At 47.3% G+C, this 71863-nt stretch overlaps 1 protein-coding gene across 1 annotated transcript; it reads left to right on the top strand.

Moving 5' to 3' along the window:
* The first annotated feature begins 24945 nt into the window (after positions 1–24945).
* Batf (basic leucine zipper ATF-like transcription factor) lies at positions 24946–47152 on the top strand. Its single transcript, XM_052738229.1, has 3 exons — positions 24946–25199; positions 27729–27833; positions 46674–47152. The coding sequence occupies exons 1-3, from the start codon at positions 25137–25139 to the stop codon at positions 46881–46883; spliced, it is 378 nt and encodes a 125-aa protein (XP_052594189.1). The 5' UTR covers positions 24946–25136; the 3' UTR covers positions 46884–47152.
* The last annotated feature ends 24711 nt before the right edge of the window (positions 47153–71863 follow it).

Below are 71863 nucleotides of genomic sequence, written 5' to 3'. Positions count from 1 at the left end.
CGACTTGAGAGAGGCAAGAGTTGCACTTCTGATGCTGGAGGCTGGTAGGACTTGGCTGCCACCTGGAGGCTGGGAGGACTCGGCTCCCACCTCTACACCTTTGAAGACTGCTTTATTTTTACTTTTTGTTTTTGGGTTCCGCTAAACTAAAATGAGGTTCACAAAAGGTATCCTTCAGGCATTCACTCAAACCCATTTAAAGGAGGGCAGGGTGGATGGGAGGGTTTACAGGGAGGGAAGGGAGGGGGAAATGTATTTATATTACAATCTCAAAAATCAAATTTAAAAGAAAGTCAAGCACATTTTAATAACAAGCAGACAGATCTTTGTCCATTCTGTCAGCCTAGTCTATAAAGTGAGTTCCAAGCTGGTCAGGGCTACCTTGGCCAATCCGTTTCTACTTATAACACACACTGAAAATAAAATAATTCTTGTTTCATTTTTTTCTTTATTTTTTCCCTTTCCTCCTTCCTTTGCCTCAGTTATTATTATTACTATTGTTATTACTATTACTTTTTTGTTGTTTTTCGAGACAGTGTTTCTCTGTGTAGCTTTGCGCCTTTCCTGGAACTCACCCTGTAGACCAGGCTGGCCTCAAACTCATAGAGATCTGCCTGCCTCTGCCTCCCGAGTGCTGGGATTAAAGGCGTGCACCATTGCGGCCCGGCTACTATTACTACTACTACTATTATTATTATTATTATTATTATTATTATTATTATTATTATTATTTTCCAAGCCTGTTTCCACAATGGACTGAATACTACTTTTTTTTCATTTCAGGTTAGGCTTTCTCCTGTTGGACCCCACCATTCATGGGTCTGTTTTCATCTCGTTGCAGCATACTCTCTAGTAACTTTTTGAGAAAGGGATGGAGATACTGATTGATTGATTGATTGATTGATTTGTTTGTTTATTTATTTATTTATTGTTTTTTTTTTTGAGACAGGGTTTCTCTGTGTAGTTTTGGTGCCTGTCCTGGAACTCACTCTATAGACTGGCCTCGAACTCACAGAGATCTGCCTGCCTCTGCCTCTCAAGTGCTGGGATCAAGGGTGTGCGCCACCACCGCCCGACTTAATACTGATTTATTTTTATGAGTGCTTGCGTGTTTCAAGATGTCGTTTATCCTTCAGTTTCATCATATTTTGGCTGTATTGACTTCTGCCTACAAGATAATGCGTTTGTCAGAATTGTGGAGACTGTGGCACTGCCTCCCACCCAGCAGAGTAAATTCAAAGCCTGACACCTGTATGCACTTCCCTCCTTGGTAAGTTACCCAATGTTTCTCTCCGGAAGTTTTTAGGATGCTCTTCCCATTTTCTTGATCTTATGTGGTTTCACAAAGAGGCATCCAGAAATAGATACAATTGTCTCATCTGTACTTTCAATTTTAAGATACATATTTTTTCAATTTGGGAAAATATCTTTGGCCAGTTCAATATATCTTTCTATGTTTATGGACTTTCTAAAATTGCTTTAGATTTTTTAAGTTGCATTTATTTGTGTGTGTACACATGGGCACGACATGTGTGTGTTGGGGGTCAGAGGACAACGTGCAGAAGAAACAGGTTATCTCCTTCCACTGTGGGGCCCAGGGATCCAGCTCATGCCAGGTTTAGCCTTTATCCACTGAGCCATCTCCAGGGCTCGCTTGCTTTTCTGTATTTTTTGTTTTATTTTTTCCTCCTGGAATTCTTATTAATCAAATGTTGGATGGACCTTCCAGGTGAGCCCTTTTGTATTACTTTTTCTTCCAGCTCTTGAATTTAAGTTTTTGAATTAATTCACATTCATTTCTTTGCTCTGCCCTTATACTGTCTTTCCTTCGTGAGTCCCATTTTGAATATTTCTGAGAAGACTAATTTAAACAGTTAATTAGATCTATTTATTCCAGAGTCAATAGTTGATTTATTTGCTCTTTTTCTCTTCTTTTTGCAGTCATTTTCTCAGGTGATATACCTAATCATCCTTGGTTGTACAACAATTATCCTTAGGAATGAAGGACTAGGTTGATATAGACAGGGAGATGCCATGGGTTTCTTGGGTATACATGTTTCCTTAAGGTATTGTTTTGGAGTTTTTGTTTTGTTTTGTTTTGAGACAGGGTCTTTCTATGTAGCCCTGGCCCTGGGAACTTGCTACATAGATCAGTTGGTCTCAAGCTTACAAAGATTCACATGCCTCCATCTCCAGAATGCTGATATTAAAGGCGTGTGCCACCAAGCCTAGCTTAAGGTATTATTGATATAAGTTGTGTGTATGTCAGTCTTCATTCTCTAGTAGAGGGGCAGAGTACAAGGAAGGTCCTCCTTACACAAACACACACACACACACACACACACACACACACACACACACATTCTAACACACATAGAGGAACTGTAGTCATTTCTAAGAAAACTGTCAATTTTTTCTACCTAAATTCTTTGGTATTCCTGGAAGGGTGGAGCTCAGCGCCATCCTGGAGGTACATACACCATGTGTGGGGAGTGTGCTCGGACATACCTTTGGACTATCACTGTCAAAGGGAAATTTAATGGAAGCCACATAAATAACTTCAAATTATATAATGTAGCCACACCTCGAATTTTCTAGTAGCCACATTCAAAATGCAAAAAGAGATATTAATTTTAATAATATTTTAATATATACAAAATACTTTCAATTCAACAAAAACTAAGTGACAGTTTATATTCTTTTATCCAACTGCGTTCAAAATCTGGTATGTGTTTTACATTTGCAGCACATCTTAATTATCAACAACCACATCTGAAGGGCTCAACAGCCATATGGCTATCACTCCGGACACCAGGGTTTGGGGCCTTATTCTGATGCTCACCTTATTTCCGCCCCGTCCCCTGCTCTAGCTCTGGATACCCACACGCTCCCACTTTACTTCCCACTACGGTTTCCTTCTCACATGGCTCCATCCATTCTGTTACGCCCTCCTGGACTGCCCCCTGGCCTGCTCACATGCCTCCCTCCTCTTGTTAAGCATTTGTCCCCTGGAATATCTTCCCTATGGTTTCAGAAGTGTTTCCGTGACAAACACTGGGCTCAGCTCTTCTTGGGTCAGGGTTGAGTTTAAGTAAACCTTTTGCATAAGAACAGAATACCTTAGTCCTCCTGTGCACCCGCACGCATCCAAGGATGCTGCCTCCACTGGCGGAATGGCAGAGGAATGGCCTTGTGTCTTCTCAGACACATCCTTGAAGACGGTCATGAGCCCGGAGGGACTGTTAGACGCTATTTCATCTACTTCCACGATCCCCTACAAACAAAAGGTCCCCCTAATTAATTCCACAGTGAGTTCTACTCCCCAAATTCTGATTACAGATACACTCATGGGGGACTTTCATGAACATTCTTCTATGTTGAAGAGGTTGGTGTAGGAGGGTGGGGGAGACAGGAGGGTGGAGGAGAGTGGAAAACCACACTTGTTCAAAACAAACAAACAAACAAACAACAAACAAACAAACAAACATTGTAGCGGGGGGTTGAGGAGGTGGGTCAGTGGCTAAAAGCTGCTCTTGCAGAGGACCCAGGTTTATTTTCCAGACCCTGCTTTGGGAAGTTCCCAGCCACCTGTAACTCCAGCCCTAGGGGATCCAGCACCCTCTTCTGTCCTTCTCTGCACACACACAGTGCACATACAGACAAGCAGACACACAGAATAAATAGATTTCAATAAAAAAATTTAAAAAAACCCCCTGAAATGTCATAATGGTATCTGACACATTACATGCTGATTTTTTTTAACTAAAAGAAATGTTAGGCAACAGCCTGAGCTTAGCATTCAAGAAAGCTATTTCATGAGGACTGTCACCTTTCACGTTTCCCTGATACAGAGAAACCCTGACTATATAAAATACATTTTTTTTTTTTTTGGCTAATGGCTTATTAGCAGTGTATTTTCTATACCATGTGACTCAAATTATTGTTTACTCTTGAGATTAAACGCTGTCTTCTTTTATTGGATTAAAATGTGTTTTTAAGCTCTTGTTCATTTTCTTCTAGAATTTATAGTATAATACAGTCACTCCAGGACCAGTTGTGTCTTTGTTACATGTGTGTGTGCGCGCGCGTTGATAACCACCTTTGGAGGATTTTGTAATCCTGTTTTTCTAGGCTTCTATGACTGGACAGACAGATGTTCTTATACATACAAATGTATCCTACAAGCAACCTGTCTGCAGTGTCTGCCGGTCTGGAAATAATTCCTTGCATCATCTTTGGTTAATTTCTCCCCACAAAGCCTCTCTGAATTTTAAATATCTTAAACAAGAATTGAAAGTTTTGAACTCTAAAACAAACAAGAAATGGCTCACAGAGAAAAAGAATTCTTCATTTCTGATTGCCCATTGATCTTGTTACTGGGATGCCCAAGGAAATGTTCACTTCCACTGGGAGAAACAGGAGGAAACGGAAAAGTCTTGTAAAGAGTGGAGGACAGTGTGGAAACACTGTGTTCTGTCCGGGTGTGTGGGGGGGCGGGGGTCGTGTTCGTGAGGCCAATTAGATTCTATTTGCAAGGAACCGGCCTGATGAGTGACTTTTCTGTGGCCTGAATTGGGAGCGTTGGCTGGTGTATCCCTGACGCTGAAGCTGGAGGTCAGCTGTCTTGTGTGTTAATGAGCTGTGGAACCACCCACCCTCCCGGCTTGACTTTAGCTCACAGTTCCAGGTTACGTTGTCCATGATAGCAGAGAGGCCCCAAGGGCATTAGCTGGGGAGCTTGTCACATCACACTTGTAATAGGGAACAGAGAGGGATACGTGCATGCTGGGGTTCAGACTGTTTTCTCCACCCTTGTACAGTCCAGGATCCTCTGGCCATGAAGAGTTCCTCCGTTCAGAAGGGTCTTCCTGTGCCGGTTAACACATCTGAGATACTCTCCACAAGCATGTCCACAGGACCTTCTCCCGGGTGAGTCTAGATTCTATCAAGCCGACTTAACCACCACACATGTCTTCATTGATTTTACGTTGTTTTTTTGTTTTTTGTTTTGTTTTGTGGGTTTTTTTTTGGGGGGGGGGGGGGGAGGGGGTTGGTTTTTCGAGACAGGGTTTCTCTGTGTAACTTTGCACCTTTCCTGGAACTCACTCTGTAGCCCAGGTGGGCCTCGAACTCACAGAGATCCGCCAGCCTCTGCCTCTGCCTCCCGAGTGCTGGGACTAAAGACGTGTGCCACCACTGCCCGGCTGAGACTGGGTGATTTATAATAAACAAAAATTATTTCTCCTACCTCTGTAGGTTGAGAATCCAAAATCAAGGTGCTGGAAGATGGCAAGGACCTTCCAGAGGTGCCATCAGATGGAGGAAGGCAGGAAGGCAAGCATGCCGAGGAGTGAAGCCACTCCAGAAAACACTTTTTGTGGTGTTGGGCATCAAACCCAGTCTCCCACCTGCTAAGCAAGCGCTCTACCACCGTAGTACATTCCCAGCCTTCTGCAAACCCATTTTATTTATTTACTTATTTGTTTGTCTGTTTGTTTTTGTTTTGTTTTTTTCAAGACAGTGTTTCTCTGTGTAGCCAGCCCTGGCTGTCCTGGCACCAAGAGACCTGCCTGCCTCTGCCTCCTGAGTGCTGGGATTAAGAGCACGCACCACCATTGCCTGGCATGCAGATCCATTTTAAAAAGTCATTCATCTGTTCCCCAGGACACAGCTAAACACCTCCCATTTAGGCGCCCCCCCCTACAATATTGTCACTTTGCAGACTAAGGTCCCAACGTATGAACTGGGAGACACATTCAAAGCCTAGCAGCTGGAAAAACCCTGTATGAGGTTTTTGTTATTGTTACAATTATAGGGTATAGTCTCCCAGTTAAATGCACATGGCTGCTCTTAAGAAAAATGAGTATGATGACTATATTATTTTTAACCTAATTTTTTAATTTAATATCTTTATACATTAATATCTTAACATACTGTGAATGTTTTGGGCATCATTAAAGTTTTGTCATTCTTCTGTGACATTCTTTTTGATAATTGCATAGTTCTCCGGTATATCGCTCTCCCACACCCTTTGCCTCGCTCTCCCCACCCCGCCCTGTCCCTTTTCATGTGCTAAACGGATTTTTTGCTCATCATTCAAATCGTGTACATTTCCAACATTTTTTTTTTTGTCGTCTAGAAATACGTCCCCATCTCTTACATACTAATGTTCTTCTCATTATTACGCTTGTTCTGAGTCACCTGGTGCCATCACAGTGTTGCTGAGTCACAGCGGCGTGGAGAGGAGTGGAAGGCTTCGCTGGCCTCTCCACCAACCGTCCCAGGCTTAACTTTACCTATTCGTATGGCAGCCATTTGAGTGACTACTTAATATTGACTTGTGCGTTGTCTTTTCCCTTTAAAACGCAAGAAGTAGAAAAAGTAAAAGTGCTGATATTGATTACAAGAAATGTAAATATTTTGACACTGTAGTGACTGAGACAAAAAAATGGAAGTCACCAAGTATGCTGAAAGTAGCACCTCGTCAGTTACTGGAAACTCATCAGTTTTCTGGGCACCGAAATAGTTTCAGAGAATCTGGATGCACATTATTAAAGCCCAAAATTTTACCGGTAACTGAGCGGCTCAGCAAACTGTTGTTCTGTCCATTCAGTGAATATCAACCACAGTAGGATGATGCCCCGCAAAGACACAGGAAACCAGTGAAATCAAAAGTGCTCCCTCCTAAAAATCACTGACGTGAGAGTGGATGAGTGGTTGGGGGATGGGCAAATGGGAAGGTTTGGAGGAAGAAAAGTAACACCTAAGGGAAGTGTGTGTGTGTGTGTGTGTGTGTGTGTGTGTGTGTGTGTGTGTGTAATGAAATCACTATAAAATGTTCAACTCAATATATCCAGTGCATTGTGTACTTGGGAGGGTAAACTGTATGTTATGTGATTCATTTCTCAGTAAAGATATTAAGAAATGAAGGGGAGGTTGGGGACATTGCTCAGTGGTTAAAGCCCTTGCTAAAAAAGCTTGAGGTCTGGAGTTTGTATCCCCAGAGACCCATGTAAACTCCATAGGTGTGGTGGCCCAGTCTCAGAAGGCAGGAACAGGGTGGGGATCCCCAGAGCAAGCTTGCTAGACTAACACATTGACAAACTCTGGGTTTGAGAGACCTTGCCTCAACCAAAAAGGCAGAAGAGCACTCTGAGATGATTCCCCAAATCAACCCTGGGTCTCCACATGTAAGTATACACACCTACATGTGCACTCACACACATGCAGAAGCGTGCACATACCCATCCTGCTAGCCTGAGAATTTAAAAAAAAAAAAACAAACAAAACATGCTTGTCAAGACTATTGATGAAGAAAGAAAGTTTTTCAACAAATTGTGCTCAAACTGGACATACCTATGCAAAAGAGTGAAACTGGACGCCTTCCTCATATCATATAAAAATTGGCGTAAAAGAGATTAAAGATGCTGGGTGGTGGTGGTGGCACTCGCCTTTAATCCCAGCACTGGGGAGGCAGAGGCAGGTAGATCTCTGTGAGTTCGAGGCCAGCCTGGGTTACAGAGTGAGATCCAGGACAGTCACCAAAACTACACGGAGAAACCCTGTCTCAGAGAGAGAGAGAGAGAGAGAGAGAGAGAGAGAGAGAGAGAGATTAAAGATTAAAATGTAAGTACTAAAACTATAAAACTCTTAGAAGAAAACATAGAAATAAACCTAGTGACCTCAAGTAAGAAACAAATCCTTAGATACCACACAAAATCATGAGCAAACACAGCAAAAACAGGTAACTTGAATTGCACCAAAACTAAATGCTAATCAAGGAAGTGAGGGGCTAGAGAGATGGCTCAGCAGTCAAGAGTGGACGCCGAGCTTACAGGGATCTGGAGCTCACCTCTCAGCACCCACATCCAACTCACAAACACCTGGGACTCCAGCTCCAGGGCACCCGACACCCTTTGAGCTCTTTGGGCACCTGTACTCACATGTGCACAAACTCACACATAGATACATATGTGTGTGATTGAAAAATAAAAAAGGAGAAAGTTAAAGGCAACCCCAGAAAATACTGCAAATCATATATCTTGTAAAGAACTGGTATCTATAATATATGGAGAACTCTTCCAGCAGTAAAAACACAGAGATCCATCCTTTAAATGGGGAAAGGATTTGAAAAAAAGCATAAAATATACACTAGATAATAGATATACCAAAAAAAAAAAGTTCAAGACTGGGGAGATAGACCCATGCCTGAGTGCTTGCCAAGAAAGCATGAGAACTGGAGTTCAGATCCTGAGAACCCCAGTAAATGCCATGGATTCGGCACCCTCCTGTAATTCTAGCCTCAGAAGGTACAGGCAGCCATCCCCAGAACTAGCTGGCTAGCAAGACGAGCCTAATCCAGGAGCTCTGGGGTTGATTAAGAGATCTGCCTCAATCCACAATGTGGAAGGGCAAAGGAGGATGACTCCCAAGAGCAACGTTAGGTTTCCACACACGCATGCGCGTGCCCCCCCTATACATGTAAACATGTGCATCACATTTATGTATGTCCACAGACATGCAAACATGTACAGTGCACACACATGAAAATATAAAAAGAAAAAAGATACTCAAGAGTCATTAGGAAAATACAAACCAAACCAAAATGTCTACATCACACGTATCAGATGTCTATAACAAAAAGGATGGGCATTGGTGAGGATTTGAAAAATTGAAATCCTCATGGACCACTCCATGTGTGTGGTGAGGAGTATAAAATCAGGTCACTCCTAGAAAACGTTCTGGTAGTTTCTCCAAAGTTAAACGCAGAGTGACCTGTGGCACACACAGCCACCTTGTTCCTAGGTGTACGTCCAGGAGAACCGAAAACACAGCCACACAAAACTTAGACAAAAATGTTTACGGCAGCATTATTGTAAGAGTCACATGGTATAAACAACCTTAAGTCTACCAGCTGGTGAGTGGACAAAGTGTGTTATAGGCATGATGGGATATTATTGAGCTATAGAAGGGAATGAAGCCCGGATGCTTGCTGTGCCATGGATGAGCTTTGAAAACATTACCCCAAAGGGCCACTTATAAAAGATCAATATGATTTTGTTTATATGGTGCTGCAAGCTGCAATAATATGAAATAGGATTTCAGCTGATTATGACAAAGCTAATACCTGGAAGAAGCCAAGGGCCTTCCAGAGGTCAAGCCCAAGGCTCAAGGAGTCTTGGTGATATTGGCTTTTGATTATTAGCCATTTCCTGCTATGAATTTCTCATGTGCAACTGTAGCTTACCCATCACTCATTGGGCACAATTTCCCCTCTACTAATGGAAAATTTAGATAACCTGTGCAGTAATGCAGCCAGGATCCCTAATTTCAGGCCTTTCTGTCATTATCGTCATTAGCAACATCTGGTCAGGACCATCCCTGGATGGATGAAGTATCTTATCAGAGATACCTTTGTACTCTCTAAGAACAGACTTAAGTATCCAGACTATCTGTCTGAGAAGGCCTGGCGGATGTGCTAATTAAGTTTAACTTTCTCCTTTCCAAAGTCTTATCTCTACTTTTAGATCCACCCTTAACAATTAACTCAGAACTAAAGGGCTCCAGCTTACAGGTACATCTAGGTGTGAAGGAAGTTGCCTGGCCAAGTAGCCTAGCGACTGAGCACACGTCCCCCCGCCCTGCCAGAAACGGTGGGAACAGAGATAGCTTGGAGAGGTAAGGGCCAAAGGGATAAAAGGCAGTTTTATTTTCAGAGCAGGACGGAGAAGAAAAAAAGAGAATGGAAGAACTCGATGGGTAAGAACTAGAGGGGAACGAACTGAGATGCAGAAAAACTGGATTGGAAGAGAACTAGATTAGAGAGGAACTAGATTGAAGGGCTAGAAGAGAGGACTAGAGGAGTGAGATGGAAGATGAGGGAGAGCCAGATGGGGAAGAACTAGGTGGGTAAGAACTAAGGAGATGGGAAAGAATGAGAGAGGGAACTTAGAAGATGATAGAGAGGAACTAAGGACGAAGAGGAGCTAAGATGGGAAAGAACTAGATGGATGAGAACCTAGATGGGGCAGAATTAGAGGAAGGAATTAAGACAGCACTTAGAGGAAACAGCATATAAATGCAGAGAGAAATCAGGCAAGAGAGGAGCTAAGTGAGAGAGCAGAACAAAAGCCGTGTAGAGAGAGAACTGACTTAGAAAAATAAAGTGTATGGACTAAAGAATTTCGTGTATGTAGATTCATTTCATATAGTCAAAGATTAGATTATCAGCTGGTTGTAGATTCTTCCCAGACCCTGGGAGAGGACTACTGAGGGGCTGGACCCCAATAGTCCCTGTTACTGTGGTGTCTCAGTCAGCTTTCTATTGCTGTGACAAACACCAGGACCCGAAACAACTTGGGTAAGAGAGAGTGTGTTTCAGCTTACAACTCTCAGGTCATAGTCCATCATGGAGGGAGGTCTGGACAGGAACCCAAGGCAGGAACCGAGAGGCAGGACCTGAAGCGGAGGCCATAGAGAAATGATGCTCACTGGCTTACTCCCCATAGTTTGCTCAGCCTGCTTTCTTATACAACACAAGATCATCAGCCTAGGGCTGGCTCCGCTCACAATGGGCTGACCTCTCCCCACACCAATCATTAATCAAGAAAATGCTCCACAGACTAGAGTACAGGCCAATTTGATGGAGGCATTTTCTTGGTAAGATTCCCTCGTTCTAGATGTGTTTCTGTTTGTGCCAAGTTGACAAAAACCAAAGCCAACCAGCCAACCTTGCAAACAGAAAACAAACAAAACCCAGCACATATGGAATGACCAACACAGGGAAATCCACACAGACAGAATATTAGTTCCAAAATGTGTGTGTGGTTATGGTGGGGGGGGGGTTGGAGGGTGAGAGTAACTGCTAGCAGAAATGGGACTTCTTTGAGGATGCTGATATTTCTGGTGCATGTCTAGCATATTTAAAAAGAAAGATATCTGAAAATTAGATAGTAGTGATGCCTGTACAGCTACATGGATACAGGGGGGAAAAATTAACTTTAAAAGTGGGCCATAGGGCGACGGGAAAGCTGAACTGGTAGAGGTGCTTGGCACCAGGCCCGACAGCCTGAATGCCAATCCTGGGACATGCCTGGTGGGAGGAGGGAGCTGACTCCCACAGGCCGTCTTCTGACCTCCACACTCATAAACAAATAAACAAATGTCGTTTTTAAAATTAGGGGCCCAGGAGATGGCTGAGGGGGCAAAACGCTTGCTATGCGAGCACGAGGACCCAAGTCTGGTCCCCTGAACCCACATTAAAAAAAGAAACAACAAAAACCAGGTTTGGGGTTGTACACCTGTAATTCCAGCCCTGGGGATGTGGACTCGAGAAGAGCCCTGGGACTTACGGAAAGTGACTGAGAAAGATCCCTGATGCGTGGATTAAATGCATTAGTGATCAACTTTGGGTCACCAATAATGCATTGGTGTCGCATTGAGGAAAGAAAGAAACGTGCTCCCCCCTTGGAGTCATTTAGGCAAGAGCAAGTCCAGACTTGGATTCTCTGCTTCATGCTCCCTGTGTCCCGTCCGGCACCTGTTGTGTGAGTCTGCATCTGCGCCTGACTGAAGGCTGTCCTGTGACTATGTACCTGTGTCTGTCCCTGTGTGGACTGTGTGTGTGTGTCTGCATATGTCTGTCTCTGTGTGTCTTGTCTTTTACAGAGGGCTTTGCTCCGTCTTTGTTGAACAGCACAGGAAGCATCACATGGGGAAGGAATGGGGCACTTTACAAAAATCTTTAACAGAGTTTTATAGGGATGGAGTAACTGGATCCAAATGACCCCAACTGACCCAGACAACAAACAGTACGACTAATATCATTGTTTGTCAACCAGTGGCCATAAGTGTTGTGTTCAATGTTTATAGTGGATAGTTATTTTAGAAGACTACTTTCAACCTCTGTGTCTGCTGCTTTCAGCAAATGATACGCCCCGTTCTGGGTCAGGAGCATGGGAAAGTATATAACAAAATCACAGCTATTCACTAGCTTAGGTTGCAAAAGTTGATGACATGGGGAATCCAAGGCAAGTAAGGTTGGCTGTTACATTGCGCATGCGCTCTCTCTCTCTCTCTCTCTCTCTCTCTCTCTCTCTCTCTCTCTCCCCTCTCTCTCCTCTCCTCTTCTCTTCTCTCTCTCTCTCTCTCTCTCTCTCTCTCTCTCTCTCTCTCTCTCTCTCTCTCTCTCTCCCCCGTCCCCCCCCAGTGTCTATGTCAGTAGTTCTCAAGCTGTGAGTTGTGACCCCTTTGGGGTCCAACAACACTTTCACAGGGGTCACCGGAAAACACACATATTTACATTATGATTCATAACAGTAGCAAAATTACAGTTATGAAGTAGCAAAGAGGTAATTTTTTGGTTGGGGGGGGTCACCACAACATGAGGAACTATATTGAAGGGTTGCAGCATTAGAAAGGTTGAGAACCACTGCTTTATGTAATCCTAGCTGCTCTAGAACTCATCATGTAGACCAGGCTGACTTTGAACTTCAGAGTGCTGGGACTAAAAGCATGTGCTACTTACTGTTGTACCCGTTTCTCGAAAGCCCTAGAGACCACCAATGAGCTGGTTTCTGATGCAAGCACATAAGGGTCTTTTTATTGTCAGGTTTGAACCTGGGCCACCACCAGGCAGATGGAGGGAAATGTGGTGGTGGTAGTGGTAGTGGTGGTGGTGGTGGCTGCAGGCCCAGGGATAGAGAGAGAGTTTTTATAGGGAAGAACTACAAGCCAGGAATGACATGATTTGGTAACTTGAAATTGGGTAGAAGGGATATGGGGCAAGGTGATTTTTTGAAACTATTGGTCTAGACTTTTGGCACAAAACTATATTTGAAACTATTGGGTTGGACTTTTTGGCGAGGAACCACAACCTTGCTAAGTAGGATTATCTAGGCTACTCAGCAGAATTATCTATTATCTTCAAGGGCCATAAACCTCAGACGGAATATCTGTAGGAGCCCTGTATCTGTTCGAGTTGTCATGGCACATTCCTGAGGTCCTTCCTGGAACTGAGTACAGCAGGTGGTCTAAGATGGCGGCCCTTCCCTAAGATGGAGTCTTGTAGCTAGAGTTTTTCTGCCTGGCCCACAGTCAGGACAAATCTCTCTCACCTGCCAGTCCCACAGCCACTCAGACCCGACCAAGTAAACACAGAGACTTATATTGGTTACAAACTGTATGGCCGTGGCAGGCTTCTTGCTAACTGTTCTTACAGCTTAAATTAATCCATTTCCATTAATCTATACCTTGCCACATGGCTCGTGGCTTACCAGCGTCTTCACGTGCTGTTTGTCATCATGGTGGCTGGCAGTGTCTCTCTGACTCAGCCTTTCACTTCCCAGCTTTATTCTCCTCCTTGTCCCGCCTACACTTCCTGCCTAGCCAATGGCCAATCAGTGTTTTATTTATTGACCAATCAGCAACACATTTGCCATACAGAACATCCCACAGCAGAGTCTGTATTGCCTTCACACTACTACTCTGAGCTTACATTGTTCCCTTAAAGGCAGGTTAAGCAAACAGGCTGTATACACAGTAGGACAGCAGTCTTAATGGCTTAAGACCTCAAGGTGTATTGCTAACTCAGGCTGTGAGGTCCAGAAAAAGATTCAGTCTTCAAAAATGTAAAATATATTTTGCCATAACTTATTGCCACAACCTGACATCAATCTTTTGCCTCCACACATACACATGTATGGGCATACACACACACACACACACACACACACACACACACGAGTACCTCCATGTTTTGTGAATTACATTTCAATTTAAAAATCCGCTAAGAAGAATGAACGTGTAGAGCAGATCTCAGTAATACAAGGGAAATTAACTTTTCAGAATCAACGTACTTGTCAGACCCACTGAGTCATTTCCCCAAACCCAGCCCTATTTAGGTTATAGGAAGTGAATATTATGGTAATAAGAGCTAATGGGTGCCACATGCTTTTCTAGGCACTAAGCATGGTGCTAAGCAATTTAAATACGTCAATTTCTATGATGTATATTGCTATGTAGATTAGGAAAGTGGGGCGCGGTTTCAAGTGGTTGGTTACAGAGTGACAAAGTCAGTCGCTTGATTTCACAGTCAAATTCACAGCTAAGAGGTAGCTTGCCTACCCTCTTGCTTCCTGGGACATGTCTTTCTTCCATCATCTTACAGGTAGGTGAAGGTGAGAGGCTGCAGAACAATTTGCTTCACTTGGCACTCCCAAAGTCCCTCGCTTCAGGGAGGCCAGAGATCTTCCGAAAGGTCCAGGTAGAGGGGGTTTGCCCTCACTGTCAAGAATGAAGGGGTTCTAGCACACACAGCTTTAAACATGCTATCTCTTTGTTGATTCGTTTTCTTTTTTATAATTTTAGCCTCTTGCTCTTTTCTCTGTGGTATGCATGTGGATGCAAGCTCATTCATCTTTGTATGTGGGTGTGGGGGCCAGAAGTCAGCATAGGTGTCTTCTATTCTTCTCAACCTTATTTTAAAAAATATAATATTGTTATTCTTTGAGGTGTTTTGTTTTTGTTTTGTTTTTTTGAGACAGTGTTTCTCTGTGTAGCTTTGGAGCCTGTCCTGGAACTTGCTCTGTAGACCAGGCTGGCCTCAAACTCACAGAGATCCACCTGACTCTGACTCCTAAGTGCTGGGATTAAAGGCATGGCCACCACTTCCCGGCATTCTTTGAGAATTTCATACATACATGCCATGTATTTTGATCTTATTCACCCCTCAATCCTCCCCCAATTCCTTCCAGATCCACCCCTCACCTTCCCACTTCCTCACAACTTTGTGTCTTCCTTTTTCTTCTCCTTCTTCTTCTCCTTCTCCTTCTCCTTCTCCTTCTCCTTCTCCTTCTCCTTCTCCTTCTCCTTCTTCTTCTTCTTCTTCTTCTTCTTCTTCTTCTTCTTCTTCTTCTTCTTCTTCTCCTCCTCCTCCTCCTCCTCCTCCTCCTCCTCCTCCTCCTCCTCCTCCTTCTCCTCCTCCTTCTTCTTTATTATAGTGTCAAAACCCAGGAGCTAACACTAAGATGTTGCAGGATAAAAATTTATTAACAGTTGGGCCATATTTTCAGTCTCCGACAATAGGAGAATGAAAATGGTCCAGACTAAAGGCAGAGTAACCTCTTTATACCAAGTGAGCAAGTGATTAAAAGTAGAATTTTGTAGTTATTTTTTAAGATCATGGAAAGATACATGTTATGGGTTTATGGTCAGACAGTTAACATACCACAAAACATTTTATGATCAGCTAATTCTTGGAACAATGGAAACAATTTACAGTGTATAATTTGCAAGATTATTGAGGAAGAACAAATCAAAAAAACCAAGTTGACCTCTAGCTAAGGACATGATCAAAGTCTATCATTATTTAACTAAAAAGAAAATGGAGCCAGCTGTCCCTTAACATTCTTCTCTATCTTTTTTAAATAACCCACCAAGTTCCATTTGTGCCGCCCATATACACATGACCACTAGAACATGATCAACCTACCAGAGGCCACCTTCAAAGAAACCTGACTCTCTCTCTCTTCCCAAAACTATCAACTGTCAATAGCACCTCAGCTGGAGATGGGGGCTTGTGTTCCCTGCCCCCTCCACTCCATGCTAGAATGTTGACTGGCTTCATCTTGTACAGGTCTTGTGTGGCAGGCATAGCTACTGTGAGTTATGAGGGCAGTGGTCCTCAAGTCCTCTCATGTCCTGTCATGTCCAAAAGACACTCTTTCCCACTGGTCCTCCCCAACTTCTGGCTCTTACACCCTTTTGTCCTCTTTCCCACAAGAGTCCGTGAGCCTTGGAGGAGTGTGTCTCACATAGATGCCCCATTTGTGGCTGAACACACAGACATTTATTCTCTGTACGTTGACCAGTTGCAAGTTTTTGCATTAGTCACCATCCACGATCCAAAGAAACATCTCTGATCATGCCCGAGAGCTGCACTAATCTATGGGTACCAAGATGCAAATTTACAGAACTGTCTGATACTATGTCCATTTAGCAAAATAATAATAGTAGGCTCACTTCTAGGGCCTATGAGCTACTCAAACATGGGTCCTTCATGCAGGCAAGAGTTTCTTCCTGTGAAGGAGGTCTTAAATCGATTCAGAAGGTGGTTGGTTATCCCCATAATGGTTATGCCACTAGTATATCCGCAGACATATCTTGCCATGCTGGTCATTACTGTAGCATCCAGAGTACACAGTTGGTTAAGACTACCAGAGACTTCCTGCATACCCCTTATCAGTACTATGAAATCTAGCCATCAAGGAGGAAGCTTCCTAGTGAGTATCACTGTGATTGAACTCAAGTTGTCAAGCTTGGCAGCAAGCGCCCTTGCCTTCTAAGCCATCCTGCCAGCCCTTCATTTTTTTAATCTTATGGGAAACTAAAAGCTGGGGATCCTCTCTCATCTTTTGAGGGGCCTTGCTCCAATGCCTTCCTGTCCGAAAGGTAAAGGCAGATTGGAACCTTCCAGAAGCAACGCTGAGTGCCTCGGGAACTCTGCTATCAACATGGCCACACCCTCAGGTTGAAGACTCAAAAGCTGCATCATGGAACAGGGACATCTGCCTAGCTTGAGCTTGAGGAGCAGGGGACAGAAGAGGCCACAGGCTGAGATTGACAGATGGAGCTGGAAGTTTAGGATGTACATGCTTTCTCCCTCAGGGCATTTGGTGATACCTAAAGACATGTCAGTTCTTCTCAACTTGGGGTTCTACTGAAGTCTGGTGGGTAGAAGACCAGAAATGCTAAGCATCCTGTTAAGCCCAGGGCAGCCTCCACAACAAAGACTTCCGTGGCCAAATATCAAGAAACCTGCCCTCTACCTTTTAGGCTGGCCTCATGAAGGGCTACCACTCCATCTCAGGGTTTCCTTCAGTCTTTATCTAGGCTGAAAACTCAGAGGACTAGACTATGGGCCACTGCAGGGGACTTTCCTCGACATCACCTGGCCATCCCCTCTGGCCCCTTCACTAGAGAGCTCTACCTCAGGTAAATGTTTTCTCTGCTTGTTTGGGGAACTTTGTAAAAACTCCCCTCTCGCCATCCCATAAACTGTGATGATGTACCCTAATGTGCTTTTTTTCCACTAAAAAGTTCTTTAAATTAAAGCAGTTAGGGGATTTTTATTATTTTTTGTTCAAATAACTCAATAGCAGCCAACTCGAAGACTTCAAAGGTACCACATCTCAAGAGTACCCCTCAAAAGGGAGCTCAGGAAAAAAGGTGAGTGGCGGAGCATTTAAATGTTATGAATCAATTGATGGCCTAGACAGGAAAGTTCTGGCCTGGCCTGGGAAACAGCCCAACACGGCTGGACATCAGTGTGTGGGAGCATGGAAGAGGCCTTAAACTTCTCCTCCAGCCGGGAGCCAGTGTTCACGTGGAGTCCCTGGGGAGTCTGGGTCATTTGCATACACTCCTCTTGCTTATTGTCCCTGGGTTTCATCTTTACTAACTGGAGAAGGGGCTACTAAGGAATAGGGGGCCAGCACTCTGGGAATATGAACCAGCTCTGCCACCTGCCAAGGTGGAGGCATAGAGCCCAGACAGGGGCTTCAGAGAGCACCAATGAGAGCCAAGTGGGGTGTCAGGGATTCACATACATCCTGCTCCCCACTTAGCTTGGGGTGCTGTGGTTCATAGAAGTTGCTGGATAACTCAAAGCAGATGGTGAGAATAGACGACAATCTACTTGAGACCTTTTAGGCAGAAGAGTCGGAGTCTGTGGGTGCTGACGAGGCCCAGAGTCAACCCCTGTGCATCCCTAGGCAGATGAGTGAGAGTCAAGAGAGATAATAGAGGCCAGGGCTGTCTACTCCTCCGAGACACTAAGCTGCCCCCAAGGCCACAGACTGCCCCCTACTGGACAATGTGTCCAGAATTTCCCATCCAACCAAGGGTTGCATGAGAACCACTATCATGGGTGTCAAGCCAGTATTTCCTTCCTTCTCTCTGGCTTTGGAGGTGTCTCACCGCCTTCCTAGAAAGGAGCCTGACTCCTGACATGATCTCAAGGAGGGAAGGCACCTTCCCCACCGTCAGCCAGGGCCACACCGCACTCTGCTCTGCTAGGTTTCTCTCCTAATGTTGTGGCCGGAGCCTCCCTGCCCTCGTCTGTCAATATCAGCCAGTCAGAACTGAAAGCCTGTGAACTGAGTTGATCCCTGTGTGTTCCAATGGAATCTGTCTTTCCTGAGATATGGAAGAGCAAAGATAGGGGACCTGGACGGGCATGAATATACGTTGTCACACTTAAAAAGCTAAAACAAAAAGACCCTATTTTGGATGATCTTAAGAAATCCATTTGCAGGGCTGGAGAGACCGCTCAGCCATTAAAATCACTAGCTGCTCTTGCAGAGGACCTGGGTTCAGTTCCCAGCACCCACCCGGTAGCTCACAGGCATCTGTGTAGCTCACAGACGTCTGTAAATCCAGTTTCGGGGGATCCAATGCCCTCTTCTGACTTCCACAGGCATCAGGCACGCATGTGGTGCACATCCACATGTAGCCAAAATAGTTATACATACTTTAAAAATCTAAAAATATTTTAAAAAAGAAAGAAACCGTTTGCAAATGATATATTCTGCTGATTGGAAACAAGGCCGATCAATAGGTGTCACAATATCAGCTATGGAGAGACTGGATTGTCAGCCTGACCTGAGCCCTTTGGAGTGTCTTTTCCACTCTCTTCCCTCCTCTTCCATCTCCCTGCAATCAGCAACTAAAAGATTATTACTGTGACTCAAAGGGGCCAGAGTCTGTTCCGACGAACCAGGGCCCGCCATGTTAGAGGTGGAGTAGCGGTCCCTCGTTGTAAATCACTTCAGCTGCTCACGACAGCAGTTGCTTGAGACTCTCTGTTTATCGTATGTCGCTGGATCCCTGCACATCGGTTTTTCACGTCACAAGTTCTCATCACGTCCTCCGTGTAGCAGACAATGCTCTAGAGGACTGTAAACTATTAGCTCACTTGGACCTTGTAATAGTCTTACGAGGTTGGAGGGATTTTGGACTTCCCATTTTGAAATTGAGGCACATTAGCCAAAATGTAGTGGAGAGCTGGGCCTCCGGTTAGGTCTAGCTCATTCATCACGGGAAGTTATCACTATGATGGTCTGGAGAGAGGGCTCAGCTGGAATAAAGGTGTTTGCCGCAAAGCCTGACGACTTCAGTTTGATCCCCAGGATCCACGTGGTAGAAGTAAAGAACTGATTCCCTACAGCTGTTATCCGACCTCCGTAGACAGAGGGCATACATCAACTACACACACACACACACACACACACACACACACACACACACACACACACACACACACATACATACACACACACATACACACACACACACACACACACACACACACACACACACACACACACACCCCAGGCTTACACCTGGGGAAACAGGGAAAGAGATCTTCCTTAGCGTCTGTCTTAGGACTTCTACTGCTGGGATAAGACACCATGACCAAAAGTATGGGAGGAAAGGACTTAACTTCGTTTTACAGCTTACATATAGTTCATTAACCAGGGAAGTCAGGGCACGAACTCAAGAGAGGAACCTGGAGGCAGGAACGGAAGCAATGTTGTGGAGGGGTGCTGCTTACTGGCTTGCTCACCATAGCTTGCTCAGCCTGCTTTCTTTTTTTTTTTTTTTTTTTTTTTGGTTTTTCGAGACAGGGTTTCTCTGTGCAGCTTTGCGCCTTTCCTGGAACTCGCTTTGGAGACCAGGCTGGCCTCGAACTCACAGAGATCCACCTGGCTCTGCCTCCCGAGTGCTGGGATTAAAGGCGTGCGCCACCACCGCCCGGCCTCAGCCTGCTTTCTTATAGCACCCAAGACCACAAGCCCAGGGGTGGCCCTACCCACAGTAAACTGGACCCTCCCTCATCAACCATCAAACAAAAGAAATGTACCTTAGGCTTGCCCACAGGCCAATTCTGTAGGAGAATTTTTTCCAACAGAGATTGCCTCTTTCCAAATTACTCTAGCTGGTGTCAAGTTGACATAAAACTAGCCCACACAAGGTTATAAATTCAGCTGAGGGGAAAGCCAGGAACAGATTGCTGCCTCTGACACCCCTTTAGTCTTGTATCAGTCCACTTGCCTCTGATGAAAATGGAAGTTCCCCTAGAAGTTAGTTTGGGGGAGTATGGTGAATTTAAGAAATGTCCTCGTCATTTTTTTTTGGGGGGGGGTCTCACTATGTAACCATGGCTGACCTGGAGCTAGCCATTGTAAACCAGGCTGGCCTTGAACTCATAAAGATCTGGCTGCCTCTGCCTCCCAAGTACTGAGATTAAAAGCGTGTGCCACCACAAGTGGCAGGTCCTCAAGTTCTTTAATAGTCTCACCTTCAAGAGGTGGAGTCTTAGTCCATGCTAGTGGATTCCTTTAAGACCAGCACTTGGGAGGCAGAGGCAAGGGGATCTCTGCGGGTTCTAGGCCAGCCTGGTCTACACAGTGAAACTGTGTCTCAGAAAAATGGTAGAGTCTGAAGAGATGGCTCAGGGTTAGTCCCCAGCATCCACACAGGGGCTCACACCTCCAGGCTCAGAGACTCTGATGCCCTCCTCTGGGCATGGCACACACATGGAACACAGACATACATGCAGGCAAAACACTCTTAACACACATAAAAATAATAAATGAATGAATGAATGAAATTGAAAACAAAAGCGAAAGAAGTGAAGTCTCTTTGGCTTCCCCTCAAGAGCGGGGTGTTAGTGCCTCACCTGTGAGTAGCAAAGCAGACAGGAGAGAGGACTGGGTCATAAAAGGTGTGCTCTCTCCTCCTCCCCCCTCCTCCCTCCCTTCCCCCTCCCCTGCTGCTCACACTGGCTGAAGCCATCTCCCCAGTGCTGAGGGCCAGCTCAGGAGGCAGCCCTGTAAAAAGACCGGGAGAGGAACCCAGGCCTCTGGCTAACAGCCAGGTGGGGACTCCTGCTTGGAAATGGATCGCCCAGTCCATCAGGATCTTCAGAGGGCAACGACCCCAACTCACAGCTTGACAGCAACCTCATGAGCCCATCCTGAGCCGGACTGTTCCTAGCCTCCTGACCTTCAAAACCTGTGTGAGACACGGAAACTTCAAGCAACTCGGCTGCTTCAAGCTGCCATGTTCTGTGTAACAGTCAATAATCCAGGAGGCCCTGCCGCCGTCGCCTCCTCCTCCTCCTCCTCCTCCTCCTCCTCCTCCTCCTCCTCCTCACTGCTCTTGCCTGTTCAGTCTTGTGCTGTAGTGAAACCTGCATCATCATCATCATCATTATTATTATTATTATTATTATTATTATTATTATACGGTGGGTCATGTTTCAGATCTACTAGCGGTGGCCAGAGGACAACTTGGTGGAATCGATTCTCTCCTTCCATCTTTACGGTCACTAGGGATCAAACCCAGGCTGCCAGGCCTTGGGTGGCAGGCACCTTTATCCTCTGAGCCAGCCATCTTGCCAGTCCAGATGTTTATTATTTTTAAACTTAATTAATGTATTAGTATTCCATTGAGTGAGACCCTCTCTTTCTACAAAAGAGGCCATTTTGTATTTCTCAGTTAGTCTCATTTATTGTCTCCCTGTATTGACTGGACACCAGAGTCAGGCCCTCATTGACTGTCAAATGATAGATTATTCAAGGAGCTAAGAACTTGGTGCACATGACCCATGACTACTTTGGTTGCTTGACTATGTTTTTTCCTTCTGTGAAAGCAGGGTCTCTGTCTTGCTTATATTTATGATTTCTTGATTCCTATTATAACACATAATAGGTGATGAATATGTCAGGTGAAACTAAATAAAATATAAATATGACCATTCTGTTCCTTAAGGAGTTTTTCATACACTTAGGTTTAGAGAAGATACAGGTCATAGCTTTTAGCTGTTTAGGAATTCATTTGGAGAGTTACTCAAACAGCTCGTTACTGGGTACCTCCTAGGCCCCGGACATGCAACTGTAAAGATGAGACAGTCTTCAGCTTGAACAAGGGCCACATCTCAGCACCTTCGTCGCCGCCTCCGTGACTTATGCTATCAGCATCTTTTTCTCAGGTCATTACATCCAACATTGTGATCCCAACTGGTCTTCCCGCCTTCACTTTCCTCCCCATAGTAAAATTTCAACTGTGTTTAAAGGGATCCCGTGAAACCCGAGTCAGAACACACCAGTCCTCCACTCTAACCCTACCAATGGCTGCCCACTTGTGGGAGGGAGCAGACATGACCACGAGTCTCTCAGCTGGGCCCACATCAGGAGGTAGACTGTATTTTCAGCCCACTGAACATTGGGTGGCTTTGTGACTTTCTTTGGTCAATAGGATGTGGTGGGTGGGACACTGAGCTAGTTCTGGGCATGGATTTTTGGAGGTTCTGGGTTCTTCTGTTCTGCTTTTGAAATCCTGCACCTGCCCAGTAAAGAACAGGCAGGATTGCTGGGAGGAAGGGATAGGGTGGGTCAAGGAGGACCGCTGGAAAAGACCTTCCAGACCAGTCAGTTACCAAGCAACCTGTCAGCAGAGACGTGCAGATGCGATCAGAGCTAATGCAGCCTTCTGGAATCTTCTGTATGACTTACACACTCATAAGCCAAAAACATGTTTGTTTAAAGCTGTCATGATGTTCTTGGTCTGTTACACAGTGGAAACTTAGTGACAACCATCTCATTCAAAGGGGAAAAAAAGTCAAACTTTTTGCCTGGCACATGGTGGGTGCTCAAGGAATATCCGATGAAATAATTAAGAGAGTCACAAATGGAGTTAGCATTCCAATGAAGGAAACAAGAGTAATCAGTGGCTATGGTAAGTGCTGTGGAGCACACACACACAATTACTGAGGTAGAATGGTAGCAGGGATGAGAGCATGGGTCTGTGTTTGGTTCTCTGCTTACTTTGGAATAAGGCAAAAATCCTCCCAATGGACTCCAAGAGTACCCAGGACCCACGTACCATGCTGACCTTATCTCCTGCTGGTCTCAGAGTCTCTCATCCAGAGACACCGGCCTTCCTCCTGCTCCCACTTCAGGACGGATGGTGTCCCTGCCTGGAATTTTCACTTACATATCCCCCCTACTCTTCCTTGGGTTCCTGCTCATGCAATTCCCCTTCATCAAGCCCTTCCTGACTGGCTTAGAGAAGTGGCCTTCCTCAGAATTCTCCTACCCTGATTCATTTTTATCTGGGACCCTTGTCACCCTGGTATATTATATGTCAACTCACTTGTTTACTGTATGCTCTCACCACTAAATAAAAATTCCACAAGTGTTGAGATTTTTATTTTGGTAAGTGCGCCCTTAGAACAATACTGTCATCAGGCAGAATTGTAATCAGTGGATACTGAAATACTTTAGGGACTTTAGGGAATCAGTTCTCAGATTAAGCAAGGTGAGCGTTTGGCTTTGAGCTATACTGGGAACGTAGTAAGACATTTTATTTTACTGTGTATGAGTGTTTTGACTGCACATTTTGTGTGTGTGTGTGTGTGTGTGTGTGTGTGTGTGTGTGTGTGTGTGTACCCTGTGCATTCCTGGTATCTGAAGAGGCCAAATGAGGGAATTGGAGACCCCAAAACTGGAGATACAGATGGTTGTGAGCCCCCATGTGGGTGCTGGCAATAGAAAACCCAAGTCCTTTGAAAGAGCAGCCAGTGCTGTTGACTGCTGAGCCTTCTCTCCAGCCCCCAAACCTGTTTTTTTTTTTTTTTTTTTTTTTTTTTTTTTGGTTTTTCGAGACAGGGTTTCTCTGTGTAGCTTTGCGCCTTTCCTGGTACTCGCTTTGGAGACCAGGCTGGCCTCGAACTCACAGAGATCCACCTGGCTCTGCCTCCCGAGTGCTGGGATTAAAGGCGTGCGCCACCACCGCCCGGCATCCCAAACCTGTTTTAAATAGCCAAAGTGCCAAGATGAGAATGGGATTGTATAATAAAACTACGAACGTGACCATGTCATGTCACACATGGCAAGCATGACCCTCTCCATAGCATGCTTGACAGGGTGTGGGGACATTACAACTCCCATTGTTTTTCTCTTACTGCAGTAGCTCTGAGAGGTAGGCAGGGCAGGTTTTAGGTGGGAGGTGGGGTGGGGGTGGACTTTCATCACGGTTGATCTGACTCCAAGTCCAGAGCTTCTGACACTCATTTTGACATTCTCCCCTTGCTGGGTTCTGACCTGGTGACTTTGACTCCTAAAGACTCCTGGTCAACCTTGAACTCCTGAAGGACCCTCTCCACTGAAGGCATCCTTTTTTCTGGGGAGAATATAAGTGCCCTACTAAGAGGTGGTGCTAAACTTCTCCACAAGCCCCCCTTTCCTGCGTTCCTACCAGTACCCCTCATCTCTGCCACACTTAGGGTCCTACCGTGGAACTTTCTAGGAAGCCAGGGAGAGGGTGACTGTCACATAGTCCCAACTTCTGGTTTGGCAGTCTGTAAAAGACATTGCTCTGCTTCACTTTGTCCTCAGATCACCCCACTGTCCTGTAGGTGAATGAGGGAGGCCCAACCCCCAAACAGGGTGGGCACCTGCTTTCGGGTGAAACCCAGAGAGAGGTCCCAGTCTTACTGCTTCATTTGGGCTTAAACATCAAGTCGTGCGATGGTGGAAACTCTTTCCCGCTGTTCTCCGCTCTCTGCCATGTTGACAGAAGAGGACTTGCTAATTCTGGCTGGGGATTTTCCCTGCCTGGCTGTTTTTCTCTTTTATCTCCATCAATTGAAGAGAGCTTGCTCTGCCTTTCAAACTGCCGGAAGATACTGGGGTTTTGTGTATTTTTTTTTTCTTTCACCTAATTCTGTGGTCTTTTCCCAGATATGTATTTTCTGTCTAACTCTCCCCTCTAACTTGTTGACGTTTCCGCCCATGTGACTTCCAGCTTGAATTACCAGAAACCACAAGAGAGAGCGTGTGCGCAAGCCCCAAAGTAAGCGAGATGTCCCTTTGGGGAGCAGTCCCTCTGCACCCCAGAGACAGAAGGACGCAGGGGTCTGTTGGAGGTGACTGCTGGACAAGCAGGGGAGGCACCTGTGGAAGGTGGAGGGCTGGTGGCCCCCCTAGCAGTCAGGAAGGGGAGCCAGCTAGTGAGAAGATCGCCCAGAGGCATCTGGGACGTTTGGTGGGAGAGCCCCGAAGATTACAGCCATGCCTCACAGCTCCGACAGCAGTGACTCCAGCTTCAGCCGCTCTCCTCCACCTGGCAAGCAGGTACCCCCCCACGTCCCCTGCCTTCTGAATACCCTGGGGTGGTGGAAGAGGGCCAGACTCCCCCCCGTTCTGCCCGGGGAGCTCTGTGGGGAAGGAAGTAGCTCTCTACTTGGCAGGGTGCTCTCCGACAGACTCGAGATGTGGTATTTGCTATGGGGAGGTACAAGTGGCAAAGCCTTCATCCCGCCACAAGCCCCCCTTTCCTCCATTCCTAGCAGTACGCCTCATCTCTGCCACACTTAGGTTCCCACCGTGAAACTTTCTAGGAAGCAAGGGGCAGGGTGAATATCACAGAACTTAGTGGAAGGGGGTCTACTGGCCAGCAGAGGAATGTTCCAGTAGGCTGCTGGCAGACTCCACCCAAATCCTAGATCTGTAGCTTTCCAGGAAGAGCCAGGGGGCAAGACAGAACCGAGGTGAGGGAAGAGAAATACAATAAGCCAAAGTAGACAGGAAGGAAAGGATGACTAAATCTACCTGCCGAGGGACTGACTGCCTCTGTGACTAGAACAGCCATTGGGGAGGGAGGCTGAAGCCACAGCCATTGGGGAGGGAGGCTGAAGCCGCAGCCCGTATTTCTTTCCCTGTGGCTTCCAGACAGCAGAAAGAAGGCAGTGGCCGTGGAGGTTTGTTGGAGACCTACCTGCAGCAGTAGCTAATATCAGCTCCGGGAAACCAGGGAAGGAGGGAAGGATTCTGGGACTCTTAGAGTCTTGACCGACTACCAAACCAAGATGCTTCAGCATGGGAGATGCCTCAAATGGGATGCCCTTCCCACCTCGTAGTTTCTGAAGCCCTCTCTACCACATTCTTGACGTCCCTTGCTCTGGAGGGTTCTCCTCATCCAGTATAGACCTACGGATGAAACTTTTCTACATCTCAGTAATGTAAAACTGTCATTCTTTCCTTAGCATACGTATCGGGCAGGGGCTGTAGCTCAATGGTAGGGTGCTTGCCTTACACACATCCAGAGGGCTTGCAAAATGCTGCAACCAAAATAAAAGTATGCAACCATCCCCTGTCACATCTGTCCTAAGTGATCATCTGCTCCCACATCTACTATAAGCCCCCTAACCAAAAAAACCTTACTGGTGAAGACCTCTAGAGGGAAACAGTCATCCCCTTGCTCACAATGGTATCAGAGCGGTTGGACTGCCTGGAAGATGGTACCATACTCTTCTTAGGGAGGAAATTACTCACAGTTCCATGGTAACCTAGTCCCCTGCAGCATTATGGGAAGAGCACCTCCTTGCTCTCTCTAATCCAATGTCTGCCTGCTAGAATGACCCACAAGTTTTGAATAAAGAAGGAAGGGGGAGTCAGAGCCTGGCCCCAGGATCTGTGACCCCTCTGACAGGGTAGGGGTTGCCAAAGGGCTTCTCTTAGCATCTCCGCTGACCAGCAGTATCAGGGGCAAAGCTGGAGCTCACCTCCCCGGTCTTCTATAGGACATATGTAGACAGCACCCAAAGAGCGCTTTGTCTTCTAAAGTCCCTACCAGTAGCTCAGTAAGCAGGCGGCCTCCACCTCAACTCATAGACTTACGTTTGGTGCCTCATTTGTAGCAGGCATCATGTTCAGGACTGGGAAGGTCTCAAGATGGCTGCACAGTGAAGGAAATGAACGAAAGAAGGAGAGATCGGGCGGGGGGGCAGGGGGCTCTGCCCAAGGGCGCAGCACGAGAAAATTGCTGGTGGAGATTCGCAGGCTTTAGAATCAGCACCAGAGGATGCCATACCCCTGGCTGGCCATGATCTCCACAGGGACCAGTGTGGAGACCCTCAGCTTCATCCCATGCAAAAGAGAAATGACTGTACCTGCTCAGAGAGCTGGGGAGTCGTAGCATAGCGTCTCTGAAAGGGCTGGTACAGAAGTTGGCGCAGAGTGGATGTTCATCCAAGTTTGTAAAGAAAAAGAAGACAGCAAAAAGAACACCGAGAAGGTACACACAGACACACACACACAAAGACACACACACAGACACACAGAGAGACACACACACACAGAGACACACAGACGCACACACACACACACACAAAGAAACACACACAGAGACACACACAGAGACACACACACAGAGACACACACACAGACACACAGATACACACACACACACACACACACACACACACACACACACACACACACACACCCCCGGAGAGAGAACATGAGGGTAGAGCAGCTCTGGAAAGAGCAGAGGCGACAGGACAGATTTCATTGTCTTAACTGCTGTTTCCCAAAGCTGCCGTCCTGAAGCCTCAATCTCTCTTCACTTCTTCACGTAGCTTTTGATCAAAAGAAGACCATGGGAGACCTGAGGATGGGTAGCAGGGAATGCTGAAGAAAATGTCTTTGGGTGCAGGCTTTTTGTAAATAAGGGGATGGATGGTAGAGAAGGAACTGAGGACAAGGAAGGAAGGAAGGAAGGAAGGAAGGAAGGAGGAAGGAGCAAGCTAAACTCTCTAACAGACTGTTTTGACTAGAAGAGAGGGATGGACATGCCTAGTTATTGCTGTCACTGCTTCCTAGGACTCATCCGATGATGTGAGAAAAGTTCAGAGGAGGGAGAAGAACCGCATTGCTGCCCAGAAGAGCCGACAGAGGCAGACACAGAAAGCCGACACCCTGCACTTGGTGAGTGCCCAGCCTTCTTAGCATGCTCTTGCACCTTAGGCTCTGCATCCCATGCCAATGGGGCTGTGAGACCCAGCTTTGATGCTGCTGCTGTGGGGGAGCTATGTACATGGGGAGAGTAAACGCAGGATGAGACTTGCAGGGGTGAGGTGGGGAGGAAAGGCTCTCTTCTCCTAGGCACGCATTAAAACATTCAGTAGCAGAGAGGCTGAGCCTTTCTAACCCAGGAGAGTGCAAGGGTACATGAGTGGGATGCTGGCAGCCTTGGGGCTTGATGAGAGGTGGAATCACCTGTTCGGAAAGGACAGTAGAGAGCGCGCCATCCTTCCTGAGTCACCATGAGCAAAATACTGCTGCTCAGAGGAAGGTAGATGTTAAGTTTGGCTTTGGGACGGGCAATCTTTCAGGACCACACATCTCATCCCTCCAGAAGGCAGCCTGTCTGCCACCCAAATGCCCTTGCATTTGAGAGCAAAGGGTCAATGATGCTGCCCTTATTTTTCGTTTCCTGAATATCATGAAGGTTCTGTGTTGAGTTTCCCATTGTTAATGATGTATCTAGGGGCTGTGAAACGCACAATTTCTGGGCACTTATCTGGGACAATCACCATCCTGCTTGAGTGGCCAATATTCTCAAACTCTTCTAGCAGGGAGGAGATGAGCTGCAGCCCCACCTGGGAGGCCCACAGCCTGGGCCAGAGACCCCGAGTCCTTGCTGGGCACAGCACTCCCAACCTCTTCCCTCTTTACAGTCTGCCCCGTTCACTGTGTTCTTGCTCAACCATTCTTTCTCCACCACATCCTTCTTCCCGCACTTTCTCCTAAAATATTCCCGTACTGCTAATATTCTAGAAGTTTCCGTCCATGGTAAAAGCACAATAAGCACCAAAAACAACTAAGCTGATGATACAAATGTTTAGTACGGCAATGGAGTGCTTTAACCTTATCAGGGATAAGTAATGCGGGGCTGGGGAAACGGCTCAGTGGGCAAAATGCTTGTCATGCATGCATGAGGGTCAGAGATCAGATTCCCAGAACCGACATAAAAGCCAAATGGGCAGGAGGCAGAGGCAGGCAGATGTCTGTGAGTTTGAGCGAGAGAGGGAGGGTGGGAGGGAGGGAGGGAGGGAGGGAGGGAGAGAGACAGAGAGACAGAGAGACAGAGAGAGAGAGAGAGAGAGAGAGAGAGAGAGAGAGAGAGAGAGAAATAGCCTAATGGGCATGGCAGCCTGCAGTAATTCCAGTTCATGGGAAGTGGAAACAGAGACTCTTAGAGCAAGTTGGCTAGCCCGTCTAGTGAAAAAGAGCAAGCCTTAGGTTCAGCAAGAGGTCCTGACTCAATACAGAAGTTAGAAAATGATTGGAGAACAAGACACTGACATCAACTTTGGGCCTCACACATACGCGTGCACCCATACACATGCATGCCCACATACAAGCACACACACGCACACACCGACACACACGCACACATCCAACAAAACAATAAGTAATACGTGGTGTTAGAAGACAAAAAGGGGGAGATCTTCTTTTAGCTTTAAAGAAACCGAATACGGGATGTCCGAACCTCTCGGCTGTGCTTATGTTTTGCTTGATAGGTACTTAACATACTCTCCAGTACAAGCTGACATCAGTTGACAAATACATGTCAAACTGACCATAAAAAAAAAAAAAAAAGAATAAACAGCAGTCAGTACAGACTGAGACCCGGCTACTCATCCACTTCCAGCGATTCCCCTAGGGCTTAAAATCTCACAGCAGTTTCATTAGTTTAAGCTGACATTTCCCACCTGAGTCTGGTTCTTTAATAGTCCTTAAAGCAACAAAGCCACACTTAAAAGTAGGATACGGTCCTCTCTGTTTGGGTGAGTGGACCATGTCCTGAGTGGACAAGCACCTACAAGCTTTGTAAGTTTGCAACATTAAAAGAAGAAAGCTGAGTGCAGCCTCTCTGTACAGGGAGGGCCAGGCTCGAATGGCCACTCTGCCGTTTGCTGTCTGTGTGACTGAGCCCAGGCATGTTCTTCATGAGCCTTAGACTCGGGCCCTTATCTCAATGGGAAACGACAGGAACTGCTGCCTATGGAGAGAGCGCAGATGAAACACTCGGTGTGGTGCTGGGCGCGCAGTAAATACTCACAAGATTCAGTGCAACCAGACTTATAACAATAGTATAAGAAGCATGAAAACTGAGATTAAACAGGCACATACATGCACATATGTGTACTTTTCTACATAAAGGCATACGTGTATTTTCCCTGTATGTATATATGTACTATTATGTGTGTTGTGTGTGTATATATTGTGTATGTGTATTGTATGTGGGTGTATTGTGTGTGTGTGTGTGTGCATGTATGTACTTTTTCTCCACCGAATCTCAGTGCTGAGAGACTTCTTTTTTTTTTTTTAATTTTGGTTTTTCGAGACAGGGTTTCTCTGTGTAGCTTTGCGCCTCTCCTGGAACTCACTTGGTAGCCCAGGCTGGCCTCGAACTCACAGAGATCCGCCTGGCTCTGCCTCCCGAGTGCTAGGATTAAAGGCGTGCGCCACCACCGCCCGGCTGAGAGACTTCTTAATGGCTATAAAGCTCAGACACATTTGAGGCCCGGGAGTCTTCTGCAGTACTCACCCCTCCTGTGGAAGCCCCCCCCCCCCCCCAGTGCACACCTGCTCACTTCTAGCAGCAGAGTGCTGCCTCCCTCCTGACACAGGAGTGGGAGAGTCTCCCTGTCTCTAGCTGCAGGCTGCCTCCCTGTAAATTCAGCCCTCTGGTCTCTGCCCAGCCCCTCAGGGGAGGTCCTTGAGCCGGCAACTTGTCTGTCTTAGGAAGACAAGGGGCAGGACCAAAACGTTTAGATGATGGTCCTGGTTACGACTGCGGTCGAGTAATCTCTGGTGTTCCGTGGGTCCATAGGGTCATGGGGTCATCATGTCCATGTCCCAGCCTCAATCCCCACAGCACCCCAGTTTCCTTGTATCTAAACTCTTTCCCGCTCCTTTCTTTGGAGCACTGTACCGTGCGTTCGTGTTCTGCCCAGTGAACAGGTCTCAGGGGCTGCACCACAAGCCTGTGGACTGCTGTCACTGTAACCCAGAGCTCCGAGGCTTCGGGTGGGAGCTCTTGGCAGCACCACACAGTTGCCACCATGCAGAGAGTTTGGCTGGGGTCTGAGCTCCACAGCGTGTCCTCTTGCTGACCGTCACCCCTCTCCAGCACCCTCTTAAATACATGTGTGGTTCGGAGAGAAAAGCTCCTGCTTCCTCCGGCGAGTTCAGTTTCAAGTCTCGGTTTGCCCTTGACTCCTTTCCATGCTTTCTCTACGTGCAAGGCTCTCCGGAACCTTCTTCCGGCCATAGGGTTCATCCACCAAGAATTTGAAAATCAGGGCTTGTGGGTTGCTGGGGATATATAAAGTAAGGGACACATGGGGTTCATCTTGGGGTCCTGGCCTCACGTATGCGGGCTGCCAGTGTCTTCTTAATGTTTCCCGTTGGCACTATTATCTGCCCTAAAGCTCCCAGAGCCTAGACTCTCCTGGGAGAGTATAAGACGCTGACCAGTTAGCATTTTGAATATTCGCTCTGTCATCAAGCGTGGAGCACTGATTGCTTTTCAAACGACGGAGGTGGGAGGAGCCTCCTGCGGCAACCGCGTTGCAGTGATCTCAGCATTGAGGAACTCCATACAAAACGTATCTGTGATTCTGTTCATACTTAGGAAATGTATGTGATGATTTCCAAGACACAGACGGAACCACAAAACAACTAAGTACGACATTTCCACCCAGTCAGAAAAGTTGAATTTTTCAATCAATATAGTTGGGACACCTGGCTAATTACTCGAGGAAGCAAAAGGCTGAGTCCCTCGTTCCTTATACAACTCACAGAAAGATTAAGTATTTTTCAAGGAAACTAAAGATGCCTTAGGGGGAAATATGAGCTTTTAAAATATATTTTGGCATAAAAATTTTCAAATAAAATAGAAAATCATAAAGGAAAATACTGATATACAAACATACATCAAAAAAGAAAAAAAAATTGGCTGAGCATGGTAGCACACGCCTTTAATCCTAGCACTCAGAAGGTAAAGGCAGGTGGATCTCTGTGAGTTCGAGACCAGCTTCATCTACATAGTGAGACCCCCCGCCTCCCCATCTCGAAAGTCTACATAGCTCAAAACACTATATGCAAAATCAAAGACAAATGGAAAACAGGGAGGAAATTATCTAGAGCTTGTGAGCCAGAAAGGCACATTTACTGCATCTGCGGAAGCCCTTTGACCAGGAAAGCGATGGATCTCACAGAAAAATGAGCAGTGACTATAAACTTACAGAATGGGAGAAATATAACGGACTTATATGTGAAGTATAGTTAATATGTGAAGTATGATATAATATGTGACGATGTGGCAGGCCTCCTCAGGAAAATGCCAATTAGGGTGACGGGGTGAAAGATAACGCTGACACAGGAAATGGCCAAGGGAGAGGGGAGAGTGAGCACCACATTCCCTTAGCAGGACCAGCGGCTACAGCCCATCAGACGGCAGCGTGACCAGACCCCCTCAGATGACACCCTCCCTGTCTCCCAGCAGTTTGCCGTCTAGGAATCTGTTCACGAGCACACCATTGATGACTCAGTTCTCTGCTGGGTTTTGTTTTTTTCTCTTGGTTTTGTTTTGGTGTGGTGGTACTGAGGACTGAACTCAGGAACTTGTACATGGCTGGGCACATGCTCTACCACTGATCTGTAATGACCAGAAACTAGTTAAATACCCATCAGTGAAAGGGTGATCTTAGGGCTGGAGAGATGGCTCAGCAGTTAAGAACACTGACTGTTCCTCCAGAGGACCCGGGTTCAATTCCCAGCAACCACATGGCAGCTCACAACTGTCTGTAACTCCAGTTCCAGAGGATCTGACACCTTTACACCAATGCACATAAAATAAATTTAAATAAGTTATTTTTTTTAAAAGGGTGGTTGAATAAATGATAGTCCATTCTGAGTGGACTATTATGGAACTGTTAAAGTGAGTTGTGTTTCAATGTAGAAAGACTATCATTTCCTTTTCTAAAATAGTTTTAAATTTTTTTAAAGTTGTATGTGTGTGTGTGTGTGTGTGTGTGTGTGTGTGCATGCGCGCACACATGCATGCACACACATAAGCACAAGTACATGAGTACAAGTGCCCACAAAAGACAGAAGGAGGTATTGACCCCATGGAACTGTGAGCCACAGAGGTGGAAACTGAACTCAGGTCCTCTGCAAGAGCAGTAGATGCCCTTAACCACTGAGCCATCTGCCCAGCTCCTCTTTAAAATTTTCTAGATTACAGTTATTTATTGTTTGTTTGTTTGCTTATGGGGGGAAGGTGCATGCATGCCACCATGTATGGAGGTCAGAGGCCAACCCAAGGAGTCAGTTCTCTCCCTCCACTGTGTAGGTCCTGGGGATAGAACTGAAGTCATAAGGCTTGGCAGCAAGCACCTTACCCACTGAACCATCGTACCAGCCCCAAGTCCCCAGACTTTTAAGTAAGAAAAGTATAAATAGAGTATCTAGTTTACTCTGAACCACATTTTTTTTTGGGGGGGGGGGTTCGAGACAGGGTTTCTCTGTGTAGCTTTGGAGCCTATTCTGGATCTCACTCTGTAGACCAGGCTGGCCTCGAACTCACAGAGATCCACCTGCCTCTGCCTCCCGAGTGCTGGCATTAAAGGCATGCGCCACCACTGCCCAACTCCGAACCACATTTTTAAATCTGTTTGAGCAAAGTATACACACAAGTTTCAAATGGATTACCCAAACTTACTGATGTTATCTATTTCCAAAAAGTCACACTGAAGTTGTAAGACCAGAGGGGCATCATGTGCACTTTTAATCCCTTTTTATCTCTGTCCTTTCAAGGGGCAACTATCATTGAGATTTGAGTGACCCTCAGGTCCATGGTATGAGATGAAACACTATAAGGGATGGCTAGTCATTTTCCCATGGCAGGTCATCTGTCACCGCTGGAGGCTCTCTGGCACCTTCCAGCATAGGGGGACCTTTGAGCCAATGTTGGAGATAAATTTAGAAACATTGCTCACAAGTAGAGGAGGTGGGAGGTGGTCAGTAGAGTAATCCCAAAGAGTGTTGTTAACCCGTGAGATCTGGTCCCTAGGGTGACCTGAAGCAAGGTAGTCTGAGTGCCCATGTCAGATCTGGAAACCAGAGTACCCAGTGCTCCTTTCAAAGGAGATGAGCCAGGAAACTGGCTGATATAGGCTCCTGAAGGAATCTCACCACGGTTCAGGACAGAGATATTTGTAATGTTTAATATCACATAAGACAGAAAAATCATGGAAACTGAGTTAATACCATGAAATATGAGGAGAAGTTAGAGGAAAATTAGATAATTGAGAAATTCCCAAAGACTGGTGCTCTTGGCCAGCTGGGGTGGCTCCGTAGGGTCCTCTACCATTTCCACAGTTCTTTGTCTGACTCTGGGAGACTGTGCCCTAAGGTTTATTAGCATAAAGAACTCAAAGATCTGTAAAAGAATAAAACACGAAGAGATATTCTGGCTAGTTCTACCTTTTAAAAGTACAATATGAAGTCAGTGAATCATCTCTGGTGTTGCTATCCCTCTGAATTCTTTTAAAGAGTGTGGTGACTGCACACCTGGCCGGGGTCAGCTTCTGTGCATTTGGTGCCCAACCAGCAATATAGCATCTGATCGGAAAAAAAATAATCCTTTGCGTTAAGTAATTGCCCAAGGTTACACAGCTTGAACTTCAAAGCACTCCTTCCTCACCACTAAACACGCTATTTGTATCTTCTTTGGATCACTAGCTGAGTTTACTTTTTACTGTTTAAGCAAAGCCCTCCAAAATTCTTATTTTTCCCAGCTCATCTTTAGGCTTCATCAAGAAAGTAAAGATATCTCTCTCTCTCTCTCTCTCTCTCTCTCTCTCTCTCTCTCTCTCTCTCTCTCTCTCTCGTGTGTGTGTGTGTGTGTGTGTGTGTGTGTGTGTGTGTGTGTGTGTGTGTGAGAGAGAGAGAGAGAGAGAGAGAGAGAGAGAGAGAGAGAGAGAGAGAGAGAGAATGCGCACACACACGCGCAGGCATGCATATATATATACATGTGATACATGTATCCATTTTTAGAAAGTTGTGTTGCATTAATATTGTACATGAGAATAAACTTTGGAGACAGTACTTCCACTTATAAACGTGTAAGGCAAAGATAATAGATGAGGATGCTTGAAGCATGGGTATCTGTGGACCGCAAACACTATGGATGCCATAAAATTAGGTAGATTTTTAAGAAAGGGGTATTGATCAGATTGTGATCCATTTATACAATAGAGTTTGAGGCTGGCACTCGACATGGCTGTGGATCTATGTCTGTTGACTTAGAAAGATGTCTATGAGACTGAACTGAGTTAAACAAGCAAGTCTTGAGGAGTGTGCCAAGCACCATCTGCTAATGTAAAGCCTGTGGGTTGGGGGTTAGAAGCACAGTCTCCAAAATACTAATAGTGGTTACTCGTGGGTGACTGGGCTTGGGTAATTGCCTCACTCCTGGTACTCTGCAGTTTTATTATGATGAATATGTGCTGTGTAAGCAATCAGAAATAGTTCCAGTCTTTGCACATCAGCTATTTGAGTAGAGGAAGAACATGTCAAGGCAATTTAACTACCCCAACTGCTTATCCAAGGATGATGGGTTGGTGTGTTAGGATTGGGAGGTACTCACACTTGAAAAATGCCTGTCTAAACTGGATTGTGGGTGCCAGATCATAAGGCAACAGCTACCCCGTTTAACAGGTATCCTCAGGAGGCCATCCTCAGTGGCTCCTCAGTGTGATCCCTGTTTCCCACAGGAATGGACTGGTTCATGGGATAAAGGTCTGTGGTGATATATTGCTTTCCTCAATAAAGCTTGGCTGGGGATCAGAGGACAAAGCTGGCCACTATATTAAACATAGAGGTCAGGCAGTGGTAGCACATGCCTTTAATCCCAGCACTTGGGGGGAGGAAGTAGGAAGATCGGGAGTTCAAGGCCACCCTGGGCTACAAGAGACTGAACCAGTCTACAAGAGAAACAGAGCCAGGTGGTGGTGGTGCAGGCCTTTAATCCCAGCATTAGGGAGGTGGAGACAGGAATATGAGGATTTGTAGGGGTAAGAAGTTTTAAGTGGCTGCTGGCTCTGTCCTCTCATCCCCAGATAAGTTTTGTTGTGGTACACAGTATATCACCACAAAGGTCCTTTCAGTTTGTCTTTCCACGGAGGGTCTCACCATGGGTTCACATAATGGCTTCTAGAGGAAATGCCAAGAATTATGGCCATACTATCTTGTACACAGGATCAAAATATTTAAAAAGGAAACTTGGGGCGGGGGATAGACCAATCTGTCATGTTGCCAGTGAGGAAATCAGTGTCTTTTCTTAGGGACACCCAAGGACCTCGAGTTCTTGCCTCCCTACCAACCTGCATCTGCTTTGTGCAAAGCTTTCTGAGCTTTGGTTTTTTTTTTGGGGGGGGGTGCTGTTGTTGTTTGGTTGGTTGGTTGATTTTGCTGTTCCCATCTGTCGTTTTGCAAAGGGTAAGCCATGAAGTAGACCCATGGCCAGAATGCTTGCCCAGCAAGACTCAGCTTAGTTCTAGAACATTCGACAGCAGCAAGAGACCCTAAGAGGAGTTAAGGTGGGTAAGGCCTAGAGTTTAAATACCTCTTTATTGAGAAGATGTAAAGGCAGGGACCCAAAAGGCTGATGATACTTTTTGAAGAAAATATTTGCATTAAATTAAATACATGAAGATTTAATATGTGTACCGAGAAAGAACATCTTTTGAAAGAAAAACATCAAGACGCCTATCAATAAGTGGGCAAAGACTGTGCACAGAAGGCTTACACACATTTTTCCTAGCCAAATGAAAATGACCTAATTTTCTGTTCTGATGACGAAAACAATACGCATCAAGGCAGGGTTTCTCAACCTCAGGGTGATTGGCGTTTTGAGTCTCATACGTTTTTCTTTTCCCCTGGGACTGGGGATCGAACCTAGGGCCTATTCATGTAGGGCAAACACTCTACCACTGAACTATGCCCCTGGTCTTTTTCCCCTCTACGTTAAAAATTTTGAGACAAGGTATCACAAAGCTACCCAGGCTAGCCTTAAAGGACATGTAAGGTTATCTTTTTTTTTATTTTTTTTTAAGATGGTCTTTTTTTTCATCATTAGAAATTGATAACTTGTACCAGTAAGATGGCATTAAGAAATTTTCACAAATGCCAGGCAGTGGTGGTGCACACCTTTAATCCCAGCACTTGGGAGGCAGAAGCAGGCGAATCTCTGTGAGTTCAAGGCCAGCCTGGTCTACAGAGAGAGTTCCAGGACAGCCAGGGCTACACAGAGAAACCTTGTCTTGAAAAACAAAGAAAAAAAACCAAAACAAAACAAATAGACAAAACAAACAAACAAACAAATAACAACAACAACAACAAAACAAGTGTTAGGGTCTAGGATCTTGAGTATTTTACATCTTAAAAGCTCTTTAAGGCCAGGCATGGTGACGCACCGCCTTTAATCCCAGAACACAAGAGGCAGAGGCAGATGGATCCCTCTGATTTCAAGGCCAGCCTACTCTATATAGTGAGGACCAGGCCAGCAGAGGTACATAGTGAGGACCTATCTCAAATTAATTAATTAATTAATAGGTGTTCTATATGTTTTTTATTTTTATTGTTTTATTTTATTTATTAAAAAGGCGGTCAAAGTTGAGAGAACTCTGAAGGAAACTGAGGGAGAGGTATCATTATGAGGTTTTGGTAGGAGACCTTGCAATTTATCCTCCAAGCTGGAGCACTTTGGGGAGTTAAAATGGACCCTAGTAAACATCAGACCCTACGGCAGGTGGAATTGGACCATCCCAGGAAGCGGGCCGAGCCAAGGACACTGACCTGGATCACTTACAAACGCAAAGGAAATGATAAGCTCAAAGCCAAGCAGAGGGCCCAAATTCTTAGGTCCAAAAGGCAACTTCCAGCACCTGGAAGGACTCAGCTGGCCCATGAACACGCCTCTTGTTTGTCGATTAGCTGGGAGCTCCAGTAAAGGGAGACCCGAGTCTCAGCACCCACCAGCAGAAGTGGTCCATCTGCTCTGCAAGGATTTGCCATTTTCCTGTGTGGCTCAATGAAGCACTGAGATTATAGGAAGGAAGCCTGAGCCCTGGGTTTCACAGGTCTTACATTCCACTGTTGGGCTAGAAACCAGACAAATACAGGATCTCACTAATTACACCCTGTGGAAAAAAACGCTTGGAAGAAAATGCAAAACAATATTGACAGTGAATTGGGGACAGGGTGAAGGCAGTGATGGGGGAGGGCCTTCCCCAGGCCCCGGTACTGGAGATCAAGAGCAAACTGAGGAGGAGGCTGGGAAGATCGGGGGAGAGGGAACCCATGACAGAGACTTGGGGTGGAAAGCCATGAGGCATCAGAAAAGGACAGTGAGCCAGAGAGTCAGATATGCAGGAGGGATCCAGATTGGGAAGGTGGAGGATATGAAGACCACTCTAACCCAGGCTGGGGATTGCTCTCAAACTTTTTTTTAAAAAACAGAATATCTTTTATAAATTCTTGGACAATTTCATACACTTAAACAGTGCCTACTGATCATCCTCCCCGACTCTCTCCTCCCAATCTCCCCAACACATTCCCCTTCCCTCCCTGACTCATGTCCTCTCTTTTTTAAAAAAAAAAAAAAAAAATTTTTTTAAATCCACGAAGTCCAGTTAATGTTGCCGTTGGACTGTTCGCCGATCTTGTCAGGTAAAGCCAGCTGCCGTGAGTTCGTGAGTTTAGCGGCCGCGTCCCATCTAGAAGACAGCGGTTCACGGCGCTCCTCCCTGTCCTCCAGCTCTTCCGTTCTGTCTGTCCTCTTGTGTGGCGTTCCTTGAGTCTTGGATGAAGGGCTAGAGTGGGCTGTTGATGTGCCGTCTAGGGCTGAGCACTCAGAAGCCCTTTGTCCCCTGCCCTTTGACCCGTGACGGGCCTCGACATTGACTGCTGACCACAGCAGACAGACGCTTCTCTCTGGCCAAAGTGGAGGGCAGCCCTCCTCTGTGGCCATCAGCATCAGTACCAGGAAGGCAGTTTGACAGCATGTCCGTTATCAGGACAACAGTATCAGGTTACCCGACCTGGGCCTAGACCTCCCAAGCTAAGGGCCTTTGAACCAGTGAACCTAAATTCTTATCACAAAGTGGGAAGCAGTAGCCCCCGCCCCCCGTCCCCCCCCCCCCCCCCAGGCTGTATGAGTTGGAATTAGAGTCAGTGTGAGAATTCTCTGCTCTGTCGGGAAGGAAGGTGGAACTCCAGCTGGAAGGAAGGAGGAATCTGTCTCAGGTTTATCTGCTCGGCCAGTGCAGAACCCGGCCTTGACACACACACCAACCTGGGTGTCTCCCCCCCCCCCCCCCCCCCCCCCCCCCCCCCCCCGTGAGAACGACGCTTTTCTGTCAGCATGCTCAGGAGAACTCTAAGTTCGCCACTTCTCCACAATGGCCTTCCGCTCGCTGTGTCTGCTGGAGCCTCCTTGGGTTGGTTAAGCCCAAGTGAGGGAAATTACATTCAAAGCTGAGTTGGTGGCAGAGTAGTAATTAACTTGGCTATTCCCGTTCTCTACATGGCTGGGCCTTTTGAAAAAGGAACCCCTGAGATTCTTTTGTAACTGTCCTTGAGGCACAAAGCAGAAGCTGTTAAAGCTGGAATGTTGGGTAAAACACAAATAGCCTGAATGTCACACGCCTCCTTGGTAGATACTTTCACAGGCGACTGTTACATTCCAAGCGGGCAAGCAAGCCACGTGAGCATTTACTGAGTGCTGTCCCATCCCTGAGGACTAACTCATGAAGAAAATGCCATCTTCCCTCTGCCCTGAGGGAAGCTCACCAACTCAAAAGGAACTAGTGTGACCAAGTTTTAAAGAGTGAGATTCACACAGATTCCCACCTTTCCTTTGTAAGAACCAGGTGTGCTGGGGCCAGAGAGAGGCTCCTGGGTCAACGAGCTTGCAGCATGGTCTGCTGACCTGAGTTTGATCCCTGAAATTCATAGACCTGACACCACAAAGATGACCTCTGACCTCTGCAGACCTGCCCACGGCTCATGCATGCCTGTCCTCACACACACACACACACACACACACACACACACACAACACACACATACACACACACACCACACACACACACAGTAATAACAATAAATTTAACACTTTAAGAGCTGTTCTGAACGTTATTTTCACCAACAGTATATTATGCTAAAATTCCAAAGTGTTTTAGAAAAATTTTTAACTTAGAAATTTTCATCCGACTCTAAGATTCCTTGTCTTATGTACTTATAAAAATATATATTTAACGTAGCCCGGTGGTGGTGGGGCACACCCTGGGAGTCAGAGGCAGGCAGATCACTGAGTTCGAGGACAGTCTGGTCTACAGAGTAAGCTCCAGGACAGCCAGAGCAACACAGAGAATCCCCTTTCCCTGTGCTTCTATCTACATATCACCAGTCACACACACACACACAAACTCGAGGACACTTTGCACCAGACACAAGGAAGCTGGGCATTTGAGTCTCTCAAGCTGAAAGCAGTGGGGTGTTGGGGGAGGGTGCTGAGTGAGCCAACCTCCAGCGTTTTTCAAACTGTGAGGAAAAATGAGACCCAGGCAGCAGCCTTCCAATCCCATGACTATAGACAGGACCTCAGGGGCATGGCTGGTGTGACTGACCAGCTACTGATGGCTGGGAGCTGAAGACAGATCCAGAACCCAATATGTATGTGATGACTCTTCCCCTCAGGTGAAAGGCAATGGTGGCAGGTGGAGGCCTAGTCCTTCCTCTCCTGGGGAGCAGCCCACCTCTCAGTTAGAAACATTCTTCAGGTACTGTGGGCTCCACTTACCACCTGCTCTTGATGTGTGTGTGGCCCAGGGTGGCACCAACTCCAAATGCACATGAGTTGGAATCTCCTTGTGCCGATGGAAGTATGCACACTCCTTTGAGCGGGAAGAGCACCGAGGTTATTTCAATACCTCTGGGGATGGCTATTGGTAAAGGCAAGGAGACGGGGCCGGAGCAGTGGCTTGGTAGTTAAGAGCAGGGGCTGCTCTTCCAGAGGACCCAGGTTCGATATCCAGCACCCATATGGTGGTTCACAGCCATCTGTAACTCCAGTTCCAGGGGATCTGACACCCTCTGATGGCCTCCGCAGGCACCCAGGCACATAGTGGTGTACGAACACACATGCAGGTACACATGCACATAAGATACAATTTCTTTCTTTTTTTTAACAAAGAAAATGCAGGAAGGTCAAAGCCCTCGCCGCTGAGAGCTGGCCGGGAGCACAGCAGACCCCAGCCAGGAGGTGCCAGCTGCTCCCAATCTGCCTCCAGCTCAGCTGCCTAGGGCTGAGGGACCAACCTGGGGTTTCCCCACTGCTCAGGCACTCTGAGTGACCTCCTCTTCAGTCCCTCCAGTAGGGGATTTCCCAGAATGTTCCCATGCCTCAGGAAGCCTCCTCCTTAGCCACCCCCAGCTCTTGATAGAAGTGGCATCAGGTGACCCCACAGGTGAGGGAGGGTGAGCTGTGAACATTAGCATTTGGATTAGCATGAGGGAGGGAGATCGGGCTGGTAACATTGGCACGAGAACAGAGCAGGGGTAATTCTCGCTCATGGGGTTCTAACAGGTTCCCAAGGCAGGGGCTGCAGCCTACAAGCTGTGTGACCTCCAATGTGTTGCTTAACTTCTCTGGGCCTCAGTTTTCCCTCTGCTGTAAAAGGGAGATGTTAAATACTGTGCAATGATGTCACAAAGATTAGACATGATGATAGCTATACAATACTTCAAGGGGCACACGCCTATAATCATAGTAATCAGGAGACTGAGGCAGATCTCTGTGTTTGTGGCCAGCTTGGTCTACACAGCCAGTTCCAGGTCAGCTAGGCTCCACAATAAGATTCCCTCTCTGTCAGACACACACACACACACACACACACACACACACACACACACACACACACACACAAGGCTGGGGGTTATTACAGGCTCTAGTCTACTAATGCATTAGGTAGGCAATTTGGAATCTGAGATATTGGAGAATTTGAGGGGACTCTAGAGACACCCCCGTTCCTGTGACTAGTGGCATTAGCTGTCCAGTGGAAGTCTTGTGGAACCTGTAACAGCATCGATAGTGCTCCCCCGGAGGACCCAATATCTGGCTAAGGTCGGGGATCATCTTGTCTTCAGGTGAAGGAACTGGTATTCAACAGGGAAAGTGAATCCCCCAAGGGCCAGCCACCCACTGCCACGGAGCCAGGCCCTGGCTCATGTTGGAGGATGGTCTGGCCTCCGTGGAGGGCCTTTCCAGGGTGGCAGGATGGAAGTGGGCAATTCTGTGGCTTTAGGGGTGTGGCCGGCTCATGCATGTGGTGTTATGTGATGTTGTGTGGGGTCATAGTCTCTGTGTGTAATGATCGTTATAACTGCTGTCCCTTGGGAGGGCACAGGGGGCTGAGGTCTTCTCCTTGCTCCTGGGAGTCCCTAGCTCACCCCAGCAGCCAGGTCCTCCATGCAGGAGAGGCAGGAAGGAGTCGTCCAGCTGGAGGCCTGCAGATCTCCTTCCTGGCTCTGGGCCCACCTTTAGAGGCTTCTGTACTTCTGAGAAGACACATGTGTGCAGGGACTCTGTGGCCCTTTCTCCTCACCAGCCTGCGAACATTTTAGGAAACTAGGCAATATGGTTTTGCTCCGGGGCTCAGTTGGCCTCCTGGTAGGACGGTCAACACGGACAGCTCAGGCTTTGTGAGAACCCGGATGGGCCTAACCACGTTCTGAAAAGCAAAGAGCAGGCTAGCTATGTGAGGTCAGGAGGCAGGTTAGCTCTCCCCACGGCGGCCAGAGGCCTGCCTGGGAGAGGAAATTTCCTTCATACACCCACTCCACTCCATGCCCTCACTGAGTTCTGGTCCCTGCCCACACTGGGAAGTTAATGGGTATGGTTGTTGTCCCTGTGGATAAACAGCTGCCCCCCAACTGTCCCTTTAGCTATGTAAGTCCTCTCAGGGGGCCCTGCTGCTCCCGGCAGGGTAGAGAGATGGGGCCCAGATCAGCCACTTCCTCCTGCAAGGGAAGTCAAGTCAGAACCTTTCTCTAGGGAGTGGCCGGTGTGGGCAAGGGCCTGAGCTTACAGACATTTCTCTCGCAAGAAGCAGTTTGGCTTTGTGAGGTAAAGACAAGCTTTGCCCCACAGTTAGAGGCAGGAGGCCCGTGCTTATTGGTCAGGCCTGGCCCAGCTTGGGCTCTGGAATCTGCAGGCCCAGGAGATGGCAAAGGAGAAAGCCGGAGGGTGCTCCTCAGAGCTTGCTAGTCACTTCCCGAAAGCTGGGCCTGCCCCTAGGCGGGGAGAAGCTCAGAGCCCGCCCACCCTGTCCGTCCTTACTTGCTGCCTTGGGGTTTGCCCAGGCTCTTCAGAGCACTGAACTTACAGTAAATGCTGTCACCAGTGGAAACTCTCAGAGGGGGCGAGGAAAGGACCAGGACTCCGGGCCCCAGTTCCCGTCTTAGCGTACTGCCCCCCCCCCCCCGCCCCCCAGATTCATTTCGCCCACCTTTCAGTAAAGGGGCAATGCCTTCCTGGTAAAGGGCTTGCGGACCTCCCTCTGGGATGTGTCAGGAAAAAAAAAAAAAAAAACCAAAAAACAAAAAAGGGTTGAAATGCCCATCTGGCCACAGCCTGCAGGAGCAGCAGCCCGGGACTGACCACCATCCAGCTTCTGGCTTCCCTTACCCGACTCTGGAAATGGGGGTTTCCTTTGCGCCCGGCTAGGGGCCTCGGTTGGCTCAGAAAGCATTCAGAATGTCGGGCTGCGGCTGAGCACGCTCACATCTGACCTTCAAAAGAACTGGAAGCCGCTTGGCTTGATGAGCAAGGTCAGAGTCCTATGCTCCTCCACCACTTAAAAAAAAACAAAAAACCACGCTGCACTGGGTTTAGATGATTGGCAGTGTAAGTGATAAATCCCATCTCTCCTCAGCCTGCAGCTCACTCCTGACAGATCATTTAGGGCAAATTTTAAATGTCAATTTTTCTTACCTCTGTTAACCGCTATGCTTTTGAGTCAACGTTCTCATGCCAACAACTGATGCTATCAGCCAGTCAGTCAACAAGCATTTAAGTTCATTTGGCACTTAAGCAGCCATTTAATACGTGTTTAGATACTTAAAGCAGATTTTATAATTGCTTGCGCCATGTTGACCCAGTATTTTATTCACCATAGTTTTCAAGCTTGCCTGGTCATTAGAATGACCCAGGACACCTGTTAAAAGCTCAGATGTCCAGAGCTAGGGCAATGGCTTAGTTGATAAAGCACTGATGTGAGGACCTGAGTTCGGTTCTCTACACCGGCTTAAAAAGTGGGGTGAGGGGGTGCGCGCCTGGAATCTCTGCCATGGTGAGACTGGAGGCAGATCTCTGGAAGCCTGTGGGCCAGCTGAAGTTCCAGGCCAGCGAGAGACCCTCTCTCAAACTGTGGAAGGTGCGAGGTGGTGGAGGGGGAGTCACCTTCTGACCTACACACACACACCTCTTGCATGTATGCACCTGCAGCCATACAGGTGTACACACAACGCACATGCAGAAAAGAGAAATTTCTCCTCAGATCCCAACTCTGCAAAAATAAGAGCTGCCTGCCAGCGCAGGTGGCTTCTGAGCTGAGATTCCTTTGCCCCTCCAGCCAGGTTGCCTTTCTGGCAAGCTGGGGAGGCCCCAGTACTTAGCAGGGGTCTGTTCTCTCAGGTCTGGGAATCCCATGGTCTGGAGAAGCTATTGCTTCTCGGCAATTGCTATGTACCGGAGCGCCATGGCGGCTGGTAAATGATGCAGTCCCCTACCAACACGGAAAGATGTTTCCGGATGAAATGCTCGTTGCTTCTATACTGAGGCGGAGAGCACAGGACTTACCTGAGGCTCCCCTCCTATGGTTTTAGCGAATCCACTGTCAGTTGTGATCTGAGGATTCTCAATGGAAAGTTCCAGAAGTAAACAAGTCTTAAGTAACTCCGATTATAGTTTGTAGTCATAAATGTTCCGTTCCATGATTATTTGTTGATAATCGCTTCCTATGTTTATAAACTTCCTCATAGGTTTACACGTAGAGAAAACACAGAGTGTTAATGGGCACTGTCCAGGGTTGGGGGATGGTTTGGAACAGGATTGGGAAACTCAACAATTGTGGCCAGGGGCGAGCAGGAGAGAACGCCGAGTCCATGGTCGAGCCTCAGTATTCAGAAAGGGCTCGCTCTAAACATCCTAGAGGGTGAAGCAGTGGCGCTTCGGCGCTCGTGAGACATGTGCGAACACAAGGCACTTGGTGTGCGTGGTGGGGGTGGAGTAAACCGGCAGAGAGTGTTCCACACACAGCTCTCCCACTCTTAGGGTCTGGCCCGATCGCCAGTTTCTCTTGGTATATGCTTGCCACTCTCAGCCCAGAGGCATACATGCAGGCATGTTTGCACACGTATCCATAAGAGCACAAGTGTGAGCTCATGCACACACACACACACAACACACACACACACACACACACACACACAACTTGTGTGTATGTTTGGTCCCTGGTGAAGCAACAGTGCTGGGGGGGGTGTGGTGCCAGCAATGGACGAGGACGTCCCTGAGAGGTATTAATGCCGTTCTCAATTTCTTTTCTATTGTTTTCTTCCTCTCCTCACACTCTCTCTTTTTTCCTTCTCTCCATCCTCCCCCCCCTCTCCCTTTCTTCCCTTTTGGTGTACTGGCAGTTGAACCTAAGACTTCGTTGTCTTACCACACTAGGTGTGCTTCCCCAGCCCTTTGGGCTCATTGATCTAGAGACGCAGTGACAGGCTCTCTACTCTATTTCCTCTCTAGCCTGGGCTGGCCTCCCAATCCTCCTGTGTCCCACACGCTGGCTGCTAGGATGACAGGTCTGTGCCACCGTGCCCAGCTCATCTCACTTCTGAGGGATGGGGTTGGGTTATCACAAGGGGATTGTTATAAAGAGACTCACAAGAGATTGTTATAAACCTCTCCTTTCTATTACACATGAGCTTCTTTTTTAAAATTTTTTTGGTTTTCTCAAGACAGGGTTTCTCTGTGTAGCTTTGGAACCTGTCCTGGATCTCGCTCTGTAGACCAGGCTGGCCTCGAACTCACAGAGATCTGTCTGCCTCTGCCTCCCGAGTGCTGGGGTTAAAGGCGTGCGCCAGCACCACCCGGCATGAGCTTCTTTTTTACACCCCCTGCTTGGCCATCCACTTTTCCACCATTCATGGCTCTCCGTCACCATATCCTTGAACCAACAGAACTCTGAGCTAAATAAACCACCCAGCCTCCAGTGTTTTGTTATAGTCATAGGGAAGGGACAGATGGGACTATGAAATTGCCATTTTTATTAGCCAAAACAGACAGTTATCAGCAGTTTGCCTGTGGGTCATATGGGTCAACCTGATATTTGTGCCCACCCGCATACCTAAGTGCACCCATACAAACATCTGTGTACGCATGCACACATCCTCATGTGCACATGAATTCTCAGTGGCCCTTCTTCATGTCTGTGCTGATAGAAAATGACTCTCATCCCCCCACCCCCTCACCCCCACCCCCCCCACCCCCCCCACCCCCCCCCCCCCCCACCCCCCCCACCCCCCACCCCCCACCCCCCACCCCCCCACCCCCGGCACTGCCTTCCTGCCCCACCCACCTCCCCACCTTCCCCGATACTCATCATCATGCCGATTGTCCCTTTCCAGGAGAGTGAAGACCTGGAGAAACAGAATGCAGCTCTGCGCAAGGAGATCAAACAACTCACAGAGGAGCTGAAGTACTTCACATCCGTGCTGAGCAGCCACGAGCCCCTGTGCTCCGTGCTGGCCAGTGGCGCCCCCTCGCCTCCTGAAGTGGTATACAGTGCCCATGCCTTCCACCAGCCTCACATCAGCTCACCACGCTTCCAGCCCTGAGCTTCCAGACAGGAAGAGGACGGAGCCCCAGTTGATGCTCCTCCCGTGGGCCTTCGGAGGGGCATGTCAACCGAGGCCAGGCTACCCTCATACCTCCATCTGGAGACCCAGTGGCAGAGGCCTGGACAAGGATTGAACACAAGAATTGTGCTGGCCAGAGGGACTTGAAGCCTCCCACCAGAGTGTAGCCAATGTACTGGACCCCACATGAGTGGAAAAGCAGCCCCGAGAGTCATGGATGATGCCCAAGACCTACAGCACAGAGGAAGGAGGGCAGGGAGTCGATAGTTTTCTAAATAAATGTTTTCTAAGAAACCAGCCCTGGAAAGCGGCTTTCCTTGTTTCCCCATGAGCGTCCTACAAACCACTTTCTTTTGGTTTGAGACCTGATTTTTCTCTCTGGCTTCAGGAAGCGTCTCCAGACTCAAGGGATTCTACGTCTATCTCTTTTCCACGTTTGGTTCACCTGTTTGAGAAGCTGGTCTCTTTTCAAACCGTCTTCAACCTCTAGATATCTCCCTCCCTCTCCTCCCCAGATCTGCTCCGTGTGACCTGCCCAGCCCTGCCTGCCTCTTACCCCATTCTTTCTCTAGGTGCAGTTAGAGAAAGCATTTAGCACAAGATGCCGGTCTGGAGAGATGGGAGTCGGGGAGATCTCAGTTTCTCCCATCTGGACACCTTCCCAGACGGCTGCTCCAGCCATACGGTCAAGTCTCCAGGATGCCATGGGCCAGGTTCCTTGCTGGGAATCTTGAGTAACACAAAGTCAGCTCCTCACATTCAAGGGAGCAGGTAGCCTTTTGCCACACCCTGCCGAAGACGCCCTTAGGAAATCGGGTGGCTGCCACCTGTGCATCTAGAGTGTTCCAAGGTTGAATGGCTCAGGGTGGTGTTCAGTCTGGACATCTGGTTGGAGTCAGTGTGCTTCCTTTTTCCCTCTGATACCCACCTGTTTCTCAGAAGTCCCCAGGCCCCATGTCTGCTGGCCTTCGTTATAGCCTTACCCACAGCACTGCCCAGGAGCAAGAACAGATGTCTCCTCTAAGGCTGCTGTGGAACCTGTCCACCTCCACAGTCTCTACTGAGTGGCTGGGTACCAGCGAGGCAGACAGCACAGGACCAGGCTTCTGTTGCAGACCCAACCTGTAGTCTCTCAGAATAGCCAGTCACTGAGTGGCTGGGTACCAGCGAGGCAGACAGCACAGGACCAGGCTTCTGTTGCAGACCCAACCTGTAGTCTCTCAGAATAGCCAGTCACTTCTTGTTACCCGCCTCAGGACTGTGGTGAAGGGGAGGGAGGAGCCAGCCACTTGCCTGTCAGCAAATCCTAACCCATTGGCTAGTGGCTCTGGCTCCTTTGAGGCCTCATTTGATGGCTTCTGCCCAGGTGTCTCCTACCTTCCAGGATGAGGGCAGTGTTGGGCAGATGTAAGCCTTAAACTTCACAAGCCTGACAAACCTGCCCCCTGACGGTGGCTTCCTTGGGACTGGCCTGCGAGAGGCTCTCCCAGCCGTCACTGAGGTGGGGGCAGCGGGGAGGCTCTCCTCTTGGAAGCCATTGCCCCTGCATGCCCCAGAGTAGGGTTAGGCTGAGCCCCTGACTCAGAGTTTGGGGAGACTGCCCAGAGCTACCTCCATTGAACACTCATTTTTTTTTTTTCCCTCCAGTGCTGTATCTGGAATCCTAATCTTTGGTCTCCCGACAAAACCGGCAAATTGGGGCTTCTCTTCCGGAGCAGAGGTTCCATGTGGCCTGGGACATGTGATGAAGAGCTGCCCTCTCTCCAGCTCCCTACAGGCCCTGGGACTTGGGAGTTCACGCTCTGGTCCTCTTTCCCACGCCTCTGAGAGCTGGCCAGACAAAGAAACCACTTGCTCCAGGTGTCTCATGTACCACCTCTCTGTCACAATCTTAAGACCTAGAACTTGGGGTCCAGTTTTCTTTGCAGCTGACCACAACTTGGCCTTTCATAGGCAGGCTTCTTTCCAGTCAGAGGTGTCTCTCCCGAGCCCTGCCGTAGCATGGTGATTTCCCCCCAGAAACCCCACACAAGGCACATGACTGGCCTGGGTATCTTCTGAGACTCGGGGCCAGAACTAGAAATGTGAGCTCACGTGTGCCCCTCCCATCTCTCAGCGAGGACTGCTGTTCCCCTTTCATTCCACTTTCTAATGACCCTGGGGGGTTCCACTTCTCCTTTCTCAGAAGCCTGCTAAAAGAGCAGAAGGCTGAGGCTGGGGACGGGGCCTCGGGTCGGGCACCTGTTGAGTACAGACTTGAACTTCCAAAACTTCGCCGACGACGACAGTGGACGTCTTATCCCAGCTAGCTGCTCATGACAGGAATGGCACCCCACCCCCACCCCGGCCTGGACCAGCTGATTCACGCTCGACTGTTCTTAGGCCCACACAGATTCTGTAAATGCAGTGAATTGGAGAGTGTGACACACCAAAAGAGTATGTCATGTTTCCGTAGTTCTGTCCAGTAGGAATTCAGGCACAGTGATTGCTGCATCTCCCAATTTGTAAGAAAAGGTAAAATCAGAACTCCTACGGGAGTTTCTCTTTTTCTTTCTAAGTGTGTGTTTTTCTCCACTTCCAGTACTGAGGATGGAACCCAGGGCCTCCCACACGGCCGGCAAATTCTCTGTCACTGAATTGCACCTCAGCATCCAAACCCAACTGTAGATTGAAGCTTCTCGGTCCTGCCCAGACAGCAGCCATTTTTTATAAAATAATCATTCAGAGGCTTAATAGTAATTACAAACTGTTTGGTCTCTGGCTCAGGCTTATCTCCAGCTAGCTGTTACATCTTTAGCACATTTTTATTAATCTATGTATCACCACGTGTCTCGTTGCTTTACCCATGTTCTCTCACATCTTGCTCCCCCAGCGGCTGCAGTGTCTCCCCAACCCCACCTTTCTTCTCCCTGTATCTCTCCTGGATTTCCCACCTGGCTATATCCTGTGTTGCCATATGTCAAAACATCTCCTTTATTAACCAATAGTAGCAGCACATATTCATTGCATACAGAAAGAGCATCCCACAGCACCCAGTTTTTAGGATTGTGAGTTGGTCTGTTTATTTGAGGCAGGATCTGGCTACATAGCCTTAGTTGGTCTGGCACTAAATAGTCCAGACTGGCCTTAAACTTGAAGCACTTCTTCTGCCTCAGCCTTTTGGTGCTGGAATTACAAATGTGTTCTACCATGCTCTGCTCCAATTTTTAAAAGAATCTGTGAACCCACAAACTATAATGAGGGGTCACATTTGCCCCTAACATCTGCATGGCTTGGGACAAAGTACAAAGATCACAATATTTATAAGTCTAAATATTTATATACTCTTCTCTTCTTCCCTGGCAAGGACAACTTCCCATCAAACCCCCCCCCCCCCCGAAATGCCAGCTTTAGGCTTTTTAGACACTTTGGAATTTTATATCAATACAGGTAGTGGGGGAGACAGCCTGCCCTCCAGCTACAGCTGATCTGCAAGAGCCAAAGTTATATTTAAGTTTTGATTACTATGCCTCAGAAATCTATGAAACAAAAATCCCTCTGATCTGTAAGGAACCCATTTGGTACATTAATGTTGGTCTTGGTTCCCTAGCCCCTTTCTTCTAGGACTCCCTTGAGCAACTTTGGGGTGCTGAAATAAGTAAGAGAGAAGGGAACCAGAGGGATAGAGACAGCCTACCTGTCCTCCAAATAAGTGGGACACCCAGATGCCTCACCTCCTGTATCACAAAACCACAGCGACAACTGTGACACCGGCTGGAAGTATTAATTAATATGCATTGCTGGTAAGCTGTGGTCCAGCAACAGTAACCCCGTGACCTTTGAGTTCACTGGGCTCCCTTTCTCTCCCCACCCACACTATCTGCCTAAGGACAGATAGTTCCTGAAATGCTGAAGGCTATTGTTTATGGGAGAGAACAAGCCATATGTTTTCACTCCCCTAAACAAACTTGTTTGACCCAGCTGTGCCAGATGTGCTTGATCACATGTGGGCGGGAAGTACATAGGCAGGAAATACTTCAGGATGTATGCCTGCCCCTGACCGAATCTGATGGGAAATGTGAATCGTGGGTTTGGCCTTCTTAAGTCCCAAGAAAACATGACTTGGGGCCATTTTCTGGAAACCCAGAGATGGACCTGGCCAGAGTCCATCCACCTGGCCAATATTTAATTAAAGCTTGCTTCAAATTTGACTTTAAACTGCAGTAGTGGTCTTATTCTCCACCGGTGGGATCAATTAACACTTCCTCCCTCCCTGGCTCCTAGCCACAGCATCAGAGTCTGTCTACACTCCAGCTCTAGGAAGAATAATCCTGGGAAGAGCTGCAGCCCGGGAGGGAGCATTGACTCACTGGATCCTGATGTCCCGGTCACACAGGGCTTTGGGGGCTCTGAGGAAGCATGTCTCCTTCATCCTAAGGACCTCGTGTCCCACCAAAAGGAATATACAGGAGACAGATGAGCGTTGGCCCCTGTAAGGTGGGGAGTCCAGAGCAGGGAGCCCTCCTGGATGAGTCTAGAGTGGGACTTCTGAGGTCTGACCTTTTCTTCCTGACCTGGGTCAACAGCATCTCCTGGGAAAGTCCAGGCTACCAGAAGGCAGGCAGCGGGTGTGAAGAGGCATGAGTGCTGCCTGTTGCCATGACCCCCTCCAGAATGCTCGCGTCCCCACCCGCTACCCGCTGTGTACCTCTTACTAGCAGGATCCACGCGAATCAATTACGAGAAAGCCAGAACTTCAGTCCTCCGGTTGAGAGGAGTGTGGGTGGGGAGAGAAAGGGAGCCCAGTGAACTCAAAGGTCACGGGGTTACTGTCTGCTGGACCACAGCTTACCAGCAATGTATATTAATTAATACTTCCAGCTGGTGTCTCAGCTGTCGCTGTGGTTTTGTGATACAGAAGGTGAGGCATCTGGGTGTCCCACTTATTTGGAGGACAGGTAGGCTGTCTCTATCCCTCTGGTTCCCTTCTCTCCTACTGATTTCAGCACCCCAAAGTTGCTCAAGGGAGTCCTAGAAGAAAGGGGCTAGGGAACCAAGACCAACATTAATGTACCAAATGGGTTTCTGTTCTGCTTTGTTCTGTTTATTTATCTATTTTTAGACACTGAGAATTTCTATTCTATGTATCCAGACTGGCCTCAAACTTGAAAACCTCCTCCCTTGGCCTCCTGAGTGTTGGGATTATAAGACTAGAGTGGATTAACACCTTAAGACCTACCAGGGATAGTCCTTGACTCAAAGGTGTGAGGTCCTGATGGTGAGTGACATTTTAGGTCAACAGCACTGATACAGAGATGTTTAATGGAGTTCTTGCTGTGAAAATGACCAGTGTCTGCCCTGGCCTTGGGTGAGTACCACACAAAGAGTACAAGATAGGGGTAGCAAGGGAACAGAGATGTATAGTAGGGTTACTATTGCTGTGATGAAACACCATGGCCAAAAGCAATGTGGGGAGGAAAGGGTTTATTCGGCTTACACTTGCACTGTTCCTCACTGGGAGAAGTCAGGACAGGAACTTAAGCAGGGCAGGAACCTAGAGACCGGAGCTAATGCAGAGGTCATGGAGGGTGCTGCTTACTGGCTTGCTCCTTATGGATTGCTCAGCCTGCTTTCTTATAGAACCCAGAAACACCAGCCCAGGGATGGCACCTACCATCAATGGGCTCACAATGGACTTGGCCCTACCCCATCAATCACTAATTTAAAAAATGCCCAACAGGCTTGCCTAGAGTCTGATCTTATGGAGGCATTTTCTCAATAGAGGTCTGCTGTGGGATGTCTTTCTCTATGCTGTGAATATGTGTTGCTTTGATTGGTTGATAAATAAAGCTGTTTGGCCTATAGCAAGGCAGCTTAGAGGCAGGTGGGGAATCCAGGAGAAAGACAGGAAGAGGAAAAGCAGAGGCGGAAGAGACGCCATCCCTGCTGTCCGGGGAGCAGTACATAATGGCACACAGGTAAAGCCACTTCATATGTGGCGGCATACAGATGAATGGAAATTGGCTGAGTTTAGTTATAAGAGCTAGCTAGCAAGAAAATTGAGCCATAGGCCATGGCCATGCAGTTTGTAATTGATATAAGCCTCTGTGTGTTTACTTGGGTCTGAGAGGCTGCAGGACCAGACAGGACACAGGAAAACTTCCAGCTGCAGAGGTCTGCTCCTCTCACATGACTCTTTACAGAAAACTAGCCAACACAGTCTCTCTCCTGTGTGTGTATGTGTGTGTGTGTGTGTGTGTGTGTGTGTGTGTGTGTGTGTGCCCACGCGCGCCCACGTGCATGCACGCTCACGCACAGGAACACATGTACGGGCCAGAGGTCTGACAAAGCAGCAGCCCACCTGTGCCAGTGTCGCGGGGCATGAGAAGCCTGCACCCAGTGCTGGAGGCTTCCTGCACCCTAGACTGCTGCTCCACCAGGCTACCCTGACACCCTAACCCAGTGGTTCTCAACCTTCCTAATGCTACAACCCTTTGATACCTCATGTTGTGGTGCCCCCAGCTGTAAAATTATTTCCGTTGCTATTTCATAACTATCGTTCTACTACTGTTATGAATTGTAATGCAAATATCTGTGTTTTCTGATGGTCTCAGGTGACCCGTGTGAAAGGGTTATTCAACCCCCAGAGGGGATCATGACCCACAGGTTGAGAACTTCTGCTTCGTCCTTTTGCTCTTGGAAACAAACCCCATGCACCGGCTGGGCCCTGACACACTCATCCCTGGCTGGATGTTGCATGCTCCTTTGTTCATGCACCCCTCACTTTTTGTCTACCACAGTTCCTCATGTGCTTGCTCAGTGGTCCTTCCCAGGTGCATGAGCTAGGTAATGCCAGTCTAAGCAGCCTGAGAAGCATGACTTTATTAGGCCACATCCATGAGAGCTTTATAAATTTATGACATTTTTAATTCATTTATTGAGGAAGGTACATGCCACAGAATCCATGTAGAGATAAGAGGACAACGTACATGACTCAGTTTTCTTCTTCCGTTGTGTGGGTCCAGGGGTTTGCACTCAGGTCCTGGGGGTTGGCCCAGGGCCATCTCTCCAGCCTTTGTTTACTTTTTAAATTCTACTCATTTTTGAAAACCCAACTGTAAGACAGCATGAGTTTTTGTGACACTTAGATTGAACTTATTCTACTCTGGTTGGTATGTATTTGTTTGAATAATTATTATAGTTTTCAATTTATTATGATATATATATATATATTCCCCCTATGTCTTAGGCTTTCTATTGCTGTGAAGAGACACCATGACCACGACATTTAACTGGGATGGCTTGCTAACAGTTCAGAAGCTCAGTCCATTATCACCATGGTGGGACATGCTGGCACCAAGGCAGGCATGGTGCTGGAGAAGGAGCTGAGAGTCCTACATCTTGTGCAGGCAACAGGAAGTGGTCTGTGGCACTGCGAGTAGCTTGGGCATAGGAGACCTCAAAATCCACCCCACGGTGACACACTTCCTCCAAAAAGACCACATCTGCTCCAACAGGTCATATCTCCTAATAGTGCCACTCCCTATGAGCTTATGAGGGCCAATTACTTTCAAACTACCACAATCCACTCCCTGCCCCCCCCATAAGCTTATAACAATATAATCATGCAAAGATACATTTAGTTCAACTTCAAAAGTCCCCATAGTCTATCACAGTCTCAACAATGTTTTAAAAGTCCAAAGTTCAAAGTCTGAGATTCATACAATCTCTTAACTGTAATCCTCTATAAAATCAAAATAAAAAATAGATCACATACTTCCAACATATAATGGCACAGGATATATATTGCCATTCCAAAATGTAGGAAGGGAGCATAGGTAGGAAATACTGGACCAAAGCAAGACTGAAAACCTGCTTGGCAAACTCCAGAGTCTGCATATCCATGTCTGCTGTCAAAACACTCTTCAGATCTCCAGCTCCTTTCAGCTTTGTTGACTACAACACACTTCCTTCTCTTGGGCTGGTTCTACTCCCTCTTAGCAGCTCTCCTTGGCAGGTATCCCATGACTCTGGCATCTCTAACATCTTGGGTTTCCCAAGGCGATCCAGGTTTCTCCTTCAGACATCCCTAGCATCAGATCAACTGGGCATGGTGGTGCATATCTGTAATCCCACTAACCCCAGAACTGGGGACATAAAGACAGGAGGATCAGAAATTCAAAGTCACCCTTGGCTACATAGTATGAGTTGGAGGCCAGCCTGGGCTACATGCAACCTAACCAATATAATAATGATAATAATAACAACAACAACAACAATATATTTTTTAAATTCTACCCATGGGCTTACCAGTTAAATGCTCTGCTGTTCTTGCAGAGGACCCAGGTTCAGTTCCCAGCACCCATGTGACAGCCCACGGCCATCTGTCACTCCAGCCCTCTTCTGACTCCATGAGTATCAGGTGCACACATGCGTGTATGGGCAGGCAAAACACTCATGCACATAAAATAATAAATATTTTTTAAAATGGGAAAGGTGGGGGCAGGCATGGTGCTGCATGCCTTTAATCACAGTACTTAGGAGACAGACACAGGGGTTCTCTGAGTTTGAACCAGCCTAGTCTACTTCATGAGTTCCAGGCCAACTGAGGATACATAGACTCTTAAAAAAAAATTCATCCATAACATTGCAACCACCCAGAGGTGGCCAGTGTTAGGCAAGAAAGCATCTGTCTACATGGGTTACTCCTAACCCTCCTGCCCAGGAAGGGCGGATGGGGACTGCCTCCATCTTGTTCCCTGTCTTATTCTAGTGTCTCACAGAGCAAATACTTAATATCTGCTCGTACACTTGATACAAAGAATGCTGAGTGTGGAGCATCCATTCATTCTGGCATTCTCAAGGCTTGTCTACTTCAGTATGGACATTGTGAGTTTGTCCTATGACTAACTACGAAGAGCTGGCCGCTGAGAACTTGGAGGTGAGAGTAGGGACCTAGCTCCGGCCGAGGCTAATGCCTAGGTGCAGCAGACAGGGTGCCACTGAAGTGTAACCCAACGCTGGAATGCAGGTGATTAAAGCGACTTTTTTGTCCCTTAAGTGTCCATCCTCCTTAATATCACCCTAATTTCCCTTTCAAGAATTGCCTCTTCGGGGGCTGGTGGGATGGCTCAGTGGTTAAGAGTGCGTACTGCTCTTACAGAGATCCGGCCAGAGTTTGACTCCCAGCATCCACATCAGGCAGCTCACAACCTCCTGTCATGCCAGCCAAAGAGGATCTGATGCCCTCTTCTGGACTCCTCAGGCACCTACATTCATAGGCACATACCCATACACAGATACACACGTGTTCCCATAATTTAAAATAATAATAATAATAGAAATCTTTTTTAAATAACTCTTTTTTAATTGAACTGATTTTGGGGGGCCCACCAGAATGTGGAGACCCTACTGCTGAAGACCAAGTGTTCTTCTGGTCACAGGACACAGAGAAATCAATTAGCTCTGAGCCAGACGCTTCCTCACTGCAGGTGAGATCCCAGATTATAGATCCTCAAAGGTGCTATCTATACAGGCTGCTAAGAAAGGATTGTCATCCGGAGTATTACTCAGCTGAACCCTGCAGGAGACATCACCAACCTTCCAGGCAAGAGGTGCCCATCAGCACAATAGTGGCAAGTCTGTTACAGACACAACCAAGCATCTTCTGATTGAATTTGAGGCCAGATCCACGGGAGAGAGCTAGTCCCTGTAAACCCGTTCAAAAGCCCACAGCTGGGGTGGCATGCGCCCTGGTGGGGAAGCAGCTGCTGTTGTTTTGAGAAATGGCAACAATGTATCCATCACATTGCCCGTTAAATGACATTTATGTATATAGAAGAGCACTGCTTTCAGCTTTGGCCTGAGAAGATGGTTTATATGGTGGGCAGTGGTAACAACAGAGCCCCATAACTGGGCAAAGTGATAAAAATAAATGTTGACTGCTCAATAATAATTGGAATAGCTATGCCCTCTTCTCCAAGGCTCAGAGAACGATGTAGAAGAGGAAGCGGAAAGAATGTAGGAGCCAGAGGAAGGTGTGGAAGGTTGGGGAACTCTATCTTCTGGGCATCATGGGTTACACTCTCAAACTCATAGCAGCTGTGATTGCCTACATAAGACATCCTGTCATAGAGCCCACCCTCCCTGTGGATCAGAGGTAGTTAATGGTTTGGGGGAGGGACACATTTTCTTCAACAGTGTAGCCACAGGTAAGGTGCCCATGTTGCTGTAAACAGCCCTTCACCCATGCTCCTGTAAGCATTCTAACAAAACTCATTAGGTCACCAAAGACCTGTCTAAAGGTAGAGACTAGTCAGGAAGAGGAAAGAGATCAGTGAGGGGAGAGAGACAAAAGATGGTACCAGTGGGTAATTATGATCAAAATACATTACGGATAAATATGAAAATGTCATAATAAAACCCATTATGTATAACCAGTATGCTAGTAAACTTCAAAACAATAATCTCCTCTTTCTAGGCATAGAGCTGTCAATCAAGAGGCCTTGACTGCTCTGGTCAAGGTGCAGTCATGTGACACAGACTGAGCCAATCAGAACTTCTGGGAATCTGACTCTTGACAGAAAGACCTCAGAGATGATTGTAACCCTTCCATCGATGCAGCTGAGGAGCCCGACCAGAGAATCCCAGTGTAGCTGTCTGGGTTCCCGCCTTCTTTTCTGAGGGGACACTTGAGCATGTGGCTCTAGCAGGTCTTGCCCTTCTCTCCATTCCCTCTGCCTTGCTAAAAACCCTTACATGACATTCCTGAAGCTGGCCCCCAAGGTCTCTTCCCTTATTTAGTCACTTCCTCCTCCTGAGGCTGACTACCAAGGTCCAGCTATCAAAGTATTGAAGTCCAGCAATCAAAATCCCCCTTCGGTGCCAGGCGGTGGTGGCGCACGCCTTTAATCCCAGCACTAGGGAGGCAGAGCCAGGCGGATCTCTGTGAGTTCGAGGCCAGCCTGGTCTCCAAAGCGAGTTCCAGGAAAGGCGCAAAGCTACACAGAGAAACCCTGTCTCGAAAAACCAAAAAAAAAAAAAAAAAAAAAAAAAAAAAAAAAAAAAAAAAAAAATCCCCCTTCGGCTCACCTAATTAACATGCACAATTAAAACTAAAAACCTCAACAGGTGGTGGTGGCACACGCCTTTAATCCCAGCACTGGGGAGGCAGAGGCAGGTGGATCTCTGTGAGTTCCAGGCCAGCCTGGTCTACAGAGTGAGTTCCAGGACAGCCAGGGCTACACAGAGAAACCCTGTCTCGAAAAATCAAGAAGTTCTGGGACTCCTGCTGCCTTTCATTGTCCCATTCCCTCTGTCCCTTCATCCTTTTCCCTCTCCCCTCCCTTCCCCTCCCCTCCCCTCCCCTCCCCTCCTCTCCCCTCCCCTCCCCTCCCCTCCTCTCTCTTAGTTACTTTTCTATTGCCATTATAAAACGTAATGACCAAGGCAGCCTGTAGAGGAAAGAAGGGTTTATTTGGACTTACGGTTCCAGGGTGATGAGAGTCTACCATTGTCACAGCAGAGAAGCTGGACAGCAGGCAGGCATGTCGTCTGGGGCGGCAAGCTGAGAGCTCACATCTTAAACAGCAAACAGGAAGCAGAGAGAGCGAACTGAGACTGACTTGAGGCTTTGAAAACTCAAAGCCCGCCCCCAAGTGACATACTTCCTCCAGCACCTCCTAAGCCTCCTCAAACTGCACCATCGACTGAGGACCAGGTGTTCAAATATCTGAACCTAAGGGGGAGCATTCTTATTCAAACCGCCCCCCTCTCCCACCCTCCCTTCCTCCTTCCCTTCCTCGCCCTCCTAATCCCCGACATGATCACTCCCTTTACCACCTGCTCTCATTATGGCCACTCACCAGAGGTCCGAAGGGATGTGAGTCCCCTGGATTTGAATTCTCCCAACTCCAAGCTAAACACATCCCTTCACTCCACATCTCCTCACACTATAGGTAACCGCCCCCCCCCCGGCCCCCACCCCCTCGGGTACTTGGTCATAGCGCGGCGAAACTGACCAACACGCCAGTCCATCTGCCCAAAGGCTGTGTTCAAACTTTCGTCTGGTCACAGACCAATCAGAGCACACTAGGGCAGGAAGGGCAGGCTTGCTTCTGCATCGCCCAGGGAGAGGTACCCAGACAGAGGCAGTTAACCAGTTAGAGCGGAAGTGTTTCGTTGTCCTAGCAGCTAGTATAGCTGCATTTCATTCATCCTGCCTGGGTGTCAGCTTAGCACTAAGGAACTTGGATGCCCTGGGGAAAGAGGCCTTCTCCAGGGTATCCCTACAACTATTTCCTCCTCCTTGGCTTCCCTGCTGGGCCCTGCCCAGCCCAGGGCTGTGCACAGAGTAGGGTATTCACATGATTCATAAGTAAACACCCAGGAGAGAAGAGAAAAGTCAAGAGCAAGAGAAAGGATGGGATGCCAGAGTTTGGTCTGCCCTAGAAAAATCTCATTTGGGCCCTCCTGCCTTCTCTCTCCCCCGAGCCCAAAATGCTTATTCATGTGCTTGTTTGACATAAGCATTGGAGTAGGTGTGAAGCAAAAAAAAAACGGTGAAAATAACGGCAATGTCACGGGTAAGGAAAGGGACTGTGCTCCGTGGGATGGCAGAAATTGCCCGTGGCCTCATTTTCAGCCTCATTTTCTGTTCACGCCGTTTTCAGGAACTGTTGCAATCCTCATCAGAAACAGCCTCTAAAGAGCTTAGCTGGTTTGCCAAGGTGAAGTGTGGACACAGCACTCAGACTGGCCTGTGCTGCCTCCAAAGGCCTGGCCCACAGCCTCAGGAATTACAGAGCGAGCCATGGGAACAGCAGGCCTGGGTGGTGCTGCCACCTAGTGACACGAAGGAGAACTGCATGCACCAATTTTTGGCCCCTATTAGCCTGCCTGAGTTGACCACGGGAGCGCTGGTTAAGGCAATCACACCTTCCTTGCTCTGCCAGGAGTGGGGTGCACAGCCGTGACCTCTCAATGTAAGCTGCCACCTCTCTGGGCACCCCAGAGTGCAATCTAAAGGGATGCATAAATGAATGACAGGCAGTTCGCTATAGTTTGGGGGTTTCTATCTGGTCTCTCTACACATCATCTCTGAAGACATTCGGTGTGAGGGTCAAAGTTAGTCTCATATCCCCTCTATGGCAAGACCTCTGCTTTCTGTGTCTGTCCTGCTTGGCTCCAGTCCTCAGGCAGCAGCCAGCTCTCTAGTCCGAGTTCACAGGGCCGAGGCCTGAACGCTGCGCCTTGGACTCAAGTGTTTCTGCTCTTCCAGGCTGCCCTGTGCCCCACTTTTTGTCAGTTGGATTTACCTGGTGAGACCTGTTCGTGTCAACCTAGTCATTCAGACCCAGTGACTCAAGAGTCGGGGCAGCGGGGAAGCTGGGTCAGCAGGTTGGTTTTCTTGACCTTTACGGCGGTGAGGAATCACTTCAGTCTGAAATGTGTGGCTGTCTCGTGATTTCTGTCTCAACTGAAATATGGGCATGAGTGTGAGCAGTGAGCAGATAAACAGAAGCCCTCCCCCGGTTCTACTCCCCCTGCACACTCTTAGCTCCTTTCTGTGTCTTTCCTCCTCTTTTCCCAAGGTCCACGGCACCTGAACCGTGGAAGCCAGAGCTTCGATTCCCTTTCAGACATGGGCCTCACCATCTTGTTGCCAATGGAGGGAGGGTTAAGGGTCACTCCTTAGAAGGAAAGCCACCTCAGTAAAAGTACGCCTTGCTCTGGCCAAAATGAACCCAATAGCTTCTTGGTCTAGTCCTCAAAAATTGTCTCCAAAATGCATAATTTATATGGCCAAGTCCGTACTAGATTATGCACTACCATTCTGGGTAGTTTTGTGTCAACTTGATAGAAGCCGAAGTCGTCAGAGAGGAAGGAGCCTCACCCGGGGGAAACGCCTCCCTAAGATCAGGCTGCAGGCGAGCCTGTGTGGAACTTTCTCGATTAGTGACTGATGGAGGAGGGCCGAGTGCATTGTGGGTGGTGCCACCCCTGGACAGATGGTCCTGGGTTCTATAAGAAAGCAGATTGAGCAAGCTGTGAGGAGCAAGCCAGTAAGTAGCACCCCTCCATGGCCTCTGCATCAGCTCCTGCCTCCAGGTTCCTGCCCTGTTTGAGTTCCTGTCTTGACTTCCCTCAGTGATGAGCAGTGATGTGGAAGGGTAAGTGAAATAAAACCCTTTATACCCCAAGTTGCTTTCGGTCATGATATTTCATCACAGCTATAGTAACCCTAATTAAGATAGAAATTGGTACCAGGATCATGGGGGCATTACTGTGACAGACATGACTATGTTCTTTTTGGGAGATCGGTGGAAGGATTTTGGAACTTTGAGTAAAAAAAAAAAAAAGTCAAATGAATGTTCAAAACTTGATGAGCTGTTCTGTGGGAGCCTGGAAGAAAAGGATGTTGCAAGAAATGCAGATAGAGTCCGGGTTTGTGAAGTTCAGAGGGAAGTTTAAGAATTATGTAAAGACTATCAGGGCTGTTGCCTATCGAGACAGAGTTTTTCTGTGTAGGTCTGGCTGTCCTGGAACTGGCTTTATAGACCAGGCTGGCCTCGAACTCACAGAGATCTGCCTGCCTCTGCCTCTTGAGTGCTGGGACTAAAGGCGTGTGCCACCACCGCCTAGCTGCACATTTGCTATTTTCAATTAGGAGTCTGTGGTTCTGGTCTACTGGGCCTAAAGAGTCAGCCATGATTAACAAGAGACCAGAACCATGAAAGTGAAACCTTTGCTTTACTGGGGCAATTGATGCTGGTCAGCTGGAGCTGAGAAACTAGTGGTGATTAGGAAGAGATGAGGAACGGAAAAAAAAAAAAAAAAAAGAGATCAGCATCACTGAGGTGAAATCTTCTGTGAAGTGTTTCCTGAGTGTCAGCACACAGAAGGTGTATTCTAGAGGTGGCGAAGGGTGTGCCTTGAGTTGACAGCCAAACCTGGCCATGTAAGAGTTACCCAGGTGGTATGGTTTTGAAGGCATGAAGGGGTCATAGAGGCTTGGCACTGTGAGAGGTCAGGAGAGGCCATTGGTGAAGGGGCAGCCTCAGTATCAGTTGAAGGCCCAGGATTGAAGGGTCATGTGGATAAGTTGAGGCTTGGCACCATGAGGAGAGCCCAGGAGAGGCTATTGGTGAAAGTGCAGCCCAGGTGCTGAAGACCTCAGAATTTTGGAGATGCCAGTATCATGAAATGACCACGGAGAACCGCATCAATGGTGGAGTGGAGCCAGCCAGAGCCACAGCCAGGTTGTGACTGTGCCCTGGTTCTTCCCTCTTGAAGTAAGAAAACATTTAATTATTTTTTATTTTACAGGAGCCCACAGTTGAGAGACTTTGAATGTGTAAAAAGGAGATTTTGCTGGTTGTGGTGGCACACGCCTTTAATCCCAGTGCTCAGGAGGCAGAGGCAGATGGATCCTTGTGAATTCAAGACCCGTCAGATCTACAAAGCCAGTTCAAGGACAGCCAGGCTGTATTGAACAACCAAAAAAAAAAAAAAAAGTAAGAAAAGAAAGAAATTGTGAAGTTTTACAGAGACTTTGTATTTTAAAAGAGACTGGATTTTTTTTTTTTTTTCGTTTTTCGAAACAGGGTTTCTCTGTGTAGCTTTGCGCCTTTCCTGGGACTCTCTTGGTAGCCCAGGCTGGCCTCGAACTCACAGAGATCCACCTGGCTCTGCCTCCCGAGTGCTGGGATTAAAGGCGTGTGCCACCAACGCCCGGCCGAGACTGGATATTTTTAAAGAGACAAGTTTTAAAGTGTTTGAATTAGTAAGGCTGTGGGACTTAAGTTTGTAAAATGTTTTATATTTTGATGTCTTTATTAATATGTGATCTTGGGGATGAACAATCCTGGAATCTTGGACTTTCCATTGGTAAACAGTCATTGTTGGACTAGCTGGACCACAGTCTATAAGCCATTCTAATAAATCCCCTTTATATATATATTCATTCTATCAGTTATGTTCCTCTAGAGAACCCTAATACTACTTAAACTGGTTGCCATAGTGACAAAATAAACATGGTGTTGATAGCAACAGCAAACACCCGGTGATGTGCCCATGATAATTTTTTTTTTTTTTAGATATTTGAAATATGTAGATCAGCTATTTAAACCAGCGATTTCTTACTTTTGGGGGTCATTGGACTGCTTTGAAAGTTTCTTGTAAACTACAGAGCCCCTACTTCCCTTTACAAACCATACATGAACTTGTGAAATTTAATTGGCAACAGTGTTCCAGGCATTCATAGACTCCCAAAGCATTCATGGACCTCAAGGTACAAATTGTCCATCTGTCAACAGAGCTGCCTCCCAAGACTCAAGGGACACAGTTGCTGAGGGAGAGCAGAGCATGGGGTTCTCAGCACTGGAGTGAAATCCTATGAGAAGCTTGGTAGCTGCCACAGTGGGGTAAGCCAGGCTTCACAGGAAGCAACATGACTTGAAGCGGGGCCAAGGCAGTTTGTCAGCTGTGACATGAGTCATCGGCGATGAGCAGGAGTGAGTACGGTGGAGGGTGTGATGTGGTGAGGGGCAGATGAAGGTTATCTGGTGTATATTTGAAAATAAAGTATTAAAATTTGGAAGCTTAATAGGTTTCTAAATAATGCATTAATATGTTAAAATGTCTCTTTGACAAATTGTTCTTGTGCTAAAGTGTTCCAGTCAAGTGTCCAGTGACCGAATGATGGGACCTTAGAGGGATGGCTGGTGGTACATGGAACAGGAGCCAAAGGACATGTATACACACACACACACACACACACACACACACACACACCCTTTCCCTTTCCTATAAACAGCCTCTTCCATGCTTCACCTGAAGTCTGAAATGTTACTCCCAGAACTTCATTCCTATGACATTAGGTGTTTATTAAAATAAAATGCAAACATTTCCAGCAAGGAAAACACTTTGTCTTATCAGCCAATTACGCGATTGAAAGAGTTTTTGCTTGCTCCTTCTCCAAATGTCTTGTTTTGGATTCACAAACAAAGGGAATTAAAAACAAAACAAAACAAAAACACCTAAAGGCTGAAGGAAGGGTATGAGGGAGGGAGATGAGAGGGTGGGACCAGAACCAAACTGAGTGTGCTGTGACTTCTAGAAGGATTGGTCTTGATTTCGATGGTAGTTGAGTTGGTTGAGTAGTTTCCTCCAGAATAAACTGTGGAGGGCCGGAGAGATAGCAAACGGTTGAAGCACTTGCTGCTCTTCCGGAGGACTCAAGGTCAATTCCCACATGGGGTGGCTTACAGTCCATAACTCTGTCCCCTCTTCTGGCCCTCATGGGATCAGGAATGCACATGGTGCTCATACATACATGCAGATTGACACTCAAAAAATAAATAAATCTTAAGAGACAAATGGCTTTTGCGGTGGTGTGTGTGTACACTGTGTGTGTGCGCGCTGTGTGTATACTATGTGTGTGCACTGGGCATGCTTATACACTGTGTGTGTGTGTGTGTGTGTGTGTGTGTGTGTGTGTGTGTGTACACTCTGTGTATGAATCTGTGTATGAACTGAGTGGTCACTGTGGGTATGGGTACATTGTGTGTGCACACTCAGTGTGTGTATACTGTGTCTCACTAACTAAATAGTTTTTGTTGCTGTTGTTTTAATGAGAAAGGGATGCCAGACGCTGTGGCCCATGCCTTTAATCCCACCTCTGGGAAGCAGACTGGTGGATCTCTGTGAGTTTGGCCATCTTGGTCTACATAGTTCAGGTCAGCTAGGGCACATAGTGAGACCCCATCTCAAAGAGAGGAGGGAGGTGGGCTGGAGAGACGGCTCAGCAATTAAGAGCACTTGCTGCTCTATCCAGAGAACATGGATTCATCCCCAGCTCCCACCTGGTGGCTCACACTAACTCCAGTCCTACACCCTAGGGAATCCATTACCTACTTCTGGCCTCTAGAGGGCACTGCACACGTGTGGTGTACAGATATACATGGAGGCAAAACATCCATACACATAAAATAATATATATATTTTTAATTTAAAGAGCAAGAAAGAGGTCAGGTAAGGCCAGAAAAGAAACTATCAAACAGATATATTTTATTTATATATAATATGTATAAGTATAGAATATGGAAATATAAATTTATAACGAAAATAAGTGAAGCCTCGCCCAGATTCTAATGTCGTCTGCAGAAGCACACAGACTGCTGTGATAGGAGACTAAGGGTGTGAGGCGCTCAAACGTAGGGGTGCTCCCGGGTCCTACTCTGACCACAGGGATGGTACTTATGAAGGAAGAAGGCTGAGAAGGAGGGCGCTGGGCGGAGTCAATGTGCGGGAGTCACAAGGCTTCCCAGGCACTGGAGAGCACGGGAGGCTTGATTTGGTGGTGACATGAGGCGGCGTGAGGCCGGCAGGGAAAGAGGAGACAAGGGACTCAGGCTCATTTTCATACCATTTGGCTGCTGGATTTTCATGGGAACTCACATTCTGAATTTAAAGCAGGTTCTCTGGAGGGTGGCATAGTACCATGTCTATCATCCCAGCACTGGGAAGGTAGAGGTAGGAGGGTTGTGAGTTCACGGTCGTCTACAGTGATCTGGAGGTCAGCCTGGCCTGCCTGAAACCCTCCCCAAAACTACATACATATGTGCATGGGGGAGGGTGTTGAAACAGGGTTTCTTTGTATCCCTGGCTGTCCTGGAACTAGCTCTGTAGATCAGGTGGGGCTCAAACTCAGAGATCTGCCTGCCTCTGCCTCCCTAGAGGTATGCACCACCACCACTGGCCAGCTTTTTGTTTTGTGAAACATGGTCTCACTTTGTAACCCTGGGTGTCCTGGAACTCACTCTGTAGACCATGCTGGCCTTGAACTCACAGAGATCCGCCTGCCTCTGCCTCCCAAGTGCTGGGATTAAAGGAGTGCGCCACACAACTTTTTTTTTTTTTTAACCTCCATCTGGCAGTGGCTGAGGTAGAGGTGGGGTGGTAATTGTCAGAAGCAGGACAGTCATCTACAGACACTTACATTGTACCTCACTTTCCACAAAGTAACATTTCAGAACTGAAGTTATTGGTCTCACCACCCATCCCACCCAGGTCCCCTGGAAAACCCCATCAGGACATTATCCTGACTCCAACCTCACCACCCACACCCCATAGTCCAAATCCAGTGCCCCCCCTTTGCCACCTGCCTCCTTCCCCCCACCCTGCCAGCTCTGTTCAGCTCATGATATCCATTCTCACCTGGGTGACCACAACATCGTCCCGTGAGGTCTCTCTGCCCCCAACATGGCTGGATTCTCTTCAAAGCAATCAGAGCTATCTCTCCCGCTCAGATCAGAAACCATCCATCTGCTTTAAACCTTCCTATGGTTTCTCTGCTCTTAGGATCCAGCTCCTCCCTTTTCCCTTCTTCCCTCCCTCCCTCCTTCCCTCCCTCCCTTCCTCCCTCCCTCCCTCTCTCCCTCCCTCCCTCCCTCTCTCCCTCCCTCCCTCCCTCCCTCCCTCCCTCTCTCCCTCTCTTCCTTCCTTTTCTCCTTCCTGTCTCCTCTTTCTTCCCACCTTCCCTCTCTCACCCTACCTCTGCCTCTCACTTCTGCCCTTCTCTCTCCTCCAGCCATGCTAGCTAGGTTCAATTCTAAAAACCAAACAAGCAAACCAACCTCTCCTTCCCAGCTCAGGACACTTGCAGACTTGTCCTCTCTGACTAGACTGCCCTTCTCAATGTTGTCAGTTCTGATTCCACTCTTAAGATCTCTAGCTCGTCTTTGCAAACCCTTAGGGATGACCTTCAGAGCTCTTACTCCTTTAAATTAAAACTTACGTGCACATGGAAGTACTTGATTGACATCTACCTTATCACCATGAGTATAAACTCCTGGAAGGCAGGAAGGGACCGCATCTATTTTGCTCAATGGGTCTTCAACTCCTACTACCAAGGCTTAGCTGTGTATCAGGACTTATCCAGACATCTCTGAGAAGCCTCCTGAGCCCCTGGCTTGGCCAGCCTGTGCCCCAGCATGGCTCTCCTTCATTGCGTTCACTGTGGTGCCCTGAGACAATCTGTCCCACTCCTCCTGTGTGGCTGCTTGGAGGGCAAGAACCCATTTTTGTTGGTTTCTTTTTGCTACACCCGGGGCCTGACCTGTGGGAGAGTGCAGTGGCAATGCATGAACACTTCTGTCTTCTGGGCCCAGGTTTCATCCCCATAAACATCAGGGCAGAACCAGCAGCAGCCATCAGCAAAGTTCTCTGCACACAGTTCCCTATTCTACTATGCAAAGAGGGCCTCACACCCCTGAGCTTTCTATAGATTATGCAAAAAAAAAAAATCTCCTTCCCTCTTCGGCTTGAATTTGAGTTACATCTCATTTCTTGAAGGGACGTTTTTGCTTTTTATTCATTAAGATATCAAACTTTGAGGCTGTCTGAGGTGGAACTTCTCTAGGAAACTAGGCAAGAAGTCAGTCCCTGGTCCCCAGGGCCAGACACGGAGCTAAGGTTGGGGTTTGGAAATTAACCAGATATGATCCAGAAACTTGGACTCACAGAAGTAGATGACTTGAAGAGGTCAATAAGCCTTTATGAGAGAATGTGACAGGAATTACCATCAAGGTGCACAAGGAGCGTGGGTCAAAGCCTCTACGTCACACCAGGGTGTGGGGGAAGGCTTCCTTCTGGGCCAACACTTGCCCTGCATTGAAAAGCATGGCATGCTGAGTTCATTATGCTGGTGGGAGCTGCAGGGGGTTCCATGTGTCTGGAGCAAAAGAGGGGAGTGGACAGTGGTGGGCAATGTGGCCCAGATGATGTCACAGAGGCCTTGTGTGGTAGGCTGAGCAATGTTACAGGTAGCCACTGTAAACTTTGAGGCTGGGGGGTGACCTCAAAGAGTCTAAGCAAAGCCCATGGAGTGGCCTGGTGGTAAGTTGGAAGGACTCTGAACAATGAGACGATTGTGAGAGGCCGAGAGAATCCAAACCAAGAAGGCAGCAATGGGAAAGGAGCGGAGGAGATTAGCTGGTGAGCCTCGAGAGAGATTGGAGGAGAGTTCCGGGTAATTCTCAGGGTTAAGGTTTCTATGAGGCTGGCACTGCTATTCTAGAGGGGTTCTAGGAACTGCTATGCTGTTCCGGGAATGGAGGAGACACCAAAAAAGGTCAGAAGTGAGTCAAGATTCAGGAGTGGGTAATGGAGTGGGTAATAGGGAGTGGGTAATGGGCCTCTGACTCCACATCCCGTGTTGCTAAGGAGGCAGCCTGATGCATCTTTGGAGAATACAGCTTAGCATTTATCTCCACTGAGGCTGAGGGTTTGGAGTCTCAAGTGTCCATCTTAGCACTAACATTGTCAAACCCAGAGCTGATCACACCCTAGGTACCACCTGAGGGCCTTTGCAAAATAGCTCTCTCTCTATTAAATCTGATTCAACTTAACCTATTTATTTATGTGGTTTATGTATATGGACATGCTTATGTGTATGAGTACGTGTGTATGTGTAAGTGTGTGTGTGTGTGTGTGCAGGCCAGAAGTCGATGTCGGGCATCTTCCTCAATTGCTTTTCCATCTTATTTTTTGAGACAAGATCTTTCACTGAACCTGGTTCAGCAAACTAGTTAAACCCCAGGAATCCTCCTGTCTCCACCTTCCCCGCGCTGTGATCACAGGCATGCACTGCCCGGTGACTAGCTTTTCACCTGTGTCCTGATAATCCAAATCCACATCCTCACATTTGCCCAGAGAATACTTCCCCAACAGAGCCCCGTCCCCGGGTCCTCATTCACATTCGGAGGTGGGCATTTTATTTTATTTTTTTAACCAAAGTTCTATGTAGTTTAGGGAATCAACTACTCCTATCAAAAACCTCAGTTGCTTAGCCGTCCTTTCTGGTTCTCCTGCGGCAATTACTCTAACCCCAGATGATTCTTTGGGTATTTCCCAGCAAGGTCTAAATCACATGGGTAGAGTGATACTTGATCTTTTCTGTGTTACGTAGACAGCAGTTTAACTCTGTGTCCCACGCTCACCTCAGTTACACGCATGTGCTTACTTCCTTGTCCCACTCTCCTTAATTTATACCAACCAAAATTCTTTTTTAAATTTTCCTCTTATCTTAATTTTTATTTATTTATTATTTATTTATTTATTATGTCTGAGTGTTTTGCCTGTATGTATGGCTGTGGGCCACTTGTGTGTCGGTTGTCCATGGAGGCCAGAAGAGAGCGTCAGATCCCCTGGAGTTGGAGGGTTGTGAGTTGTTGCTCAATCTGAGAAACGCTGGGAAACTATCGTGGGTCCAGTGAAAGAGCAGTGTGTGTTCTTGTTAACTACTAACCGTCTCTCCAGCCCCAGACCTGCCTTTTGAATAGTTCTTAAGAAACCACTGGGCCTCCCCACCTCCAGTCTCTCTGATAGTTTAGATCTCTGTCTCCAGTTTTCTGGAACCCCACGCTGAGTCTACGGACTCGAACTGAGGACATGCACAATATAGTTTCTCTCACTAAGTGTTCCAGAGTAGACAAAGATAGACACAAGCTCTCCATTGGAGTTGGTGAGAAGTGTGGGGACGGAAGTAAGGCAAACAGAATGTTGGTTGAGCAGGCAGTGTTATATACATCTAAGTTCCTCATCAATGACTCAAGATCAGCGTTACAAATTCCAAGCACTGGGAAAAATTCTGGGGCCTCAGTCTAATTCGTTTGGTTGGAAATAAAGCCTCCCCACGCCCCCAGCCAACTCCACGCCTCCCATACCTGCAGCTCTTGTTTAAGAGGAGGGAGGCCGACATTTTTCAGTGTTCATGCTTTCTGTGTCTGGATGCTCTTCACCACCAGTGGGCAAACTTTCCTACTATCATTCTGGGGGTAAGAAAGCTGGAGTTCACCGTCGAAGGCGTTCCTTCATTCCTGGGGACTGGGCTCAACCCCAAACCAGAGCCCTTTATCAGAAAGAAATCTTTAAGATGTGTAAGCCCATTTCCTTCAAGGTGTGCCTGCAGACACCTGGAGCTAGGACACATAAGTAGAGAGAACATATAGGGTTGGGTGGTGGTGGTTCACGCCTCTAATCCCAGCACTCAGGAGGCAGAGGCAGGCAGGTCTCTGAGTTCTAGGCCAGCCTGGTCTACAGAGCGAGCTCCAGGAGGGCCAGGATTACACAGAGAAACCCTGTCTAGGGGGAAAAAAAGAAAGAAAGAAAGAAAGAAAGAAAGAAAGAAAGAAAGAAAGAAAGAAAGAAAGAAAGAAAAGCGAACATACAGGGTACTACTCAATACATGTCTTTATGATGGATGAATAAAGAACATCTCTATTTAATATCTAATTTTTACAGCACTGTCTGCCCCCTGGTGGAAGTCAACCAGGAAAACACACTACTCTAGTGACTGCCTGAATAGCATTTTTTTTTTAACCATTGAAAGCAATGTATGTACATTATCAGAACCGCCAGCAACACTATGATTCCAAAAGTTGGGAGGGGTATGTTTTTTGTTTGTTTGTTTTGTCTTTGAGACAGAGTCTCTCTATGTAAATCCTGGTTGTTCTGGAACTCACTACATAGACCAGGCTGATCTCGAACTCACAGAGATCCACTTAACTCTGTCTCCCGGAGTGCTGGGATTAAAGGCGTGCACCACCATGCCTGACTGAATCAGGAGTGATTGTGCTCATTTGATAGGTGTAGAGAAATTAAGTTCCTCCACCGAGATCCCAAAGAGCAGTACTTCTAACCTAAGTAGACTCAATCCAGAGCTCACAACAAACCTGGCCCACTCCACAACACAAACAAGCTCAAATCTTGCTTGACTCTCAGGTTAGACCCTGGGATTGGGTCTAGACTACAGCACTGCTCTTGAGTGTGTGGAAGAGCCACCTGGGAACGGGACCCTGCCTCACAGTTGTTTATTCTGATGCTGATTAACACGGAAATCTAAAGAACAAGTTACACACACACACACACACACACACACACACACACACACACACAAGGCCTCAGTTTCCTTATCTGTCAAATGGAGAATATACTGGAAGGGTTGGCAATGTGGCTCAGTTTATACAGTACTTGCTTAGCATGCACAGGCCCTGGTTTGATCCCCAGCACTGAATAAACCAGATGTGGCGGCCCACACTTGCAATCCCAGCGCTTGAGAGGTGAAAGGCAGGAGGCATAAAGAGTTGGAGGCCAATGTGGGTTACATAAGACCCTGTCTCAAAAATAAATGTAGTCTAAAGTTTGGGAAGGGGCCATGATCACCTAAGGAAAGTGCAGGAGGTTTTTAAGAAAGCAAATGTTCTGTGCTCCCTGGAGGAGGAGAAGAACACTGGAGGAATTGGAAGAGCGTGGGATACTAAATGAGTATGGAAATTCTTCAATGGGTATGAGTTCTCTCTACAAATATCCCATAATACAATGAAAGCCTCCATAATTTGTTACCCTCCCCCCAAAAAATTGTGTGCTTCCAGGAAGCATTCTATCCACTCAGTAGAAGCAGCAAACCTGGTCTTCTGTGCTGGAATCCAGTAGTAAGTCTTCCCTGGGGGCATTTGAATTTAGCTATGTGTTAGGATTAGGCCTTAAGTGGCTCCCAGCTATCCTCAGATGACTGATTTGGGGGTCAGCCTGGACATCTAGAATGTTAAGGGTCTCCCACCCAGAATAGGCCCCCAAACCTTAGCACAACTGACTCCATAATGAAAATGCCACTCAGGCCATAAAATTCAGCATGGAGACAATTCCACCTGCCAAAATGAAAACAAAGACCTAATCCATTGAAGTCCATAGTTCTGGGGAAGCCTCTAAAGGCAACAACCTTACTTTTTGGCTTCTGTGGTTCTGCCTCTGGCTAACTGTTCTTGCTAACTGAGATGTGTCATCGTAGAAAATGTTTGGTTTTTGTTTTTGTTTTTTTGTTTTTGTGTGTGTTTGTGCTTAAAAGTTCACACTAAGAAAGGCTCCGTGCTACACTGGGATCCTGAACACCCAGTGTAGTCTCCAGATGCCAAATAAAA

The sequence above is a fragment of the Peromyscus californicus genome, unplaced genomic scaffold (assembly GCF_007827085.1).
Source record: "Peromyscus californicus insignis strain IS unplaced genomic scaffold, ASM782708v3 Scaffold_15__1_contigs__length_86483966, whole genome shotgun sequence".
Lineage (NCBI taxonomy): Eukaryota > Metazoa > Chordata > Mammalia > Rodentia > Cricetidae > Peromyscus > Peromyscus californicus.
This window is presented reverse-complemented; position numbering and strand designations above follow the sequence as displayed.

Excerpts from the sequence above, each read along its gene's own strand:
- Batf (XM_052738229.1), top strand. The coding sequence starts at position 25,137 with ATGCCTCACAGCTCCGACAGCAGTGACTCCAGCTTCAGCCGCTCTCCT. Across the intron at positions 25,200-27,728 it reads CTCCTCCACCTGGCAAGCAG|GACTCATCCGATGATGTGAG; the intron begins GTACCCCCCCAC and ends ACTGCTTCCTAG. Across the intron at positions 27,834-46,673 it reads AAGCCGACACCCTGCACTTG|GAGAGTGAAGACCTGGAGAA; the intron begins GTGAGTGCCCAG and ends GTCCCTTTCCAG.